The 71,795-nt window shown below is 38.9% G+C and overlaps 7 protein-coding genes across 7 annotated transcripts in view; 2 read left to right on the forward strand and 5 right to left on the reverse strand.

The window, feature by feature from the left end:
* Positions 1–21,404: 21,404 nt before the first annotated feature.
* LOC133979422 (natterin-4-like) lies at positions 21,405–26,573 on the reverse strand. The gene is made up of 3 exons (XM_062417933.1): positions 26,553–26,573; positions 24,581–24,674; positions 21,405–22,703 (listed from the first exon to the last, which is right to left on the reverse strand). Exons 1-3 carry the CDS (start codon positions 26,571–26,573, stop codon positions 21,658–21,660), a joined length of 1,161 nt encoding a protein of 386 aa, XP_062273917.1. The 3' UTR covers positions 21,405–21,657.
* A 4,872-nt stretch (positions 26,574–31,445) lies between these two features.
* On the reverse strand, positions 31,446–34,980 carry LOC133978543 (natterin-4-like). Its single transcript, XM_062416806.1, has 3 exons — positions 34,966–34,980; positions 34,598–34,691; positions 31,446–32,665 (listed from the first exon to the last, which is right to left on the reverse strand). The coding sequence occupies exons 1-3, from the start codon at positions 34,978–34,980 to the stop codon at positions 31,620–31,622; spliced, it is 1,155 nt and encodes a 384-aa protein (XP_062272790.1). The 3' UTR covers positions 31,446–31,619.
* A 3,284-nt stretch (positions 34,981–38,264) lies between these two features.
* On the reverse strand, positions 38,265–44,666 carry LOC133979423 (natterin-3-like). Its single transcript, XM_062417934.1, has 3 exons — positions 44,376–44,666; positions 40,407–40,500; positions 38,265–39,359 (listed from the first exon to the last, which is right to left on the reverse strand). The coding sequence occupies exons 1-3, from the start codon at positions 44,664–44,666 to the stop codon at positions 38,293–38,295; spliced, it is 1,452 nt and encodes a 483-aa protein (XP_062273918.1). The 3' UTR covers positions 38,265–38,292.
* A 1,707-nt stretch (positions 44,667–46,373) lies between these two features.
* Positions 46,374–51,911, reverse strand: LOC133979424 (natterin-3-like). Its single transcript, XM_062417936.1, has 3 exons — positions 51,906–51,911; positions 51,535–51,628; positions 46,374–47,507 (listed from the first exon to the last, which is right to left on the reverse strand). The coding sequence occupies exons 1-3, from the start codon at positions 51,909–51,911 to the stop codon at positions 46,462–46,464; spliced, it is 1,146 nt and encodes a 381-aa protein (XP_062273920.1). The 3' UTR covers positions 46,374–46,461.
* Positions 51,912–54,950: 3,039 nt separating this feature from the next.
* LOC133979425 (natterin-3-like) lies at positions 54,951–58,454 on the reverse strand. The gene is made up of 3 exons (XM_062417937.1): positions 58,449–58,454; positions 58,243–58,336; positions 54,951–56,074 (listed from the first exon to the last, which is right to left on the reverse strand). The coding sequence occupies exons 1-3, from the start codon at positions 58,452–58,454 to the stop codon at positions 55,008–55,010; spliced, it is 1,167 nt and encodes a 388-aa protein (XP_062273921.1). The 3' UTR covers positions 54,951–55,007.
* Positions 58,455–63,495: 5,041 nt separating this feature from the next.
* On the forward strand, positions 63,496–64,894 carry LOC133979426 (natterin-3-like). Its single transcript, XM_062417938.1, has 3 exons — positions 63,496–63,525; positions 63,594–63,687; positions 63,807–64,894. Exons 1-3 carry the CDS (start codon positions 63,496–63,498, stop codon positions 64,892–64,894), a joined length of 1,212 nt encoding a protein of 403 aa, XP_062273922.1.
* Positions 64,895–70,664: 5,770 nt separating this feature from the next.
* Positions 70,665–71,795, forward strand: part of LOC133979427 (natterin-3-like) — a 1,932-nt gene continuing 801 nt past the window's right edge. The window contains exons 1-2 of the mRNA XM_062417939.1: positions 70,665–70,779; positions 71,506–71,795. The exon at positions 71,506–71,795 is cut by the window's right edge and continues 801 nt beyond it. Of these exons, the coding sequence (XP_062273923.1) occupies positions 70,665–70,779; positions 71,506–71,795 (405 nt within the window). The remainder of the gene's footprint in view (positions 70,780–71,505) is intronic.

Genomic DNA, 71,795 nt, shown 5'->3' on the forward strand with positions numbered 1-71,795 from the left:
TGTCGTCCTCCCGGGTCAAATTGACCCCGTCTGTTTTGACTCTTCCTTCTTTCCTCCCTTCCTTGCTTCCTCCCTCCCTCCTTCTCTCTTTCTTTCCTTCCTCTCTCTTTCCTTCCTCCCTTCCTTCTTTCCCTTGTCCTTACTTCCGTCCCCCTCCCCCTTTTCCTTTCTCCCTCCCTCCTTCCGTCTTTCCTCCTTCCTTCCTTCCTCCTTTCCTCCCTCCGTCCTTCTCTCTTTCTTGCCTCTCTCCTACCTTCCTTCCTTCCTTCTTTCCTCCGTCCTTTCAAATTACCTCCGTCCTTCCTTCCTCCTTTCCTTCCTTCCTCCCTTCCTTCTTTCCTTTCCTTCCCTCCTTCCTTCCTCCTTTCCATCCTTCTTCCTCCATCTCTCCCTCATTTCCTCCCTTCCATCCTTAAAAAAAAAAAAAAACCTATAAACCTAAATAAACCTCTCTCTATTGGACACAGCTATGTCTCAGCTGTACAAAAATGTATACAAAGTTAAAACATTTCCATTTTTATATATTCACTTAAAGAAAAACCCATAACATTTAACCTTCGTGTCGTCCTACCGGGTCAAATTGACCCTGTCTGTTTTGACTGTTCCTTCCTTCCTCCCTTCCTTCTGTCCTTCCTCCATCCCTCCTTCCTTCTTTTCTCCCTCCTACCTTCCTTCCTTCCCTCCTTTCCTTCCCTCCTTCCTTCCTCCCTCCTTTCCTTCCTTCTTCCTCCTTTCCTCCCTTCCTTGCTCCCTCCTTTCCTTCCTTCTTCCTCCTTTCCTCCCTTCTTTCCTTCCTTTTTCCTCCCTTCCTTCCTTTCCTTCCTTCTTCCTCCCTCCCTTCCTTCCTCCCTCCTTTCCTTCCTTTTTCCTCTCTTCCTTCCTTTCCCTCCTTCCTTCCTCCCTCCTTTCCTTCCTTCTTCCTCCTTTCCTCCCTTCCTTCCTTCCTCCCTCCTTTCCTTCCTTCTTCCTCCTTTCCTCCCTTCCTTCCTCCCTCCTTTCCTTCCTTTTTCCTCCCTTCTTTCCTTTCCTTCCTTCTTCCTCCCTTCCATCCTTCCTTCCTTGACTCGAGGACAACAGGAGGGTTAAGGCTCTCAAATATAAATATGGCTCAAATTTGATCCTAACAATATGCAACGGTTAAACCACACAATGAATGATTAATGGTTTAACCAAACATCTACAAACCAATGTTTTATTCAGTTTAAAGGACAGAAAACCCAAACAGAGATTCATTGTGAGAAACAGGCAAATGAAATAGTCTATTACATATATGAAACCCATTTTTGGTACCATTTACCATCATTTACATTTCTAAAATAGCCATTTACTTACATTTACTCTATGTACAGTACCAATCAAAGGCAGTTTCTATTTTTACAGGAAATGAAGCACATAAATGTTTCCTTGAAATGACGAATATTTATAAAATTGTCTTTAAATTGCGTAGTTTGAGAGTCATTGTGGACTATTTTTTTTTTGTATTAAACTAAGACCAAGAAGAGCATGATCTTCTACTACCAAGAGCTAGAGCCTAAACCTACTAATCAATCTCCTTTGCATAAATCAACTTAAATTAATTTTAATTTCGTAATTTGCCTTCAAAAGTATACTTGGCTTCACTGTGACGAACCACGTGGGCGGTTATCCAAATTAACCAGGACTAAAATAAATATAAATCAATGTTTTTTGGACTCAAGCAACATTATTTTTTCAGTCCACACAAAAAAATCTTCCTAATTTATCTTTTCAAGTGTAAAAATCAGCAACAATTTACACCATTAGAAGCACTTAATAACATTTTATAGTGCTGCATTAGAGCCAAAATAGACTGTTTTAATGGGCAACACATAAATCAACGCAATGAAAAATGTGCTGTGCAATTATTTGGTTTTCATACATTTCTTCTAATATACAAAGCTGCATTTTAACCTTCGTGTCGTCCTCTCGGGTCAAATTGACCCTGTATGTTTTGATTGTTCCTTCTTTCCTCCCTTCCTTCCTTCTTTCCTTCATTTCTTCCTTTCCTTCTTTCCTCTGTCCTTCTTTCCTTCCTTCCTCCATTCGTCTTTTCCTTTCTCCCTACCTCCTACCTTCCTTCCTTCCTTCTTTCCTCTGTCCTGCCTTACTTCCTTCTTTCCTTTCCCCCCTTCCTTCCTCCCTCCTTTCCTTCCTTATTCCTTCCTCCCTTCCCCTTCCTTCCTCCCTTCCTTCTTTCCTCCGTCCTTCCTTCCTTCCTTTCCTTCCTCCCTTCCTTTCCTCCCTTCCCTCCTTCCTTCCTTCCTTCCTTCCTTCCTTCCTCCCTCCTTTCCTTCCTTACTCCCTCCTTTCCTTCCTTCCTCCCTCCCTTCCTTCCTTCTTCCTCCCTTCCTTCCTTGACTCGAGGACAACAGGAGGGTTTTAAACAAACTAACACAGTGTAAAACCATCAACCAACCTCATCTGGGTTGATATTTACTCTCAAATGTGAGTTTTTCGCAGCGAGCCTGTGCTGGCTGCTTCAGGGCTTCTCTCCCAATAATTACAGCAATAACCATTTATGCATGATCCATCAGAGGAGATGGCGAGGGGAAGAAACAGCAGCTCGATACGCTTTGATAAACCACTAAACTCTGCGGCCGGAGTGGCTATTGATTTGTGGGGGCTGCAGGGCTGAAGTCCCGGACGCTGGGGAGCCATAAAACTTTTTTTACTCTGGGTTCAGATCGCTGAGAGGAGGCTTCACTTCAATCAGAAAGATGAGCTGATGCTGTTTATACTGAACCTGACATCTTCATTTAAAGACACAAAGACCAGGACTGCTGCGATCTGAGCTGTGGTTCAATGTTTGTGAATCTTACTGTAAAAAACAATGAGGTTTTTTGTGTGTCCATGTGGTTTAGTTTAAATTTAAAGGGATTAAAATGTGAAGAGACTACCTGTCCTACATGTCATGTTCTTCAGACTTAGGTTTAGTACAGATCACACCATAATCATTTTAACCTTTGTGTCGTCCTCCCGGGTCAAATTGACCCCGTCTGTTTTGACTGTTCCTTCTTTCCTCCCTTCCTTCCTTCCGTCTGTCCTTCCTCCCTCCCTCCTTCGCTCTTTCTTTCCTTCCTCTCTCTTTCCTCCCTTCCTTCTTTGCTCCCTCCATCCCCTTTTCTTCCTTCGTTCTGTCCTTCCTCCCTCCCTCCTTCCTTCCTTCCTTTCATTCCTTCGTTCTTTCTTTCCTCCCCCCTACCTTCCCCCCTTCCTTCTTTCCTTCCTTCCTCTTTTCCTTTCTCCCTCCCTCACTCCTTCGTTCCTCCTACCTTCCTTCTTTCCTCTGTCCTCCCTTCTTTCCTCCCTCCTTTCCATCCATCCTTCCTTCCTTCCTTCCCTCCTTCCTTCTTTCCTCCTTTCCTTCCTCCTTTCCTTCCTCCTTTCTTTCCTTCCTTCTTTTCTCCCTCCCTCCTTTCCTTCTTTCTTCCTCCCTTCCTTCTTTCCTTCCTTTCTCCCTCCCTCCTTTCCTTGCTTCTTCCTCCCTTCCTTCTTTCCTTCCTTTCTCCCTCCCTCCTTTCCTTCCTTCTTCCTCCCTTCCTTCCTTGACTCCAGGACAACAGGAGGGTTAAATGTGTGTGTCTTAAATGAAAATGAAAATATTATGTCATATATATATATATATATGATGAACATCATATCGCAATTACAATATAAGTTAAAGTAATTGCCACCTTACATGACAACATCTCAGCAAATGTTGAAAAGCTGTTTAAAATAATAGTTTTTGGGTCTTTTATGGTTCACAACTTCTTTTTAAACTCTTATATTTTCATCAGGAAGCTGTTAAAAGTCCAGATTTCACAAAGTGTTGCAGGCAGCAGCTTCTCAGTAACTGCAGAAGTCTGAAAGCTCGCCGGGTGTCTCCTCCAGCTGTGTGAACGTCAGAGTCAGACTTCCTCCATTGATCCGGCCCGTCGTGTGAGCTTACAGGTGTCTACTGTTTCGTCTATTGTTTAGTCTAGGGATTCCAGTGTGAGAGGTGCCTCCGACCTATCTGAGGGGGGAAAGCAGGGAGGGAGCGTCTGGCACCCGGCAGCTTTATTATCATTTCATCAGCCTGCAGGTTGTCTGTGAAAGGTCAGACTCCTGGACGGCTACCCGCTGCGGTGTGAAGGCCCCTCAGTGTTGTGGTGAACTACGAGGCTTAGCTGGATCTCCTTAAAATGCAGCGGGTGAGGGAAATGTGATGTTAGCGTGATCCACCGCATTAGCCCTCCCCGGCTTTTCCCACCAAATCCCAATGTTTATAAAATATATAGAGTTATCCTCATGTTACGGCCCGTGATGTCAGACCGCCGCTCCTGCGTCATCGGGCGGCTCGGGCGGCGGAGGTCGGAGTCTGGATCCATTCAAACAGTCCTCTGATCCTGCACGCTGCACAAACAAGACCCTCACCTTCAGACAAAACAGAGGAAAGAACCTGTCTTCCTCTTGTCTTCGGCCCGGCAGAGACGTGAGCTCTGTTCGTACTTTGTCGGGTTTGTTTTTCAGCGGTTAACGGTGTGTAATATAATTTTTAAAAGATACACAAATCTCTCCTCCAGGCTGTTAGCTTTGTAGGCGTTTAGCTGACATACACAGAGTGAGCTGTTCAGGCTGAGGAGAAGTTAGGTGATTATGTTTCTTCTTTCGCCGTGTTAATCGCACAGCAGACAGTTTGACTTGACATATTTTGAAGTATTAATGTGAGCTTTAGTGAAGATACAGAACTGTATGCTGTATGCAATGTTGGATCCATTTTCTTAGTTTTTTAACTGCAAGATATTAATCCAGATTAATCTCTATAACCACTTATTTATCTAAAAAGTACAATTTTACAAGTTATTTACATTTTTGGATCCTTATAAAGACCTGAAGGATTAGGGTTAGTTCTTCAAATGCTTTAATAAGAATTGTGTCAATGTGTTTGTGTCATCTATAACCATAGACTGTATATAAGAAATGGACGTAACATCCGTGACGTCACCCATTGGTTTGTGGACTGCTGCTCGGAGGCCAATAGTATCGGATCTGAGCAGCGCTATCTTGAAAATTTCAGGTGCATGCTGGGAAAAATAACAACACGGATTCTACTTATATGGGCATCAGGAGGAGCATGAGGCGCCCTCCTGAACCTGTGAACCAATCAACCTGTCAATCACGACGTAGCCACGCCCTAATGCATACCCTGCTTTATCGTCACATATAAAATCAGGGAGGCCAAAATGTCCCAAATGAACATCATACTGCATTGAAGAAGGCTTTAAACTAGCGATTGAGACCATAAACACATTTTGAAAACGTTTACTGAGGTTAGAAATCAAGTGAGAAGTTGGTGAATTCTCCATTGACTTGTATAGAGAGGGAAGTCCTTTTGACACCAAAACGGTCGCCCCCTGGTGGCCTTTTGATAGAATGCAGCTTTAAGTTACTTCCGCGTTGGCCTCATTTCAGAGGACCGGAACTCCTCGCCTGATGATACCTCTTGGAAAATATCTGACATACCAGTAATAGTATAAGTATCTTGCACTCTTGGTCAAATCTTTGTTATTTGTCTCATGCATGTAGACGGTTGACCCGAGCACGTAATTAAACGTGCATTAAGAAAGAACTCCTGATTCACCTCATCTTTGCATCTTCAAGATCATCACAGAACATCTACTCTCATTAACTAAACTAAAAGAAAGAGGTCCAAAAAAAAAACCTTTATAGCAAAATACTGGGAAGTTTCAGTCAGGATGACAGCAGATCATGTGGCTTTACAATCTAACAGAGAGTATAACGGAGGAAGGGCTGAATGTAAAATGGAAACTGAGTGGGAGCATGATGAGGATGATGAGGGCCAGCTGTGGAAGAAGGGAGAGGAAGCTCAGGTGAGGGGGAACGAGGTGATTGCAGGGTAGAGATTATTGGCAGGATCTGCAATGACAGGAGAGTTAGTGATAAAGCAAATGAACAGAGAGAACAAACAAAAACAGTCCTAAGAAGATGATTCTGTGACAGCTGTAGTCAGTAAGAATGCACAGAAATTAGATCAATTTAAAGCTAATTATGAAGAAAAATTTCAGATCTGCCCTTTATGACTAATAATTAAATGGTGTTTATTTAAACAACTAAGACAAACATACTTTTTCTATGTGTGATAGAAGCTAGAAAATAATCTTTCGTGATATTAAACAGGAAAAAACACACAATCTAAAACTGAACTATTCACAGTTCACTCAGGGTAGAGAAAAAAAAGGAAAAATGTTAATGTAATGGGAACAGATGAGTGCTCCTGCATGTATTCTTCAAAGAGTAAAAAGAGTATCTCAGATGTTAAAAGAAGAGATCAGAGACTTATTGCCGAAAGTAAAATTAATTTGCCTACAACAGACCCTTAAAAACTGTAACAAATTCATATGATGTGACACTGTGATTCTGCATATTACTGTGTTTTAGTGTTTGTAATATAACTGTGTATTGAAACAATAAGTTAAAGAAGTGACTCAGCAGTTTGTAGACATGTTAAATAATCTCACATACTACTGGACCCATCAGCTTAATATTTTTAGTGACTGTAAGCTCAACCAACCTGTCACGGTTGCAGTGATTCACAAAAAAACCTATTTTAGAGGAAGTTAAGGCACGATACAAGATAAAAATAAATAAATAAATAAATAAATCCCTGTGTTTTGTTTTCTCCGCTGCTATCCTGACAGTAAAGGGAGACTCACCTGGTGGAGATCTGCAGTCTATACTGAGTGCACTCTCCTCACCGATGAATAAAAACTATTCATGGCATCTTCACTTTACTTTTAGTGCCTCAAACTTTTTGCAGAGTAGCGTACTGTATGGATGTACATTTTAAAATGAGATCAAACATTTTCCTCAAGGGGCTTTACAATATGTGCAGGTATACAACATCCTCTATCTAAGCCCAAACTCGGACAAGAAAAAACTCCCCAAAAAACCTTTAAGAGGGAAATAATGAAAAGAATAGTGTTTACAGAATAAACCAGATAGCAAAATAATACAAAAACAGGACAAGACTGTGTAGATGTTAATGTTATATAAGTAATAGCATATTTAACCCTCCTGTTGTCCTCGAGTTAAGGAAGGAAGGGAGGAAGAAGGAAGGAAAGGAGGGAGGGAGGAAGAAGGAAGGAAAGGAGGGAGGGAGGGAGGAAGAAGGAAGGACAGGAGTGAGGGAGGAAGAAGGAAGGAAAGGAGGGAGGGAGGAAGGAAGGAAAGGAGGTAGGGAGGGAGGGAGGAAGGAAGGAAGAAGGAAGGAAAGGAGGGAGGAAGGAAGGAAGGGAGGGAAGGGAGGAAAAGAGGGAGGAAAGAAGGGAGGAAAGGAAAGAAGGGAGGAAGGAAAGGAAAGAAGGAAGGAAGGATGGAGGACGACAGGAAGGATCTGTGATATGATGAGTCCCAAAATTTTAGCTCCTGAAATCTGAAATTCGTCTCTAAAGCGGATGGAGTTCAGTGGAAACGCCTATAAGCTCAGTTGCAACTCCTGAAAATGGAAAAAGACAATTTATGGGCTCTAAAAACCTGTGAAAGGCATCTGTCACGACATTTCTCATCTTAAAAATTAAATGATTAACCACTTTAATGGTGAAAATAATTGGTAGATGTATCATTAGTAGCATAAAAACTGTTGTGGGTCTGTGAGCAACATATCTCAGCTGGTTCAGACCTCCTCCTCCTCCTGCAGGAGAACCAACAGCATTATTAATAATGAAACACAAAGATTTCTATTTGATGGTTTGGCCCTGTCTCTGACGCTCTGACCCCACTTTTAGAAAAAGGCTTTTTCAAAGAATATTCCAGCTCGTCTCCACTGAAGCGCGCGGAGAGCATCTCTGTTTGAGGAAGCTTTTATTGGAGCTTAAGAGCACCTGACGGCCCCCTCGTCTCCATGCGCCATCTCAGCTCTTCAGATATCGGAGGCTGAGAGGATCGCTTGTTTTGCTCGGAGATAAAAAATCACAAAAGCATTACCTGGACAGGACTTTATCTGAGGTCTAACTGGTGCAGGTGAAAAACGTGAGGTGAAAACACACCTGATGGGATGAGTTGGCAGGTTTCAAAACAGGATAAATTGAAGTGAAGAAGCTCAGTCTCTTTGCTCTGGTGTATAGATAAAAGGGAGTGTCTTAGTGTGGAGTCAGGCCACCGCGAAGCTGTTAATTTGGGTTTCTTTGTGTGTTGTTTCTTGTTGTATGTGTGTTTTTATGGACCGAACTGGTCTGAAATAAAGATTGAATTGAATTGAAAGACCACACCAATATGAGTTGAAAGATTTAATGCGACAAAGGTGGAAGGGTTAGTAGTGGAGGGACGAATGGATGAAGGAATGAGGATTGAGGGTCGAAGGGTGAGAACTTAGATGGGAGAAGAGCGGATATGGTTTGACTTAAATAGTTCTTGTGCGGATATGAGGGTGGTATGAGGCGTTGTCTTTGTTCCCAAACTTGGGGATCAGATTCATCCAGCATCCAATGCCTCCATCCATCCAACTGACACCCTGATTCTAACCTCATCCCTCCATCCCTTCATCCATCTCTCCTTCAACCCTCAACCCTCATCTCTCTACTATTGTTGCAATTAGGGCTGGGCAATATATTGATATTATATCGATATCGTGATATGAGACATGATATCGTCTTAGATTTTGAATATCGTAATATCGCGATAGAGTTGTATTTTACTGGTTTTAAAGCTGCATTACTGTAAAATATGTAATTTTCGGAACTTACCAGACTGTTCTAGCTGTTCTGTTTTGTACCTTTTACCCACTTTGTCATTGTATCCACATTACTGATGATTATTTAACAAAAATGTCATAGTGTAAATGTAATTTACCAGCTTGGGATCAATAAAGTATATCTATCTATCTATCTATCTATCTATCTATCTATCTATCTATCTATCTATCTATCTATCTATCTATCTATCTATCTATCTATCTATCTATCTATCTATCTATCTATCTATCTAAATGTTTTGTGAAAGCATCAAGAATCATCTCTACAATATTGTTGTAATATCGATATCGAGGTATTCGCCCAGCCCTAGTTGCATTAAGTCTTTAAAGTCATAACTGGTCTTTTTTAGTGAATTTCCTCTAAAAGGTGAAACTTTGGCACTGAGACAATATTAAGTATGACACTGCTGGAAAAAACTTATGAATAAATGAAGGTTAAAAACTTTATCACAGCCAAGGTTAGGCCATTAAGATATGTAAATGAGGTCCAGGTGTAAAAAAGATGAAGAAGAAAAAAAAGCATGTGTCTGATCAGTTTAACAAACCATGAATAAAACTGAAGGCTGCATTAAAATTAAAGGTCAAAGAAACAACTGGCCACACTGTCTGAGACATACGCTTGTTTATCAGCAACGCTCTGTTTCACATACAGTTAAACACATTCACACCGTGTACTAAAGAAAAAGATCATGCTAATGGCCCGATAAAGGATGTGATGTCATGGTTCTGAGGATGGTAATAAAAACATCTTGAACAATACAATTATAAACTGTTAAGATGTATGTGATGAATCTCAGTCATGATTATTCAAGGAGGGTTGACGCGAGGGATGCACTTGGTTCATTAGAGCTCCTGGCTGTTGTAATAACAGTGTTTAGAGTCACTTTCATGCCTGTTAAAACTGAAGAAGCCCCTTTAATTAGAGGCGAAACATCTTCAAGTATCTACAACCCAAGTCCAGTTGTTCTTGATTCAACCTTCCTTGGATAAACTGTGGAGACTACTCCACTGATTTAGCATTTTACTCCCACACAGAACCCAACGTCTGCATTACCCACAATGACAACTTGAACATCAGTTTGGTTGTAGGTTCAGGTTTGTTTTTGCTACTAAAGTCTAATGTAGCCTGGAGCATCTAGCCACCAGCAGAGATCAGAAGCTACAGAGTTAAGATAATCTCACCAGATTTGTTTCATTTTCAAACTGTCAGGCTCAGACAGACAAAACTGGGACCCACAGAGCAGACCAGAGACAGACAGGTGTGGTGAGGCAGTTTATTAACAGTCCAGGATCGGTACACAAAGGCAGTCAGCACAGGCAGAAGTACAAAAAGGGTAGTCCAAAAAACAGACGAGGGTCAAAACCATCAAAGGTAGGATAAGGCAACGGTACAAAAACTCTAGGCTAGAACTGGTATCACTGGGAAAAACAAGGTTGGAACCCGAGGAAAAAAATATACACAAGGAAACTCAAGACACTAAAAGCTTTATACTACTTTTTTTCACATAAGCAGTAGTACAACACACACAGGTTTAAAATTGTTGGACTTAAACCAAACCGTTGTTGCTATGCACAAATATTATGGTGCATTTGATATAACCAAACAACTCAAAATAAACAAGAAAATCAGTGAACATCCAGGTTTTGCACAATTATACAGAGTTGACGTTCATGTCTTGTAATAGTCCAAGATAAGATTTACAAATAAATGCATGAATAACATAACTCCTAATGGCTCCAAACATAGAGCGTATCGTCCACTAATTGGAAGTGCCCTTAGGCAAGATACAGAAACCCAAATTACTCCTGCAGCCACTGACATCAGCGTATGAATGGGTGAATGTGACTTGTAGTGTAAAAGCACTTTGAGTGGTCGGAAGACTAGAAAGGCGTATAAGTACAGTACTATATGGTTATAGTTTCCCTAGTCTAAAGGTAACATCTTTAAATGTCTTGTTTTGTCCGACTGTCCAAAATCCAATAATATCCAGTTTACTCTCATATGATAAAGTAAGACAATAAATGATTACACTTTGTTAAAGCTGAGGCCAGAAATTATTTTGTATTTTTGCCTAAAAAATGACAGATGATTATTAGATTATCCAAATTGTTCCAGATCAGTTTTCTGTCAATCATCAAATTGATTAATCGACTAAACATAACTTCAGCTCCTTTAGGGCTAAAAAACATTCCCATTAAAACAACCAAAGAAGGTAAAAATCATCCTTTGCTTTAAGAAATATGCAATGTGTGGTGTCATGAGCTGAATTTCTGCCATTTTTAAAGGGTCACAAGCTAAAAAGTTTGGGAACCAGTGCCTCCTGCTAGCTCTGATTCCCCAGAGATCAAACCAGCAACCTCATTTTCTGCCTCAGGTCACCTGGTGAGTCATTCTGACAGGAAGTTTAGACAGAGCAGTCACAAAGTTTGGCTGCACCTTCCCTCCATAACATTGAGTCTCAGCTCCAAACTGTCATCCTGCATGTATTCCAATACGTTAATGAATATTCATTGACCCACATTAGCATATTTGTCTGGATATTAGCATAACCAGTGACACAAACAGCAGCGTGAGGGGAGCAGATGATTCAGAGGGCAAGCAGAGAAAAGAGTGGGCAGATCGGCCCGGAGGCGACAGCAGGTCAGAATTCATTACTGTCCTAAAGTGGACCGGTCATGGACGACACAGCAGGGCCTGACAGGAGGAGGTGGCAGCAAAGGAGACAATTCACAACGCTGAGAGATTAAAGTCCAGGTAATCTAATTGGTTGAAAAGGCACTACAGCTCTGCCTTACAAGATACATCTGTGAGCCTGATGTGACATCTGTGTTTATGCAGGACTACGCCGAGCCAGTCTTACAGCAGTTGGTGAAATAGTCAAGAAATTTAACTTATACATTCATGAACACTAATGTATTTGAAGTATATTTTGTGCCTGCACCACGTTTGATTGACAGACACCATCTATGAAGTCTATATAAAGTACAATTTTCCATGTTTGGAGGTGGTGGGTTGGGTGGATGTTTAGATAGATAGTGGACTTTGGTTGCAGGAGACCGCTGCTCACCTCCTGTTTCCAACTGCAAGTCGAGACTTTTGTTGTGGTGTTTATAGGATAAGATGCGATAAGTTAAGAGGTACTTTATTAATCCACAAGAGGGGAAACTGAACGTCACCCTAACACAAGACAGCCAACATAAAGCAACCAAACATACAGACTCAGGCAGTACAAGATAAATGTAAGGCACAACATCCACATCGAATCAATCAAACAATCAACAGCGATTCAGCATTCAACAATTGATCTGTCCGGCTGCAACTTTACTGTTTTGGTTCACTCTCAGCGCTCTCATAGCGTCATTTTAAAAAGCCACTGTACACAACCTGCTCAGCACCAAACAGCAAACAGACCCAGTTATCTGTAGACTAGCTGGTGAACATAGTGGAGCATTTAGATATTTCCCTCAGGAGTTGGTAGAGAGTAATTTAATAACAGCTGAAAGAGAGAGAATATTGGACTTACATTCAGCAAGTGGACAGAAACACGACTCCTAATGAATGATAATGTTAATCAGTAACTGCTGGATGTGGAAATTAGAAACTGTTTGCTAATTGGTGGGCATACCATCACATCATCTTATTTACCTGGAGTACAATGCAGTGTTTGTGCAATAAAGACAAAGAGGAAGATAGGCAGGTGCATTCTCATATCACTTTGACAGAACTAATGGCACTTAACTGACATATTAGTTGTTTGAGGAAAGCATTTGTGACCTTTCAGTTATACACACACACACACACACACACACACACACACACACACACACACACACACACACACACACACACACACAGAGGCAAATGCTGTAATGCTGCCGTGAGATGCCAGGTAAGATGAGGCTCTGAAATGCAAATGTGCTCCAAGATAAAGCCCATGCATTTTTCATGATGTACACGGCAGCTTCGCTCCTCTGATATGACAATGAGCTCTTATCGTCCTGTCTGCTCAGCGAGGCGTCTCCACCGCGGCCACAAATACAACCCCAACCCAACTTCGGTCGCTGGAACAGATTCAGCTCTGCAGAGAAGATTCTGTACTATATCTGTGAAAAAGAGGAAGATTCGTTTTATTATACCTCTTAGAAATAAAAATATACATATGAATTTTCTTTGCATTAGGTTTGATGCTGAAATGCCACTGTTAACATGATGTAGGTTCATAACCAAGTGGCAATTAACCCTGAAGTAGTAGAACCTTAAAGTGCATCCCATTCGAAAAGTTTAATCCTCTCTCTAGAAAAAATTAGTCATTCTGGTGTCAATCTCTAAATTCAGGCCCTCTAAAAAGTGTGCTGGTGGTCATTTTGGAAATTATTGCTCCGTTAAAAAGATTTGAAGACTTATAATAGCCTTAATGTCTGCCACATAGACTGTATATAAGAATTGGACGTAACATCCGTGACTTCACCCATTGGTTTGTGGACTGCTGCTTGGAGGCCAATAGTATCTGATCTGAGCAGCGCCATCTTGAATGTGGGGAAAAATAAAAACAGGGATTCTACTTATATGGGCATCAGGAGGAGCATGAGGCGCCCTCCTGAACCTGTGAATCAATCAACATGTCAATCATGACATAGCCACGCCCTAATGCATACCCTGCTTTATCGTCAAATATAAAATCAGGGAGGCCAAAATGTCCCAAATGAACATCATACTGCATTGAAGAAGGCTTTAAACTAGCGATTGAGACCATAAACACAATTTGAAAACGTTTACTGAGGTTATAAATCAAGTGAAAAGTTGGTGAATTCTCCATTGACTTGTATAGAGACGGAAGTCCTTTTGACACCAAAACGGTCGCCCCCTGGTGGCCTTTTGATAGAATGCAGTTTTAAGTTACTTCCGCGTTGGCCTCATTTCAGAGGACCAGAACTCCCCGCCCGGTCTGCCACGTGGGCCTTGATTGACAGCTGTGATTGAGAGTTTGTTCACCTGCTGCTCTCCTTAGCTCCGGGGCTCACACTGAGCCACGCTGTCACAACATTTCACTAAGTTTAATGTTACTTGATTACGATACCTTTCCTGTTACTTGGTAGTTCCTGGCTCCAAATGGAAAAGATGCTGCTGACTATGAGCTGAATCTCTGGGTTTCAAACCAGCAATACAAACCAACAGGTGATGACAACCATCTTTATATACAGTCCATAGTAAGAAACACAAATTACTTGAATTACCGCACAACTTGGCAGAAAATCAAGGTAGTGTAATTTGGTATACAACACCTCTCTCCATTTGAAAGTGATAGTCTTTCTCTGTGCAGTTTCTAACACATTTTGTGTGAAAGCTCAGCTGTCGAGTTACAACGGTCACAAAGGCTCTGAGTGTATTTGTGGCTTCATGTGTCTGTTTTGGGTCACACATCTCTCTTTCTTTACATCCAGTTATGCTCCTTGGTAAACATAAGCCTTTCTACCTGGTTTAAAAATAAAACAAGTCGTTACTTATTAAACCCAAAGAAAGGAGAAGAAACTCAGCCATACCTCGATAGTGACGTCAAACAGATTTCATTTACTGAATTGTCATTGTCTGCAGTGACAGGGTGTGTACACATGAAGCCATTCATTATTTAAAACAGTTTTTTGTGAAAATGACCACATACACTTTGTTTGGCGTCTTTCATAGAATCTTTTGCAACAATAAAATCTCTCCTTCTTATGTCCTTCTTTCAATTGGCAAATGACAAATCTACATCAAAGTCATCATTTGGTAAGGAATTGTTCAAAATCAACAAAAATACAAGTTAATGACAACAGCTGTTTAATCCACCGGTCATCAAACCAGTTAAGACGACATTGTGAGATCATCTCTCCTAAAGTAAGAAACTGAGACACTGTCAATACTAAGACGGCTATATCTGAAGATATCTGAACCTTTATAGTAAGCCGCCATTTTTCACATTAGGAAATAAAGCTTTTTGATCATTTATAGTCCCGACCAGCTGCAGGCGAGCTGCTCTGTATCTGACCTCCGAGGTAAACTTGCAAAGATATCTACTCTAAGGTGATTAATAATGTATGATATATTAGTTTTGGTGTGTGGCTGATTCTCAGCTGACTGAACCAACTGTGGTGTGTGAGAGAAAATCACCATCATCAGTGAGCACACTCACACACACACACACACACACACACACACACAATTTAGTCACCACAGTCCCTGCGGCTGTTTGGTTAAATGTTAAATTAGCATGTACATGTTGGGGAAGATACGAGCTCTGCATTACTAACGACCCAGCGAAGCAGTCAATGCACAGAAGCCACAAATCATCACATGTAGAACATAAAACAGTCCTGGAAAAGCTCTCGGAGAAGATTGTGGAGTGGAGCCACTGGGCGTTTGTAGCCCTCAATTTTGTCTCTCAGGCAGATAATCCACCTACACCAGTTACGCACCACTGGACCGACCGAGTTAAGCTTGATTTATAACTTCTGCGTCACGTCGACAGCGTAGCTACGTGTAGCCTCTGCGTCAACGCGGACCCCTACGTCGTAGCCTGACGTGCACCTCCAAAAAATCCTAACTACGGGTCACGGCAACATTTGCAATAAAATAATTTGTTCTTCAATATCGATGAGCTCCAACCCCAAACACACCTGCTCTACCTCGGTCGCCATTGTCTACTGTGACCGGAAGATAAACAAGGATACGGATACCACACACACACACACACACACACACACAGTCACACCCCCTAGCGGCATGGCGGTGAATTGCAGAGCAACGCGTTCCCTCGACGCAGAACTTCGAAAGGTGCACGACGGCATTGGGGGACCGCCGTAGCTACGCCTTCGTTCCGACGCAGAAGCATAAATCAGGCTTTACTAGACCTGCCTCGATAACCACTTTTATTGGACGATATATTCTCTCAGAAATAATCATGATAAACGATATTATTGTCATTTGAAGATCATTTTATACCACTGATATAATGATAATATAATAGTATAATAATGTAAAGGGGGGGGGGGATTGCCATTATGTTTGGGGACAGAGTTATTTACCTTTAATTCTTCTGCATCTCCACTCAGGAGATCTTTTCTGTTACCAGTAGTTTTTAAAAATCAAACTTTTGACTTACTCTTTAACTTTAAATGTCTTTGTTTCATACACCATATGGTATGATAGATTCATAAATATAGATTAATCATTCACTCTTTTGCTGTTGTAGATCATCCCACAAAGTCTCACAGAAGCAACATGTTCACATCTCTAAAAATAATAATTAAATAAGTAAAATAAGACTAAAGGGTTTTATAAAAATTAGAGTAAAAAACTAGATTAAAATAGATTAAAAAGACAAAAGAAAAGTAAAATAAATTAGGTTTAATAAAAGCTGGACTAAAACTAGCAAAACAAATAAAATTGATAAGAAGATAAAACTATGGAATATAATCATTAAAAAAAACAAGTATAGTAGATAAAATATAAAAACAAATAAAATACAATAGAATAAAAAGACTATTGCAACAGGTAAAGTATATATAGGAAGGTATTGCAACATATGTAAAAAAAAAAAAAAATTAAAAACAAAAGTGCAGTTTAAGCAAGAATAGAATAAGTATTTATACAAAAAATGACTTTTTTAATAGTATTATAAACTACACAGGGAATATTTTAAAAAAGTTGACCAGTATGTGTTGGTGTTGATGTTTGTATACAGACTGTTCCCACATGATTGATGTCTTTATGTGTTTGTGTGACAGATAATAACTCAGCTCAGAGAACAGTCGCTTTAGGCACGAAGCTACTCGTCACTGTCAGTATCTCATTAAAACAGGCACGTCATTGGTAGTTCAGCTGCCTTTAATGAGCCGTTTGGCCGATCGCTGTCACCCTGAGCGCGGGCAGCCATCTATCCGACCGCCGAGAACGGAACAGCTCACTCAGCCGAAATGAAGCCTGACAGGAGCTTCAAGGACGGAGCAAAGTGCAGGCTCGCCAAAAAAACCCTCCGCCAGCTTCTCTCTCTCTCTCTCTCTCTCTCTCTCTCTCTCTCTCTCTCTCTCTCTCTCTCTCTCTCTCTCTCTCTCTCTCTGACCTTGTATCAGACACTCTGCTGCTGCTGACCCGCTCGGCAAAATGCGACGTAGCCATTGCTCTGCAGACATTTTGACCTTTTGGAAAAACATATGAAACAGCAATTCTAGCTTCATTTCTCATCAAGCAGGGTGGAGATGAAGTTTGCAGTAATCATTTCTGCTGTTAAAGGACCTTACCAGTAGTTTTTAAATTACTCTTTAACTTTAAAATGCTGTTTTATATTCCTTTTGTTTCATACAGCATATGGTATGATAGATTCATAAATATAGATGAATCATTCACTCTTTTGCTGTTCAGATCATTACACAAAGTCTCACAGAAGCAACATGTTCACATCTCTAAAAATGTATTTGTCTAAAATATGTGTGGTATATCTTGTGCATTATTAACTTAACCCTTACCTGCCTGTGTTCATTCACTTCCTTCTCTGTCTATTCTATCTCTTCTTTCCCCTTTTCTATTCTCTGTAAAGCACTGTACAAGTTTTAAAAAAGTTCTATATGACTGATGTTTGTGTGCGTGTTTCATTGCTATACTGAGCTAAAAAAAAGTTTCATTATGTTTGACATGATAAAATGATGTTAATTAACCCTCCTCGTCCACCCTAAGTCACTATCTGAAACTGGATTGAGTTGAACACCATATTTATATCATCTTCTTCACTTCCCTGCAAGTTTTATGTTTGCATCATTTCCATAAAAAGACCAAACCTCTGTCCCACAGAGCTCTGCTGTTGTCCAAAAACGATTAAAAACACGTCAATGAGTCACACTGCTGAACTGGGTGACCTTTATCACCATAAAAACATACCATGTAGTTTATTTTGACTTTACCCCACATACACACACACACACACACACACACACACATATACACACACACACACACACACCGTCGCTGCCAGAAATACCCACTAATGTGGATTATTTAGCTAAAAATAGTCCCCAACAAATGCCTTATTACATACTGTTTACACTGTGTGAGTCCAATGGTTTCAATAAACTACAGTAAGGAGCTGTTTTAGGAAATAACTGAGACCTTTTTTTTTAATGAAACTGTATATTTACGAGATGTTTTTAAAGATTTGTTTATCTTAAGTAGGAACCAAAGGGCTCGGAGGTAGAACCAGAGACAAAGCAGGAAAGTCAGAAACTATAGAGAGATGGACGAAAACATTGTTAGGTTTTACCTTTTCATAAATAGGCATTAAAAACAACATAATTTGAATGAAACCCTTTTATCTTGCCTGGAAGTTTAATAAGTAATTTCCCTTTCTCTACACCGAGATAATCTGTCCCTACACAATATAACATTTACAGCCAAAACACTTCGCTACCTTTAACTTAATTTTTAGAGAACATGATATAAAGGACCAGTGTGTTAGATTTAAGGAGATTTATTGGCAGAAATTATATATATCTATAACTTAATATAATATACCGACAATAAGAACAAATGAGAATGAAACCTCTAATAGCAAAAAGATGATGATAGAGGCTGAGAGAGACAGTATGTAGAAGCATCAGAGCTGTGTGTGTATATGTGAGACAAATAAACACACACACACAAACACACACACACACATACACACACACACACACACACACACACACACACACACACAAACACATACAGTATATATATATGATATTATATAGATAGATAGAGAGAGAGATGGAGCTTATGTTTTATTTATCTGTGGTTAAGTGCTGGATGAGACCATTTCACCATTTCCAACATGAACATAAGAAACAGGACAATATACCATTATATTTATTTATCTAAAACACAACTCACCAACATACAAACAGATAAATACAAATATAAATGTAGACAAAGAAAACAAGAACATACATACACTGTTTGTTAATATAAAAACATAAATGTCGTCTTTACATTCCTTGAAATAAATACTTGAATTCAAAATTCATATCACAGCTGCATCATCGTTGTTCCTCTGCTGATCTGTTGCTGCCACCTGCTGACTTGACTGGTAGAACATGAACTGCATTTAGATAGATAGATGATAGATAGATAGATAGATGGATAGATGGATAGATGGATAGATGGATAGATAAATAGATAGATGGATAGATGGATAGATAGATAGATAGATAGATAGATAGATAGATAGATAGATAGATAGATAGATAGATAGATAGATAGATACATAGATAGATAGATAGATAGATAGATAGATAGATAGATAGATAGATAGATAGATAGATAGATAGATAGATAGATAGATAGATAGATAGAAAAAATCTAATAAATAACAATAAAACAGTCAGTGTGCAAAAAGTGCTTTAAAAAGTGCCCTGCAATATATCAAAAGTATCTAAACAATACATAAAAACCTATCAAAAAACTATAATATGTCTCAAAACACGTGTAGATGGCACAGCACATTAAACAGTCTGATGGCAGATTGGCAGGAAAGACTTTCTGTATCTTGTCTTTAGATTAACCATAGACTGTATATAAGAAATGGACGTAACATCCGTGACAAACCGTGGGTTTGTGGACTGCTGCTCGGAGGCCAATAGTTTCGGATCGGAGCAGCGCCATCTTGAAAAATTCCAGTGCATGCTGGGAAAAATAAAAACACGGATTCTACTTATATGGGCATCAGGAGGAGCATGAGGCGCCCTCCTGAACCTGTGAACCAATCAACCTGTCAATCACGACGTAGCCACGCCCTAATGCATACCCTGCTTTATCGTCACATATAAAATCAGGGAGGCCAAAATGTCCCAAATGAACATCATACTGCATTGAAGAAGGCTTTAAACTAGCGATTGAGACCATAAACACATTTTGAAGAGGTTAGAAATCAAGTGAGAAGTTGGTGAATTCTCCATTGACTTGTATAGAGACGGAAGTCCTTTTGACACCAAAGCGGTCGCCCCCTGGTGGCCTTTTGATAGAATGCAGTTTTAAGTTACTTCCGCGTTGGCTTCATTTCAGAGGACCAGAACTCCCCGCCTGAAGCAGACCCATCATTGTTTGAGATGAGGCCAAGCACTGAGGTGTCGTCTGCAAATTTAAAGATGTAGTTTGTTGGATAGGAGGGAGAACAGTCATGTGTGTAGAGCAGTGGTCTCCAACCCTGCTCCTGCAGAGCTACTGCCCTGCATGTTTTAGGTATCGCCTCACTCTAACTCGTTATCAAGCAGCTGAGGCTCGTCAAAGGGCTTGATAACGAGTTGATTATTAGAATCAGGTGTGTTAGAGTGAGGAGATACCTAAAACATGCAGGGCAGTAGCTCTCCAGGAGCAGGGTTGGAGACCACTGGTGTAGAGCGTGTAGACCAGTGGACTGAGTACATAACCTTGTGGGGTTCTGGTGCTGATTGTCAGGATCGAAGAGTGGTGTTTCCCCATACCAACTGTCTGTGTGCGAAATGTTAAAAGTCCAGGATCCAGTTGCACAGTGAGGTGTTGAATTTGCTTGGCAGGATTGTATTGAAAGCAGAACTGTAGTCAATGAAAAGCTTTCGGACATACGTGTTCTTTTAGCTCTATTTTTTTTTACCCCCTATGCTGCTACCTAGTGGGCCTGGCTGGCGTAAAAGTCAGGTCACAGCCTGTTTTTTTTTAAAACAAATCTACACAAAGAAAGTGCTTAGTGCTACTGAATCTCACACATCAAATAATAAATCACCAAGAAATAATATAATCAGACCCTGTATGTGGCAGTCCTGCATCACCAAGCTCAGGGTGTCCAGCTTCCCCCTTCTGTTTTCACTGAGGTTTTACAGAGGTAGAAAAAAATCATAAATGTCTCATCTTATTTATTTTCACAATAGCAACAGAAGCAAGCCATTCACATTCACACTATCTCACTCTCTCCGCTATACTTATGATTTATTTACCATCGATTTCGTCACAGTCCTAAGAGCAAAGTTACAGATCCTACTATGGCCATGCCAAGACCCACCCTACTCTGCCTCTGATTGGCTACTACTCGTTGCCTTTATCAATTAGGTTTAAGAATGAGGATTCTGATTGGTTAGGGTTAGGGCAACAATATCAGGGTAAGCCAATGACAGGCAGAGTAGGGCAGGTCTTGGCATGGCCGTAGTAGGATTCGTAAATACGCGTCCCGTGACTGTATCGAGACTGTGATGTTGTGAAATTGGCGATATTGTTACATCCCTACAAACTATATATGAAACAGTATAAAATATTAGAAATTAGAAGAATTTCATATATTACAAGTAAGATGCAACAAAAGGATGCAAGTGAAGGTAACATGGATGCACTTTAAAGCATGTGTAAAGAAAAATCAGATAACACATTACACATTTTACAATATAATTGTTGGAAATGTGAAAAGAATTATGTAGTACTAAAATCTTTTTCACCATTTCTGTGTTCACAATTTTTTTGGGCAGGCCTGAAATGATGGTGGTGGTTCTATGATGTAGAGGGGTAACTTGCATTATTCTCACTATTTTCATTTAATCAAACGATACGAAAAAAAAAATCTAATTAATTGTGAATGATAGAGAAACACCTTTAGAAACATGTCAGACTAAAAAGTTGTCTTTTTATTCATTTTTATTTGCAGTTTACATTCTTAATTGACAGCTTGATTTATTGATTAAAATACCACTGAGATATATTTGTGTTTTTTTTATAGAGTATGGTTTTCATTGAAGGAAGTGATTACATAAGACTCTTCATTGGTATTACATCAACCATTTAAATTTATATCACAATTTTTGAGAAAATCAGCAAAATCAAGGGACTGATCAGACATATGGTATGTCAAACATCATATAGTACTTCTTGAATTTCATTAACAGTGCTCAGCGTTCTCTAGAGGTTCACATCGATTCGTCATGGCCTGGTCTTCCTTAACCTGAACGCTGTCATACATTCCCGTGATCAATATGGTGCGGGTCTCTCCGTTAGCATATGTGCGTGTGAGGTAAGCTGTGAACGGGATGCTAATTTTGTACATATACTGCACCATACTAGCCCTGCAGGAGGTGATTGGTGGGGCGGTGAGCTGCACAGAGATAGTTTCAGTGCTGGAAATCACCACTGTGTTTTGCCAGGAGAACTTGAACGTCTCCTCGGGGCTGAATGAAATACCTTTGGAGGAAACGTGGGGAATTTTGGCCTTGATGGTAGTTTCAACACCGACTTTGATGGAAGAGCCAATGTCCCACCTGTGCTCCACCTCAGTTGTCTTTGAGAGAGTACCCGTTTTCACCACTGGGCGGCACTCATAGTTGTTGATGGAAGTTTCCCGCACTATCTCTGGAGGATAATAGAGTATCTTTGACTTGTCAGTGTTGTACTTGACATCGTAGATCCGCTGGTTGAATACATTCTTATTAGTGGTCAGGACCTGGTAGTATTGGTACTTATACACAGTCCACTTCCAAGGCAAGTAGAAGTATTTATCCTGAGTAATCACCTCCCCAAGTCCATATTTGTCCTTCCCTACATACACATCCTGCCCGGGACAGATCCTGACTGAATTCTTGGGCACTGAACCGTACGAATCGTCTTTCCACTCCAGGATCTCAAAGTTACCTTTGTTTACCAGGACCTCAAATGGGGAACCAATATTTGTATTTCCTGCACTGGGATAGCGGCAATAAGGGCCCATGTCGGGGTTATAAAAGCCAGCGTTACACTTGTATTTGCAGACATAGTCAATGCGACCAACATATCCATTGTAGATTGAGACAGAATTGCTTGGGAGAGAGTTTTTCCAGGTCACCCATTCCAGGACAGTGCCGATGTTAGCAGTGTTGTCGGAAGACTGGACCTGCGTGCTCCGACTCAGCAGCAGCAGCATCGATTGGTTAGCATTGATTTTAGGCTCGCCATCTAGATGTGGGTTCATGAAGGAGAGAAAAGGGACAAGAATGTTTGTTTTAAGACAAGAATCAGGACAATGTTTACCTTTTAAAATGAGGATTCTTCATGCACATCCTAACATGAGAGAGCTTTAAAATACATTAATTTGTAAAAATGTGAAATGTAATATTCTCCTAGTTACTTCTCAATATCTCCATTCAACTGGAAAAGCTTACGTTTCCAGGTTAGTACTTTTTACTTTTTAACAAACCTGCAAACCAGGAGTGGCAAACATACAGCCAGAACTGGCACCTTATCTTATCAAGGTAACCCTAGATGGTTAATTATAGATTATTATAGTAAAGTTATATATTACATATGATGTATAGGTTCTTATGCAATGGCTTTACTGGTCCAGCCCAGTTGAGAACAAAACGGGCTGTTTGTGGCCCCTGAAACAAAATGAGTTAGACATCCCTGCTGTAAAATAAATTCTATAAAATGTGTTTGGAAGCTATAGGTCATGTGCTGAGGTTTAAATGGTTAGTTCTTGGTGTGATTACAGGTTCAGGATTTTGTAAATAATTTCTTAACATGGAAACATATGTTCATAGAATATTTTAAACCAATATATAAACATACATGACACACCGGTGCACTTGGTGACATGTTGCTTCATCATGAAGAGTTTGGTCATGTTAGTTTGTTAAGAAACGTCTCCAAAGACTGATAACAGCTATTACTTGTCGAACATACTAATAGTTAGTAGTCATAGTATAGAGTAGTTCTGTGTAAGGCAGACGCCACTGAGCATGTGCGGGAATGTTGTTCTGTTTACAGCATCACAGCTTGTCGTGCTTCATATCGAAACCTCTTGACTTTGTACTGAAGTTCAAAGAAAAATGTAAAGTGTAGCTAAGCTGTAAACACTTTTTAATAAGTGTTTGATTTTTAAAAGACTAATAACTTACAAGCTTTTAATACAAGAACAACACCAACATGATAAATAACCCTAACCCTTAAAAATTATAAAATATCTCCTCACCTCAATGTTTTGTGTGTTTTCTTCAAAATGCCCAGTGCAAAATGGGCAGGATGTTAGGCTAACTATCTGATATCAACATCATGTCACAGTGACCTCTAGTTTGTCTGTAATAAGCACTGTGACAACCTACCTGTGTGACAACCTACCTGTGTGACAACCAACCCCGGTCTCCCCTACTAAGGAGTTAAGTGTCAAATCATGTTTTATTTGTGCTTTAAAATCCAAGAGCAGAGCTGCAATACCAACCCTTCTAAAGGGGTTTCCATATTCTTTGTTGCTCTGTAAGGTATTGTATCAATCCCGTGCAAAATCAATTGCAATTTTGCAGCCACAATAACAGAATAAAGCAATCTTTGATATATATTTTGCTAAATTACCTCACATTTTCTGCAAGAATTTGTCAAATGAACAGACCGCTTGTGATGTGGAACAATTTTCACATTTTGTGTCGTGATAACTGATGACACTGGACAAATGTCAGCTGCCAAAAAAAATTTGATTTAATTTAATGGCATTAGTGACTGATTTTGTTTGGTGGTAATGTTGAGCTGAAAGTTTATTCAGTGAAGGTTTATACATATAACACAGGTACAATGTTTTATTTTGTGTTTAACTTTGAGCCCATTTACATTAAAAACTTAGCACTAAAATATAGTTGTTCTTGCAGTATGCTTTTTATCAAAGGAAATTAAATATGACTTTTCATTGGTAGTAGCAAAACAGAAATTACATTATTTTCCTGTGCTAGTAATCTTTTCCCCAATTTTACCATGAAATCCTGGAGGGATTGCTTTATGATAAACTTGAATGATTATGTTTGTTTCCCCTAATCTTTAAATTCATAATCTCAGTTCATATTTACCATTTATGTCCTCTATGTTGTTTCCGATGTCCAGATCTTTGGACAGGAGTCCTGGAGTCTGCAGAGCCAGCAGCAACAACACTGACAGCTTCATCTGGAGATTAAACACAACTTAATCACTGCTTGGTTATAACATATTGATAAAATAACCTTTAAATACAAACTTCATGAAGAATTCAGCATCTCAAATGTTAAGTCATCAACATATTAAACCTGGACTGTCTGAACATGATACATTGATTTTAAGGAGGAGAAAGAATAAGAACCAAAATAATGGTGAATATTTAGGAAAATTATAAGTTGATATCAGAAAGAAAACTGGGAGCAGCACTAACTCATTACTAACACAGAATACATTAATAAGTACTCACCATCATGGTGTTCATCAATGGATCCACCTGCAGTCATCTCCAGCTTTATATACTGTAGCTGTTTATTGTTGAGTCATTGACATTGTACAGACCTTCACTTTTTCTTGGCTCTGAAATTGATTAGTAAACATTAACTGATGTGAGAATAGGGATTGTTAACTTGTCCAGGAAATCAGATCAAATAAGGAAGAATAAATACAACGCTGAGGGCGAAGCACGTACCATCTGACACTAGTCTCACAAAGCTTGCAGGAAGGGACTAGCCAGTCAAATGCTGGTTAAAGTGTTTGGTAGATTTACTTCACTCACCAGCCAAAAAAACAAAAAAAACAATGGTATTCTATTGAGTGGTAGAATTTGAACTAGCTATATGCTTGCAGGAACATGCAGTAACATATAAGAACATAGCAGATACTTTTTTGTGAGAGGGACAGAGCATAAAGTCAGAGCTGTTAATGTTCAAGCTTGTATTACTAGGGGTGAATCATGATGACGATGATATAAAACAAATATTAGCAGCATGAACCAAATGGTCTGTTCTGCAAGGTTGGTTTCTGTGGTGTTAGTTGTTGTTTGGAAGGACAGTTAATAATTGATAATATTTGACAAGAACAATGAGAGCTGGAATCACTGCAGGTCATTGATATGATGGTGCACTACCTCGGTGGCTTATCAGTCAATATGTTGGAATGGTGCTGAAATGTATTGTTTAAGTATAGTATGTAGTAGTGTAGTATTTTATTGCATCAACACTAAAGATACACAGCTTCCCAGGAAGAAAAATATTGAGTCATCACATGAAAAAACAATAAACTGTAATGATACTAGTTATATTTTTCTGTACATTAAATAAAAAACTAACCAAATCCTTTATGACTTCTGACTTTATCACATGTGATTTAAATTAAAGAAAGGGCGATTGATTAGCAAAGTTCTTCCGTTGCGTTTTACAGAGGCTCATAGGTGGTCCACCGTAGCCCCCCCCTCATGACCTATGAAGGACAGGAAGAAAAGGTAAGAGAAAAACGGGGGGAGTGCAACGGGAGAAGAAATCTAGGTGGCATTTATAGGAATGGTCGGAGGCGGGGTAGATGTAGTCTGGTCCTGCTCCTGAAAATATGCTTAATAAGCTCCTCTTCACTAGCAAGGACTACACCCACAACATGATGCGCTTAAACTATTTTTAAAGAAAACGATTGATGAGCATAGTTCTTCTGTTGCTGACAGCGTTTTGGGGAGGCTTGTAGGAGGTCCGTCGTAGCACCCGGGCAGAGAGGACCCCCAAAAACTTAAGACTGAGTGGATCTTAAGGATAGTGCAACGATGATACATAGCGAAAGTGCTGGTATAGCCGAGATTGATTAGGCACTTGGCTTTGACAATGATAAGGTTTGGGTTTTCCAAAATTGCAAATAATTTGTGATGGTCTCCAAAGGCTTTGGTGGAACTTTGAAGTAAATGGGTATGGCTGATTGGATTGATGGACGTAGTTTGTTAAGAGTAGATGAGTCAGTAGAGACCCAACGTTCCTCTATGAGAAAGCACTTATCGGTGTTGGAAAGATAAAACTCCCCTTAAATAGGACGAACCTAGAGCAGTACCTGGCCCGGGTGGATGGCCATCTGCCTAGACCGGTTGGGTTAAGAGCGAGACAGAATCATCTTAGAATAAAATAAATCTGAAGCGGAAATGGTTGCATGGATCTGATTTGAGAGTTGCAACTGTGAAACTGGAGAACGAGAAAACCGAAAGCTGCATTAGAGAATGTGACTTTGAATTTCAAATGACATAAGGAATGCTATGCCTATAGCTGATTGTGTGGATAAGGACTGAGAATGTGTCGGCAGTAAGAAGAAAGCCGGTTAAGATTTTAGCTGGCTCTTAACAGTGAACTTAACAGAGTGGATAGCAGGCTCGGCTGTCGGTTAGGAGTTTAGGGAAGCTAAACTAACGCTAGAATAAGATATAATAATATTAATAATAAAATGGTCGTAGTGACGAGATGGAACGACAGGTAGGTTATGTTAAACTTGGTGTGAAAGCAATGGATGGTTGATCTCATGAAGGTGGAAATGTTTCGACGATGTTGCAAGCAAGAACTGCCTGATCTCAGCTGGCCATTTGGTGGAAAACGATCACATTAAATGGTGCCACAATTGTAAGGAACATTTGTGGGAGGACCAGCTTGGGTGTGCTGTCTGTGCCAGAGTGACCAACACAACCACGTTGACTCAGCTCTGCTGATCACCCCACAAATGCATGTTCCTTACAAATGTGGCACCATGTAAAAGGGAAATAAACAGGCTTTCCAATGGTATAAGATTTATTGCTTAGAAAGCATTGTTACAACAAAGAAATAATCTACCAAACACACATTTCCCAATTGTTTTGTGCTATGTTTATTTATGGTATCTGGAAAGTATTCAAACCATAAACAATAGTCAGTACAACAGAAAAGACTGTGTTTCTAAATGTCTCTCACAGATAAGATTAAGGTGGAATTTCACAGCTCCACAGGGAACAAGGAAATGTTTCTAACAGTTGTCTGACCAGATCATCTAAACAGGTAATATTCAGTTTCCCTGCAGTCTGCTCTGAACATTGTAAAATGTTCTTTTTATGAAGCCTGAACATAGAAAAGGATTCATTTCATCTCAAAACACGTATTACTTTGATATGAGGCATTAAAGCGCTTTTTAAAACATTTCACAGAGAAGGTAAATAATCAAATTTGATCTTTTCATGTCTCTCTGGTTCTGTTTTGTTATGTTAGATGTGATTTATGGAATTAAAAATGTGTGTTTTTATGTAACTTTGTGACAGGTCATCCCTTAACAAAGAGATTATATATCCCAACATTTCCTGGTTAAATAAAGAATAAATCAAACATGAGATGAAGATTATGTGTCTGTGTTGTGCTCTGTGTGTTTAATGAATAAAGATAATCCCCCTTTTCAGGCCAGGCAGGTAGAATAAACATCAGGGATTGTTAACCTATCCAGGAAATCAGATAAAAAAATGCCTTTTGTAGGCAAGTCATTCAATTTTGAAGCAAATTCCCCGTTTATATAAACAGGTGTGTCTAATCGTTGAGTGTTTTAAAAGACTTAAACAGATATTTCATGGGTTTGGTTTAAGTTTGACAATCTGAGTTGTAGAAACTGTCCGTTGGTGAAAATCTGCACTAATTTTACTCATTAAATGGTAAATGGACTGTACTTATATAGCACCTTTCTAGTCTTTTTGACCACTCACAGCGCTTTACACTACAACTCACTCACCCATTCACACACATTCATACACTGATGGCAGGCAGCTACCACGCAGGGTGCCAACCTGCACATCAGGAGGAAGCTAATCATTCACTCACATTCATACACCGTTGGCACAGCAACGGGAGCAATTAGGGGTTAAGTGTCTTGCCCAAGGACACATTGACATGTAGACTGGAGGAGCCGGGAATCGAACCGCCAATCTTCCAATTGGAGGACGACTGCTCTGCCTCCTGAGCCACAGATTAAATTCAGGGGATTCACAAAATGATTACAGATTTTGCTTTGGGGAACATACATGTCTGCAGGAAATCTGGAAAATAAAGGAATATTATAAGAATATAATAGTGTTAATTCAGACATGCTGTAGATTAAACAGATTAAACATCCTAAACAGTGACAGGTTACATAACCAATGAAAACAGCTCATTTAACACCTTGAAAAACATATATTAAACTTGCAGCGGCAGTCACACAACACATATTATAAATAAACTGATCAGATCAAAGCTCACATCTCCTGCCAAAACTAACTTAAAGCCTCTGCAGCTAATGTTGTATTGGAGATATACTTGATAGATTGGGTGTGAACAGCTATTGTTGCAGCTGGGTATCAATCCACAGTGTTGACACGGAAGCAGATTTGCAAACTTTATCTAGGCACTTGGAGTGATGAACAAATTATATATGGGTGTGATATCTAAAAATTAAAACCCATGTATGGTTTGACAAAGAAACATCATTTATGTTATGATATATTTAAATTTAAATAATTCCCAAATAATGTGCAACACTAGAACAGATCTGACAACACATTCACAAAGAAGGCATGAAGATGACCACCATTTCTTTTAAACACAGCACAGCCAATAACCCTGAAACATCAGTCACATTAACCCAGAAATGCAGCTGAATTGGACAGGAGGATTCAACAATGGTAGAACTTAAAAAAGAAAAGAAAAGTTAAAGTATTACAGTAAAAGTAGTGGTTTGGTCCTTCTAACTGATATATTATTAATATCAAATGAATCCAGCAGGTGGCACTGCAATCACTACATTACAATGGGAAGACATTATGAACAGACCCCAAGTCATTACACAGCAGCACAGTACTGAGAATAATACATTCTTCAGATGGGGAGGATAGTCAAAAGGTTGTTGGTGTGTAGTAGTGTAGTATTTTATTGCATCAACACTAAAGATACACAACTTCCTGGGGGAAAAAAAATTGAGTCATCACCATTGACTGTATATAAAATGGACGTAACATCCGTGACGTCACCCTTTGGTTTGTGGACTGCTGCTTGGAAACGAATAGTTTCAGATCTGAGCAGCGCCATCTTGAACATTTCCGGTGCATGCCGGGTAAAAAAAACCCCACAGATTCTACTTATATGGGCATCAGGAGGAGCATGAGGCGCCCTCCTGAACCTGTGAACCAATCAACCTGTCAATCACGACGTAGCCACGCCCTAATGCATACCCTGCTTTATCGTCACATATAAAATCAGGGAGGCCAAAATGTCCCAAATGAACATCATACTGCATTGAACAAGGCTTTAAACTAGCGATTGAGACCATAAACACATTTTGAAAACGTTTACTGAGGTTAGAAATCAAGTGAGAAGTTGGTGAATTCTCCATTGACTTGTATAGAGACGGAAGTCCTTTTGACACCAAAACGGTCGCCCCCTGGTGGCCTTTTGATAGAATGCAGTTTTAAGTTACTTCCGCGTTGGCCTCATTTCAGAGGACCGGAACTCCCCGCCTGAAGCAGACCCATCATTGTTTGAGATGAGGCCAAGCACTGAGGTGTCGTCTGCAAATTTAAAGATGTAGTTTGTTGGATAGGAGGGAGAACAGTCATGTGTGTAGAGCGTGTAGACCAGTGGACTGAGTACATAACCTTGTGGGGTTCTGGTGCTGATTGTCAGGATCGAAGAGTGGTGTTTCCCCATACCAACTGTCTGTGTGCGAAATGTTAAAACTCCAGGATCCAGTTGCACAGTGAGGTGTTGAATTTGCTTGGCAGGATTGTATTGAAAACAGAACTGTAGTCAATGAAAAGCTTTCGGACATACGTGTTCTTTTAGCTCTATTTTTTTTTTACCCCCTATGCTGCTACCTAATGGGCCTGGCTGGCGTAAAAGTCAGGTCACAGCCTGAAAGAGGTACATCCAGTGTTTTAAAAAAAAACAAATCTACACAAAGAAAGTGCTTAGTGCTACTGAATCTCACACATCAAATAATAAATCACCAAGAAATAATATAATCAGACCCTGTATGTGGCAGTCCTGCATCACCAGGCTCAGGGTGTCCAGCTTACCCCTTCTGTTTTCACTGAGGTTTTACAGAGGTAGAAAAAATAAATGTCTCATCTTATTTATTTTCACAATAGCAACAGAAGCAAGCCATTCACATTCACACTCTCTCACTCTCTCTCTCTCTCCGCTATACTTATGATTTATTTACCATCGATTTCGTCACAGTCCTAAGAGCAAAGTTACAGATCCTACTATGGCCATGCCAAGACCCGCCCTACTCTGCCTCTGATTGGCTACTACTCGTTGCCTTTATCAATTAGGTTTAAGAATGAGGATTCTGATTGGTTAGGGTTAGGGCAACAATATCAGGGTAAGCCAATGACAGGCAGAGTAGGGCAGGTCTTGGCGTGGCCATAGTAGGATTCGTAAATACGCGTCCCGTGACTGTATCGAGACTGTGATGTTGTGAAATTGGCGATATTGTTACATCCCTACAAACTGTATATGAAACAGTATAAAATATTAGAAATTAGAAGAATTTCATATATTAAAAGTAAGATGCAAGAAAAGGATGCAAGTGAGGGTAACATGGATGCAATTTAAAGTATGTGTAAAGGAAAATCAGAGAACATTTTACAATATAATTGTTGGAAATGTGAAAAGACTGTTAACAATGTAGTACTAAACTGTTTTTCACCATTTCTGTGTTCAGGATTTTTTTTTTTAGGCCTGAAATGGTGGTGGTGGTTCTATGATGTAGAGGGGTAACTTGCATTATTCTCACTATTTTCATTTAATCAAAGGAAATGAAAAAAAAATCAAATTAATTGTGAATGATAGAGAAACACCTTTAGAAACATGTCAGATAAAAAGTTGTCTTTTTATTCATTTTTATTTGCAGTTTACATTCTTAATTGACAGCTTGATTTATTGATTAAAATACCACTGAGATATATTTGTGTTTTTTTTATAGAATATGGTTTTCATTGAAGGAAGTGATTACATAAGACTCTTCATTGGTATTACATCAACGATTTAAATTTATATCACAATTTTTTCGAAAATCAGCAAAATCAAGGGACTGATCAGACTTATGGTATGTCAAACATCATATAGTACTTCTTGAATTTCATTAACAGTGCTCAGCGTTCTCTAGCGGTTCACATCGATTCGTCACGGCCTGGACTTCCTTAACCTGTACGCTGTCATATATTCCCGTGATCAGCATCGTGCGGGTCTCTCCGTTAGCGTATGTGCATGTGAGGTAAGCTGTGAACGGGATGCTAATTTTGTACATATACTGCACCATACTAGCCCTGCAGGAGGTGTTTGGTGGGGCGGTGAGCTGCACAGAGATAGTTTCAGTGCTGGACGTCACCACCGTGTTTTGCCTAGAGAACTTGAACGTCTTCTCGGGGCCGAATGTAATACCTGTGGAGGAAACGTGTGGAATTCCGGCCTTGATGGTAGTTTTAACACCGACTTCAATGGAAAAGCCAATGTCCCACCTGTGCTCCACCTCAATTGTCTTTGAGAGAGTACCCGTTTTCACCACTGGGCGGCACTCATAGTTGTTGATGGAAGTCTCTCGCACTATCTCTGGAGGATAATTGAGTATCTCTGAGTTGTCAGTGTTGTACTTGACATCGTAGATCCGCTGGTTGAATACATTCTTATTAGTGGTCAGAACCTGGTAGTATTGGTACTTATACACAGTCCACTTCCAAGGCAAGTAGAAGTATTTATCCTGAGTAACCACCTCCCCAAGTCCATATATGTTCTTCCCTACATACACATCCTGCCCGGGACAGATCCTGACTGAATTCTTGGGCACTGAACCGTACGAGTCGTCCTTCCACTCCAGGATCTCAAAGTTACCTTTGTTTACCAGGACCTCAAATGGGGAACCAATATTTGTATTTCCTGCACTGGGATAGCGGCAATAAGGGCCCATGTCGGGGTTATAAAAGCCAGCGTTACACTTGTATTTGCAGATATAGTCAATGCGACCAACATATCCATTGTTGATTGAGACAGAATTGCTGGGGAGAGAGTTGTTCCAGGTCACCCATTCCAGGACAGTGCCGATGTTAGCAGTGTTGTCGGAAGACTGGACCTGCGTGCTCCGACTCAGCAGCAGCGGCATCGATTGGTTAGCGTTGATTTTAGGCTCACCATCTAGATGTGGGTTCATGAAGGATAGAAAAGGGACAAGAATGTTTGTTTTAAGACAAGAATCAGGACAATGTTTACCTTTTAAAATGAGGATACTTCATGCACATCCTAACATGAGAGAGCTTTAAAATACATTAATTTGTAAAAATGTGAAGTGTAATATTCTCCTAGTTACTTCTCAATATCTCCATTCAACTGGAAAAGCTTACATTTCCAGGTTAGTACTTTTTTTTAAAAACCTGCAAACCAGGAGTGGCACCTTGTTTTATCAAGGTAACCCTAGATGGTTAATTATAGATTATTATAGTAAAGTTATATATTACATATGATTTATAGGTTCTTATGTAATGGCTTTACCGGTCCAGCCCAGTTGAGAACAAAATGGGCTGTTTGTGGCCCCTGAAACAAAATGAGTTAGACATCCCTGCTGTAAAATAAATTCTATAAAATGTGTTTGGATGCTATAGGTCATGTGCTGAGGTTTAAATGGTTAGTTCTTGGTGTGATTACAGGTTCAGGATTTTGTAAATAATTTCTTAACATGGAAACATATGTTCATAGAATATTTTAAACCAATATATAAACACACATGACACACCGGTGCACTTGGTGACATGTTGCTTCATCATGAAGAGTTTGGTCATGTTAGTTTGTTAAGAAACGTCTCCAAAGACTAATAACAGCTATTATTTGTCAAACATACTAGTAGTTAGTAGTCATAGTAGAGAGTAGTTCTGTGTAAGGCAGACGCCACTGAGCACGTGCGGGAATGTTGTTCTGTTTACAGCATCACAGCTTGTCGTGCTTCATATCGAAACCTCTTCACTTTGTACTGAAGTTCAAAGAAAAATGTACAGTGTAGTGAAGCTGTAAACACTTTTTAATAAGTGTTTGATTTTTAAAAGACTAATAACTTACAAGCTTTTAATACAAGAACAACACCAACATGAAAAATAACCCTAACCCTTAAAAATTACAAAATATCTCCTCACCTCAATGTTTTGTGTTTTCTTCAAAATGCCCAGTGCAAAATGGGCAGGATGTTAGGCTAACTATCTGATATCAACATCATGTCACAGTGACCTCTAGTTTGTCTGTAATAAGCACTGTGACAACCTAGCTGTGTGACAACCAACCCCGGTCTCCCCTACTAAGGAGTTAAGTGTCAAATCATGTTTTATTTGTGCTTTAAAATCCAAAAGAAGAGCTGCAATACCAACCCTTCTAAAGGGGTTTCCATATTCTTTGTTGCTGTAAGGTATTGTATCAATCCAATGCAAAATCAATAGCAATTTTGCAGCCACAATAACAGAAGAAAGCAATCTTTGCAATATATTTTGCTAAATAACCTCACATTTTCTGCAAGAATTGGCCAAATCAACAGACTGCTTGTGATGTGGAACAATTTTCACATTTTCTGTCGTGATAACTGAAAACACTGCAGCACACAAGTCTGGACAAATGTCAGCTGCCAAAAAAAAACGATGCCATAGACCAAGCGGAAACATTCAGTTAATCAGAATAATACAAGGTGATGATGCTCAGACAGCAGAGATGGATATAACCTACAGTATACGTTTATGTTAATGGTTTAATTTAATGGCATTAGTGGCTGATTTGTTTGGTGGTAATGTTGAACTGAAAGTTTATTCAGTAAAGGTTTATACATATATTATATATTTTGTGTTTAACTTTGAGCCAATTTACATTAAAAACTTAGCACTGAAATATAGTTGTTCTTGCAGTATGCTTTTTATCAAATTAAATATGACTTTTCATTGGTAGTACGAAAACAGAAATTACATTATTTTCCTGTGCTAGTAATCTTTTTCCCAATTTTACCATGAAATCCTGGAGGGATTGCTTTATGATAAACTTGAATGACTATGTTTGTTTCCCCTAATCTTTAAATTAATCATCTCAGTTCATATTTACCATTTATGTCCTCTGTGTTGTTCCCGATGTCCAGATCTTTGGACAGGAGTCCTGGAGTCTGCAGAGCCAGCAGCAACAACACTGACAGCTTCATCTGGAGATTAAACACAACTTAATCACTGCTGGGATATAACATATTGATAAAATAACCTTTAAATACAAACTTCATGAAGAATTCAGCATCTCAAATGTTAAGTCATCAAAATATTAAACCTGGACTGTCTGAACATGATACATTGATTTTAAGGAGGAGAAAGAAGAACCAAAATAATGGTGAATATTTAGGAATATTATAAGTTGATATCAGAAAGAAAACTCGGAGTAGCACTAACTTATTACTAACACAGAATACATTAAGAAGTACTCACCATCATGGTGTTCATCAATTGATCCACCTGCAGGCATCTCCAGCTTTATATACTGTAGCTGTTTATTGTTGAGTCATTGAAAAAACACCGTACAGACTTTCACTTTTTCTTGGCTTTGAAATTGATTAGTGAACATAAACTGATGTGAGAATAGATTTTAATGAGATGGGATGGGTTTCCTTGTGTTTGTAAATGCCTCTCACTGATAAGATTAAGGTCGAATTTCACAGTTCCACAGGGAACAAGGAAATGTTTCTAACAGTTGTCTGACCACATCATCTAAACAGGTAATATTCAGTTTACTGCAGTCTGCTCTGAACTTTGTAAAATGTTCTTTCTATGAAGCCTGAACACAGAAAAGGATACATTTCATCTCAAAACACTCATTGCTTTGATATGAGGCATTAAAGAACTTTTTTTTTTTTTTAAATCACAGAGAAGGTAAATAATCAAATTTGATCTTTTCATGTCTCTCTGGTTCTGTTTTGTTATGTTAGATGTGATTTATACATACCTGTGTGACAGGTCATCCCTTGAGAAAGAGATTATATATCCCAACATTTCCTGGTTAAATAAAGAATAAATCAAACATGAGATGAAGATTATGTTTCTGTGTTGTGCTCTTTGTGTAATGAATAAAGATAATCCCCCTTTTCAGGCCAGGCAGGTAGAATAAACATCAGGGATTGTTAACTTGTCCAGGAAATAAAATAAAATAAGAAGGAATAAATACAATGCTGAGGGCGACGCCTTTTGTAGGCACGTCATTCTATTTTGAAGCAAATTCCCCGTTTATATCAACAGGTGTGTCTAATCTTTGAGTGTTTGAATCTGACTTTAAAAGACTTAAAAATATATTTCATGGTTTTGGTTTAAGTTTGACAATCTGAGTTGTAAAAACTGTCCATTGGTGAAAACCTGCATTCATTTTACTCATTAAATGTTTTACCTGATGGTGGCACCAGATTAAATTCAGGGGATTAACAACATTATTACAGATTGTGCTTTGGGGAACATGCATGTCTGCACGAAATCTGGAAATCCAACCAATAGTTGCTGAACTATTTCAGTCTAGACCAGAAATGTCAGGCAAAGATTACAATGTCAAAATTAAAGGAATATTATAAGAATATAATAGTGTTAATTCAGACATGCTGTAGATTAAACAGATTAAACATCCTAAACAGTGACAGGTTACATAACCAATGAAAACAGCTCATTTAACACCTTGAAAACATATGTTTAGCTTAATGTAGTTAAAGTATTGCAGTAAAAGTAGTGGTTTGGTCCTACTGACTGATATATTATTAATATCAAATAAATCCAGCAGGTGGCACTGCAATCACTACATTAGAATGGGAAGACATTATGAACAGACCCCAAGTCATTACACAGCAGCACAGTACTGAGAATAATGCATTCTTCAGATGGGGAGGACGGTCAAAAGGTTGTTGGTGGAGTATCACACTTACATACATTCATCTGGCCACCGCTTCTGTCCAATAAAAATGAGATAAGATATGTAGATCAAGGAGAAAGCCTTCAAGAATAAGTCTCTCCACACTTGCACGTACCATCTGGCACTAGTCCCACAAGGAAACGACTAGCCAGTCAAATGCTGGTTAATTATGCAAGTGTTTGGTAGATTTGCTTGGTAATCTATTGAGTGGTAGAATTTGAACTAGCTATATGCTTGCAGGAACATATAAGCACATAGCAGGTACTTTTTTGTGAGAGTGACAGAGCATAAAGTCAGAGCTGTTAATGTTCAAGCTAGGGTTGAATCATGATGACGATGATGTAAAATATTAGCAGCATGAACCAAATGGTCTGTTCTGCAAAGTTGGTTTCTGTGGTGTTAGTTGTTGTTTGGAAGGACAGATAATAATTGATCATATTTGACAAGAACAATGACAGTTTCAATCACTGCAGGTCATTGATATGATGGTGCACTTTACCTTGGTGGCTTATCAGTCAATATGTTGGAATGGTGCTGAAATGTATTGTTTAAGTATAGTATGTAGTAGTGTAGTATTTTATTGCATCAACACTAAAGATACACAGCTTCCCAGGAGGAAAAATATTGAGTCATCACATGAAAAAACAATAAACTGTAATGATACTAGTTATATTTTCTGTACATTACAAAAAAAAACTAACCAAATCCTTTATGACTTCTGACTTTATCACATGTGATTTAAATTAAAGAAAAGGCGAATACAGAATACGAAAGCACAACGGGAGGAGAAATCTAGGTGTGGTCCTGCACCTGAAAATATGCTTAATAAGCTCCTCTTCACTAGGAAGAACTACACCCACAACATGATGCGCTTGAACGATTTATTAAGAAAACGATTGATGAGCATAGTTCTTCTGTTGCTGACGGCGTTTTGGGGAAGCTTGTAGGAGGTCCGTCGTAGAACCCGGGCAGAGAGGACCCCCAAAAACTTGACGTCCGTGTAAAGTAAGAATAAATTTGTTCTGAGTTTGACATACCACAGAAAAGTGTGTTGTTAACCACCCTGCCAAATTTGATGGCAGGAAATACTTTCTGTATCTTGTCTTTAGATTTAACCTATTTCTACACTATTACACATCATTATTATTGTAAGTTAAACAGTGGTAGGTGTTACTACAAACTGCCATTGTTAAGGACCAAACAGTCAAGCAATGAGGAAACAGGAGGATGAGGAGATGAAAACTGTTTTTATTTGCCTGGGTTTTATTAAAAACCAAGAATTGAATAATGAGGCCTGTAAAAAAAGTCAACAAAAACCTGTATGCAGTATATCCACATTGAAATATAATATATGTAAGTATGAAGTAAAAACATATATGTCATCTATGTACAAACTTTATATGAAACAATAGAAGGGTAAATACCATGATTCTAACTATTTGCATATAATCAAAGGAAATGGAAAACAAATCAAATTAATTGTGAATCATAGAGAAACAAGTTCAGAACCATGTCAGTCTAAACATTTTACTTTTATTAAGTTTAATTGGCAGGTTGATTGATGAAATCAATGAATAATGCAAATGTATGGTATAACTGCAAAGCAATTAGTATTTTCTATTGAATATAACTTTGACCCCATGGTTGTCATGTCCAGGAAATGCATTAAAAAAAAACCACTGGAATGTATTAGTTTTTGTTTTATACAGTATGGTTTTCATTGAAGGAAGTGATTACATAAGACTCTTCATTGGTATTACATCAAACATTTAAAATTATATCACAATTTTTGAGAAAATCAGCAAAATCAAGGGAATGATCAAACATATCAAACATGTCAAACATAATAAGGTACTTCTTGAATTTCATTAACAGTGCTCAGCGTTATTTAGCGGTTCACATCGATTCGTCACGGCCTGGACTTCCTTAACCTGAACGCTGTCATACGTTCCTGTGATCAACATCGTGCGGGTCTCTCCGTTAGCGTATGTGCGTGTGAGGAATGCTGTGAACGGGATGCTAATTTTGTACTTATACTGCACCATCCTAGCCATGCAGGAGGTGTTTGGTGGGGCAGTGAGCTGCACAGAGATAGTTTCAGTACTTGACTTCACCACCGTGTTTTGCCTAGAGAACGTGAACGTTACCGCAGTGCTGAATGTAATACCTGTGGAGAAAACGAGGGGAATTCCGGCTTCAATGAAAGTTTCAACACCGACTGCGATGGAAATGCCAATGTCCCACCTGTGCTCCTCCTCAATTGTCGTTGAGAGGGTAGCCGTTTCCACCACTGGGTGGCACTCATAGTTGTTAATGGAAGTTTCCCGCACTGTCTCTGGAGGATAATTGAGTATCTCTGAGTTGTCAGTGTTGTACTTGACATCGTAGATCCGCTGGTTGACTACATTCTTATTGATGGTCAGGACCTGGTACTCGTGGTACTTATACACAGTCCACTTCCAAGGCAAGTAGAAGTATTTATCCTGAGTAATCACTTCCCCAAGTCCATATTTGTCCTTCCCTACATACACATCCTGCCCGGGACAGATCCTGACTGAATTCTTGGGCACTGAACCGTACGAATTGTCTTTCCACTCCAGGATCTCAAAGTTACATTTGTTTACCAGGACCTCAAATGGGGAACCAAGATGTGTATTTCCTGCACTGGGATAGCGGCAATAAGGGCCCATGTTGGGGTTATAAAAGCCAGCGTTACACTCGTATTTGCAGACATAGTCAATGCGATCAACATATCCATTGTTGATTGAGACAGAATTGTTGGGGAGAAAGTTGTTCCAGGTCACCCATTCCAGGATGGTGCCGATGTTAGTAGTGTCGTCAGACGACTGGACCTGCGTGCTCGGGCTTGAGTTAGCGACACTCAGCAGCACATCTGCTGGCATCGATTGGTTAGATTTGATTTCAGGCTCACCATCTAGATGTGGGTTCATGAAGGAGAGAAAAGGGACAAGAATGTTTGTTTTAAGACAAGAATCAGGACACAATGGGTCGGTTCAAAAACGCATACTTGCCTATTACTCGTACTAACTCTGACGTCATTTGAAGTATGTAGTGTGTTTCAACTTCGTAGTATGGGATTTAGAGTATGCGAGAAGTTCCCAGATGGTTTACTAGATTTGCCAAAAATGCAGAGTATGCATCAAGAGCTGACCACTCACACTCAAATTACCTAAAAAGCAACGTAACTTCTGAAAAAAACCCAAAATAAAAAGATCACCACCTTGGTGGTTCCAAGTTAGCTACAGTGACGGTATGTTCGCTTCCTGTTTTCAAAATAAAAGCACCAATTCTATCATTATGGTTTTCTTAATAATAAAAGAAACTGATGTTTTATTTTGTGACAATGACAGGAAGTGCGTTACAAGCTACGGCTAACTTGAGTGGCTCCGAATTCGCAGGAACAAAACTTTAAACAGGTGTTATTTGGACAAATTAGCGTCACATTGTGGATCGAAAGGGCTACTTTACTTTCTCGCCTAAAAAGGTTAGAAATGTCGATGAAGTGGTATATTTAAAGAGTTAAAGCTAAAATGAAATCAGCTTCAGCCTGCTGATTTCAGCTCGGGTAGGGACGAAATGCATTGTGGGTTATAGTGTAGTTTACTTCAGTGTAAACAGTCTGCTTACTATCTGGTCGTTTAGTGTAGGATGGAAGTATGTAGTATAGAAGTATGTAGTATGTAGTATGCGGTTTTGAACACAGCCAATGTTTACCTTTTAAAATGAGGAATATTCATGCACATCCCAATGTGAGAGAGCTTTAAAATGCATTAATTTGTCTGAACATGATTTTTATCAAAGGAAATTAAGTATGACTTTTTCATTGGTAGTAGAAAAACAGGAATTACATTATTTTCCCTGTGCTTCTAATCTTTTCCCCAATTTCTCCAATTTCACCATGAAATCCTGGAGGGACTGCTTTATGATGAACTTGAATGATATAATCTCAGTTCATATTTACCATTCATGTCCTCTGTGTTGCTCCCAATGTCCAGATCTTTGGACAGGAGTCCTGGAGTCTGCAGAGCCAGCAGCAACAACACTGACAGCTTCATCTGGAGATTAAACAGAGAAACTTAATTACTGCTTGGTTATAACACATTGATAAAATAACCTTTAAAAACAAGCTTCATGAAGAATTCAGCATCTCAAATGTTAAGTCATCAACATATTAAACCTGGACTGTCTGAACATGATACATTGATTTTAAGAAGGAGAAAGAAGAACCAAAATAATGGTGAATATTAAGGAAAATTGATATCAGAAAGAAAACTCAGAGTAGCACTAACTCATTATGTAGTATCTAATTTTGGAAAGTATTTCGTTGTTCAAAAGATGTTGAGTCCCAAAAAGAATCAATCAAAAATCACTAGGAGTCGTCCAGCTGAATGCAGTTTTATTGTCGACAGCAAAACCCGGAGCCATTATACACAGACAGCATCTATGCAGAGAATGACACCCAGAACTAAAGCGGGGGTCCCTTTTATACTTCCAAAATTGCTGACCCATGTAAAAAAGTTTCAACCCCTCCCAATGTGTAATGAATTTCAACCAATCAAACTCATTCAAAACAACATGATCTCATTCATTTTGGACCTGGTGGCTGCTTGATCCAATTCTGGTTCTGTTGGTACTTCTGATGGGTAAAAGAGTTCACATTACATCATCAGTTTTTTTCTCCCTTGGCCTTCACTTCTGTTCTTCCCCTTCCCCTTTTGCTCACCCACTTGATCACACAGCTCCTGTGTTTATCACAGATTTCCAATATTATTCAATTACTTTTCTTACTGCATTCTTTTTCTATAATAATAATAAAAGTGTGGTATATATATATAATCACATGCATTGTGGTTTCTTATGCATATTAAATCATAAGGTGTTTATTCACTCAGTAAGTGCAAAATCACACACATCTCTTCATTTAATATAACAGCATTGGTCCCGACCATCATTAGTGAATAATAGTCAACAAACAAATACCCCTATATCAAATACAACATTATGCATTGTTAACAATTATCTATCAAAATTATACACTACAATTACTAACACAGAAAACATTAAGAAGTACTCACCATCATGGTGTTCATCAATTGATCCACCTGCAGGCATCTCCAGCTTTATATACTGTAGCTGTTTATTGTTGAGTCATTGAACAAACACTGTACAGACTTTCACTTTTTCTTGGCTCTGAAATTGATTAGTAAACATTACTAGATGTGAGAATAGATTTTAATGAGATGGGATGGGTTTCCTTGTGTTTGTAAATGCCTCTCACTGATAAGATTAAGGTCGAATTTCACAGTTCCACAGGGAACAAGGACATGTTTCTAACAGTTGTCTGACCAGATCATCTAAACAGGTAATATTCAGTTTACTGCAGTCTGCTCTGAACTTTGTAAAATGTTCTTTCTATGAAGCCTGAACACAGAAAAGGATACATTTCATCTCAAAACACGTATTACTTTGATATGAGGCATTAAAGCGCATTTTAAAAAATTTCACAGAGAAGGTAAATAATCAAATTTGATCTTTTCATGTCTCTCTGGTTCTGTTTTGGTATGTTAGATGTGATTTATGGAATTAAAAATGTGTGTTTTTATGTAACTGTGTGACAGGTCATCCCTTGACAAAGAGATTATATATCCCAAAATTTCCTGGTTAAATAAAGAATAGATAAAACATGAGATAATGAATATAATGTGATGTGCTCTATGTGTTTAATGAATAAAGACATTCCCCCTTTTCTCTTGATAATATCAGGCCAGGCAGGTAGAATAAACATCAGGGATTGTTAACTTATCTAGGAAATCAGATAAAGTAAGAAGGAATAAATACAACGCTGAGGGCGACGCCTTTTGTGGGCACGTCATTCAATTTTGAAGCAAATTCCCCGTTTATATCAACAGGTGTGTCTAATCTTTGAGTGTTTGAATCTGACTTTAAAAGACTTAAAAAGATATTTCATGGTTTTGGTTTCAGTTTGACAATCTGTCCGTTGGTGAAAATCAATTTTACTCATTAAATGTTTTACCTGATGGTGGCACCAGATTAAATTCAGGGGATTAACAAAATTATTGAAATCCAACCAATAGTTGCTGAACTATTTCTGCTGAACCTCAGACATAAAAAAATAATTAAAAAAAACTAAATACTGTGAATAAAACACTATAAGGCTCTTTAGACAGTTTAACTTTTTTATGTTTTTGTTTATGTGTCAGGCAAAGATTACAATGTCAAAAATAAAGGAATATTATAAGAATATAATAGTGTTAATTCAGACATGCTATAGATTAAACATATTAAACATCCTAAACAGTGACAGGTTACATAACCAAGGAAAACAGCTCATTTAACACCTTGAAAAACATATATTATACTTGCAGCGGCAGTCACACAACACATATTATATATAAAGTGATCAGATCAAAGCTCACATCTCCTGCCAAAACTAACTTAAAGCCTCTGCAGCTAATGTTGTATTGGAGATAAACTTGATAGATTGGGTGTGAACAGCTATTGTTGCAGCTGGGTATCAATCCACAGTGTTGATACGGAAGCAGGTATCAGTTTTGCAAACTTTATCTAGGCACTTGGAGTGATGAACAAGTTATATATGGGTGTGATATCTTCAAATTAAAACCCATGTATGGTTTGACAAAGAAACATCATTTATGTTATGATATATTTAAATAATTCCCAAATAATGTGCAACACTAGAACAGATCTGATAACACATCCACAAAGAAAGCATGAAGATGACCTTTTTATTTTAAACACAGCAATGCCAATATACCTGAAACATCTGTCACAATAACCCAGAAACTCAGCTGCATTGGACAGGAGGATTCAACAATGGGAGAACTTTAAAAAAGAAGAGAAAAAAAGCTTTCCATTTCTCTTTGCTTGGCAGCTTTATCCTCCAGCTCACTTCTCTCCTTTCTTCTCTGAAATAACAGTAACGGTACATACTGTACGTGTTATCAGCTTAATGTAGTTAAAGTATTACAGTAAAAGTAGTGGTTTGGTCCTTCTAACTGATATATTATTAATATCAAATGAATCCAGCAGGTGGCACTGCAATCACTACATTAGAATGGGAAGACATTATGAACAGACCCCAAGTCATTACACAGCAGCACAGTACTGAAAATAATACATTCTTCAGATGGGGATGACAGTCAAAAGGTTGTTGGTGTGTAGTAGTGTAGTATTTTATTGCATCAACACTAAAGATAACTTCCTGGGAAAAAAAATATTGAGTCATCACCATTGACTGTATATAAAATGGACGTAACATCCGTGACATCACCCTTTGGTTTGTGGACTGCTGCTTGGAAACGAATAGTTTCGGATCTGGGCAGCGCCATCTTGAAAATTTCCGGTGCATGCTGGGAAAAAAAAAAACACGGATTCTACTTATATGGGCATCAGGAGGAGCATGAGGCGCCCTCCTGAACCTGTGAACCAATCAACCTGTCAATCACGACGTAGCCACGCCCTAATGCATACCCTGCTTTATCATCACATATAAAATCAGGGAGGCCAAAATGTCCCAAATGAACATCATACTGCATTGAAGAAGGCTTTAAACTAGCGATTGAGACCATAAACACATTTTGAAAACGTTTACTGAGGTTATAAATCAAGTGAGAAGTTGGTGAATTCTCCATTGACTTGTATAGAGACGGAAGTCCTTTTGACACCAAAACGGTCGCCCCCTGGTGGCCTTTTGATAGAATGCAGTTTTAAGTTACTTCCACGTTGGCATCACTTCAGAGGACCGGAACTCCCCGCCTGATGCAGACCCATCATTTTTTGAGATGAGGCCAAGCACTGAGGTGTCGTCTGCAAATTTAAAGATGTAGTTTGTTGGATAGGAGGGAGAGAAGTCATGTGTGTAGAGCGTGTAGACCAGTGGACTGAGTACACAACCGTGTGGGGTTCTGGTGCTGATGGTCAGGATCGAAGAGTAGTGTTTCCCAATACGAAATTTGGAAATGAGTTTGCTTGGCAGGATTGTATTGAAAGCAGAACTGTAGTCGATGAACAGCATGCAGACATATGTGTTATTTAGCTCCAGGTGCTCCAGTGCAGTGTGAAGCAGCAGTTCTACCGTGTCCTCTGTTGACCGGTTCTCCCTGTAAGCAAACTGGGGCTGGTGGAAGGAAGCTTTTGTTATGCTTCTGATGTGTTTCATGACCCACAGGCCTGTAGTCATTTAGGGAATTAAACTGCAGTCTTTTTCGGTACTGGTATTATTGTAGATGCTTTGAAACATGAGGGGGACATATGACAGACTTAAGGACCGGTTAAAATGCTTGTATGGACCTCTGTCAGCTGGTCACCACAGACTTTAAGGACACTGCGACCAGCTGAAGGAGGTCCTTACAAGCATTAGCAGTAGAACAGTACAGACTGCAGTTTTGTTGATTACTTTACAAACTTACAAACTCAGTGCTTCTGCTTTCTTTGTTTGATGAAATAAAATAAAAGTAGCCAACCATAACTTGGCTTTGATTTATAAATGTACAGTTGAAAAACAAAAACAATGCTGCAGGCAGTAGCAATCCTTTAGTATTTTTTATACCCCCTATGCTGCTACCTACCTACCTAGTGGGCCTGGCAGGTCAAAGCCTGAAACAGGAACTTCTAGTGTTTCTTTTTAAAGAAATCTACACACAGAAAGTAGGGATTTTCTTTGTGCTACTGAATCTAGCACATCAAATAATAAACCACCAAGAAAGGTTCTACAAACCTTCATAAATGTCTCATCTTATTTATTTTCACAATAGCAACAGAAGCAAGCTATTCTCTCTCTCTCTCTCTCTCTCTCTCTCTCTCTCTCTCTCTCTCTCTCTCTCTCTCTCTCTCTCTCTCTCTCTCTCTCTCTCTCTCTCTCTCAGCATTGTCCGGCAGCGCTTGCATATTGTTTTGCATTTGTCCGTTTCCTTTTCATCATCTGCATTTGTTGAAACGGTAAAAGCTGAATCTAAAAGACGACGGAGCATCCACAAGCTCACAGTCGCTTGCTTCTCCTTCTCATTCTCATTCAGGGGTATTTTCCCTCTCCTGCTGTTTTTGACCCTGAGAAAACATTTTTATTAACAATCTCTGCGAGTACAACACGGCTTTACTTATGATTTATTTGCCATCGATTTCGTCACAGTCCTAAGAGGAAAAAATTACAGATCCTACTATGGCCATTGCCTTTATCAATTAGGTTTAAGAATGAGGATTCTGATTGGTTACGGTTAGGGCAACAATATCAGGGTAAGCCAATGACAGGCAGAGCGTGGCCATAGTAGGATTCGTAAATACGCGTCCCGTGACTGTATCGAGACTGTGATGTTGTGAAATTGGCGATATTGTTACATCCCTACAAACTGTATATGAAACAGTATAAAATATTAGAAATTAGAAGAATTTCATATATTAAAAGTAAGATGCAAGAAAAGGATGCAAGTGAGGGTAACATGGATGCAATTTAAAGTATGTGTAAAGGAAAATCAGAGAACATAATATAATTGTTGGAATTGTGAAAAGACTGTGAATTATGTAGTACTAAACTGTTTTTCACAATTTCTGTGTTCAGGATTTTTTTGGGGCAGGCCTGAATGGTGGTGGTGGTTCTATGATGTAGAGGGGTAACTTGCATTATTCTCACTATTTTCATTTAATCAAAGGAAATGAAAAAAAATAATTAATTGTGAATGATAGAGAAACACCGTTAGAAACATGTCAGATAAAAAGTTGTCTTTTTTTATTCATTTTTATTTGCAGCTTACATTCTTAATTGATAGCTTTATTAATTGATTAAAAATACCACTGAGATATATTTGTGTTTTTTTTTATAGAGTATGGTTTTCATTGAAGGAAGTGATTACATAAGACTCTTCATTGGTATTACATCAACCATTTAAATTTATATCACAATTTTTGAGAAAAACAGCAAAGTCAAGGGACTGATCAAACATATGGTATGTCAAACATCTTATAGTACTTCTTGAATTTCATTAACAGTGCTTAGTGTTCTCTAGAGGTTCACATCGATTCGTCACGGCCTGGTCTTCCTTAACCTGAACGCTGTCATACATTCCCGTGATCAATATGGTGCGGGTCTCTCCGTTAGCATATGTGCGTGTGAGGTAAGCTGTGAACGGGATGCTAATTTTGTACATATACTGCACCATCCTAGCCATGCAGGAGCTGTTTGGTGGGGCGGTGAGCTGCACAGAGATAGTTTCAGTGCTGGAAATCACCACTGTGTTTTGCCAGGAGAACTTGAACATCTTCTCTGGGCTGAATATAATACCTTTGGAGGAAACGTGGGGAATTCTGGTCTTGATGGTAGTTTCAACACCGACTTTGATGGAAGAGCCAATATCCCACCTGTGCTCCACTTCAGTTGTCTTTGAGAGGGTAGCCGTTTTTACCACTGGATGGCACTCATAGTTGTTGATGGAAGTTTCCCGCACTATCTCTGGAGGATAATAGAGTATCTTTGAGTTGTCAGTGTTGTACTTGACATCGTAGATCCGCTGGTTGAATACATTCTTATTGGTGGTCAGGACCTGGTAGTCGTGGTACTTATACACAGTTGACTTCCAAGGCAAGTAGAAGTATTTATCCTGAGTAACCACCTCCCCAAGTCCATATATGTTCTTCCCTACATACACATCCTGCCCGGGACAGATCCTGACTGAATTCTCGGGCACTGAACCGTACGAATCGTCCTTCCACTCCAGGTTCTCAAAGTTACCTTTGTTTACCAGGACCTCAAATGGGGAACCAGGAAGTGTTTTTCCTGCACTGGGATAGTGGCAATGAGGGCCCATGTTGGGGTTATAAAAGCCACCATTACACTTGTATTTGCAGACATAGTCAATGCGACCAACATATCCATTGTAGATTGAGACAGAATTGCTGGGGAGAGAGCTGTCCCAGGTCACCCATTCCAGGACAGTGCCGATGTTAGCAGTGTTGTCGGAAGACTGGACCTGCGTGCTCCGACTCAGCAGCAGCGGCATCGATTGGTTAGCGTTGATTTTAGGCTCACCATCTAGATGTGGGTTCATGAAGGAGAGAAAAGGGACAAGAATGTTTGTTTTAAGACAAGAATCAGGACAATGTTTACCTTTTAAAATGAGGATTCTTCATGCACATCCTAACATGACAGAGCTTTAAAATGCATTAATTTGTAAAAATGAGAAGTGAAATATTCTCGTAGTTACTTCTTAATATCTCCATTCATCTGGAAAAGCTTACATTTCCAGGTTAGTACTTTTTTAACAAACCTGCAAACCAGGAGTGGCAAACCAGCCAGAACTGGCACCTTATCTTATCAAGGTAACCTTAGATGGTTTATTATAGATTATTATAGTGAAGTTATATATTACATATGATGTATAGGTTCTTATGCAATGGCTTTACTGGTCCAGCCCAGTTGAGAACAAAACGGGCTGTTTGTGGCCCCTGAAACAAAATGAGTTAGACATCCCTGCTGTAAAATAAATTCTATACAATTTGTTTGGAAGCTATAGGTCATGTGCTGAGGTTTAAATGGTTAGTTCTTGGTGTGATTACAGGTTCAGGATTTTGTAAATAATTTCTTAACATGGAAACATATATTCATAGAATATTTTAAACCAATATATAAATACACATGTCACACCGGTGCATTTGGCGACATGTGAAGAGTTTGGTCATGTTAGTTTGTAAAGAAACGGCTCCAAAGACTAATAACTATAGCTATTATTTGTCGAACATACTAGTAGTTAGTAGTCATAGTAGAGAGTAGTTCTGTGTAAGGAAGACGCCACTGAGCATGTGCGGGAATGTTTTTCTGTTTACAGCATCACAGCTTGTCATGCTTCCTATCGAAACCTCTTGACTTTGTACTGAAGTTCAAAGAAGAATTTACAGTGTAGTGAAGCTGTAAACAGAACCATGTTCCTGCACATGCACAGTTTGGATCTGAACATTAGATTTGCTGAAATTAAAAAGAAAGCCTCAACTTTAGCTGAGCTGCTGGATGGAGTGTGTTTGCTTTTCTGATTCAATTTTCAAAGCTTAGTGCAGAAAGCAAGAACATATAGCTTGTAAGCAGAAGCACTGAGTGCCTGTAGCCCCACCAAACTAAACAATCATCAGCTACAACTGATGATTTGATGGTAGGGGGGACTGGGATTGGTTGTCAGACAACTCAATAATCATTCCTACATTAATAGGAATATTAAGGTCTTAGCTCAAAATCTGTATCACGTTAACTTTTATAACTTATTGTAACAAGAAGTAATTAACCATCAAAGACACTCTGACACATTGTGACAACCAACCACATCACTGTGTTGGTTGTCCCTATAGTTATCAATGGGGTTTCAGTAAAAGATAATGTTATTTTAAAAATACTTTTAGTATTATTTAAATTTGTTTTTAATTTTTTAAAGATAGAAACACCAAATATTCTTTTGAAATGAACACCACTTCTATAATAGTACTCATCAACGCCCCATGTGTTTAAACCATGAATTTGAACCGGGTGATTATTTGTTTGAAGTAGCCTCTGCAATGAGAAGTAAAATGAAGGAATTTACAGTGATTTACAGTAAAGCCATTGTTTCATAACATATCAGTGTATGGACTAGACCTGTTGGATATCAAATATGTGAGAGACCCTGAGAGAAATGAGAAAACCATCCCCAACTGATGTCTTGACAACTATTTTAAGCTAGCTACCACATGGCTTTAGCTTGCTAGCTAAAAATTGAGCTATTACCTTTGGCTTTTTAATAAGTGTTTGATTTAAAAAATAAAAACATTTTTTTTAAAAACTTACAAGCTTTTAATACAAGAACAACACCAACATGAAAAATAACCCTAACCCTTAAAAATTACAAAATATCTCCTCACATCAATGTTTTGTGTGTTTTCTTCAAAATGCCCAGTGCAAAATGGGCAGGATGTTAGGCTGACTATCTGATATCAACATCATGTCACAGTGACCTCTAGTTTGTCTGTAATAAGCACTGTGACAACCTACCTGTGTGACAACCTACCTGTGTGACAACCAACCCCGGTCTCCCCTACTAAGGAGTTTAAGTGTCAAATCATGTTTTATTTGTGCTTTAAAATCCAAGAGAAGAGCTGCAATACCAACCCTTCTAAAGGGGTTTCCATATTCTTTGTTGCTCTGTAAGGTATTGTATCAATCCAATGCAAAATCAATTGCAATGTTGCAGCCACAATAACAAAAGAAAGCAATCTTTGCAATATATTTTGCTAAATTACCTCACATTTTCTGCAAGAATTGGCCAAATCAACAGACCGCTTGTGATGTGGAACAATTTTCATATTTTGTGTCGTGATAACTGATGACACTGGACAAATGTCAGCTGCCAACAAAAACGATGCCATAGACCAAGCAGAACAATTCCCAAATGAGGTTTGCATTCAGTTAATCAGAATAATACAAGGTGATGATGCTCATACAGCAGAGATGGATAAACCTCCTATCCCAACCCCCGTACCAAGCACCGGACCTGGGGTGACAGAGCCTTCTTGGAGTGGACAATGCCATCACATATCTACTGCACAGGACGCATTCACACCTGGACAAGGGGAAATGCGCTGTGAGAATCATGTTCTTTGATTTTTCCAGCGCTTTCAACACCATTCAACCCCTGATGCTAGGAGACAAGCTCTTGCAGATGGGTGTGGACGCTCACCTGGTATCCTGGATTACTGACTACCTGACGGGGCGGCCACAGTTCGTCAGACTAAAGGACATATAAGTATCTGGGGGTACATCTGGACAATAAACTTGACTGGTCAGCCAATACTGACGCCATCTACAAAAAAGGACAGAGCCGGCTGTACTTCCTGAGGAGGATGCAGTCCTTCAACGTATGCAGCAAACTCCTCCTTTTACCATTCTGTGGTCGCCGCTGGGGAGGAAGCACTAAAGAAGAGGGATGCCGGGCGACTGGATAGGCTGGTAAAGAAAGCTAGCTCTGTTGTGGGAGCTGAACTGGAGAGCATCACTTCAGTTACAGACAAAAGGACCCTAAACAAACTGCTCACCATCATGGACAATGAAGGTCATCCACTTCACAACACCATCATCCAGCAGAAGAGCATGATCATATTTTTAGTTTTATTTTTACTTTTATTTTATTTTATTTCTGCAATTCATCACACAGCCTCATCCTCAGACCTTGTTGTTCTTATTTTAGTATATAGTTCTTATTTTAGTATTTAGTATGTAGTTTTTCTTCTTATTTAGTATTTTGTATTTAATGTTTTAGTATATTGTTCTTTGATGTCTTTGTGTATTAAGCTGCTGGACACTAAATTTCCCCAAGGGGATCAAAAAAGTTTACATCTATCTATCTATCTATCTATCTTCTCCATCGCCGCCCCCTCCCTCTGGAACTTGCTCCCCAATCACATCCGTGACTGTACCGTCCTGCCCACATTCAAATCACTGCTCAAAACCCACCTCTTTAGAATTGCTTTTAATACATGATTAATGCCCGCGTCTAGCGTTTTACTGTGTATTTTAATGTTTTTATATTTATTTTAATTCATTGTTCACTGTTTTTTTGTTGTTGTTTTTTTTTACCCGTGCTTCTGTAAAGCGTCTTTGAGTTTCAAAAAAGCCCTATACAAAATAAAATTATTATTATTATTATTATTATTATTATTATTATTACATAACCTATACGTTTATGTTAATGGATTTAATTTAATGGCATTAGTGACTGATTTTGTTTGGTGGTAATGTTGAGCTGAAAGTTTATTCAGTGAAGGTTTATAAATGTAATACAGGTACAATGTTTTATTTTGTGTTTAACTTTGAGCCCATTTACGTTAAAAACGTGTTGTTCTTGCAGTATGCTTTTTATCAAAGGAAATTAAATATGACTTTTCATTGGTAGTAGGAAAACAGAAATTACATTATTTTCCTGTGCCAGTAATCGTTTCCCCAATTTTACCATGAAACCCTGGAGGGATTGCTTTATGATAAACGTGAATGATAATGTTTGTTTCCCCTAATCTTTAAATTAATCATCTCAGTTCATATTTACCATTTATGTCCTCTGTGTTGTTCCCGATGTCCAGATCTTTGGACAGGAGTCCTGGAGTCTGCAGAGCCAGCAGCAACAACACTGACAGCTTCATCTGGAGATTAAACACAACTTAATCACTGCTGGGATATAACATATTGATAAAATAACCTTTAAATACAAACTTCATGAAGAATTCAGCATCTCAAATGTTAAGTCATCAACATATTAAACCTGGACTGTCTGAACATGATACATTGATTTTAAGGAGGAGAAAGAATAAGAACCAAAATAATGGTGAATATTTAGGAATATTATAAGTTGATATCAGAAAGAAAACTCGGAGCAGCACTAACTCATTACTAACACAGAATACATTAAGAAGTACTCACCATCATGGTGTTCATCAATTGATCCACCTGCAGTCATCTCCAGCTTTATATACTGTAGCTGTTTATTGTTGAGTCATTGAACAAACACTGTACAGACCTTGACTTTTTCTTGGCTCTGAAATTGATTAGTGAACATTAACTGATGTGAGAATAGATTTTAATGAGATGGGATTGGTTTCCCTGTGTTTCTAAATGCCTCTCACTGATAAGATTAAGGGGGAATTTCATAGTTCCACAGGGAACAGGGACATGTTTCTAACAGTTGTCCGACCAGATCTAAACAGGTATTATTCAGTTTCCCTGCAGTCTGCTCTGAACTTTGTAAAATGTTATTTCTATGAAAGCCTGAACATAGAAAAGGATGCATTTCATCTCAAAACACTTATTGCTTTGATATGAGGCATTAAAGTGCTTTTTTTTTTTTAATCACAGAAAATAATCAAATGTGATCTTTTCACATCTCTCTGGTTCTGTTTTGTTATGTTAGATGTGTTTTTATGTAACTGTGTGACAGGTAATCCCTTGGCGAGAGATTATATATCCCAACATTTCCTGGTTAAATAAAGAATAAATCAAACATGAGATGAAGATTATGTGTCTGTGTTGTGCTCTGTGTGTTTAATGAATAAAGATAATCCCCCTTTTCAGGCCAGGCAGGTAGAATAAACATCAGTGATTGTTGACTTATCCAGGAAATCAGATAAAAAATGCCTTTTGTAGGCACGTCATTCAATTTTGAAGCAAATTCCCCGTTGATATAAACAGGTGTGTCTAATCTTTGAGTGTTTTAAAATACTTAAACAGATATTTCATGGTTTTGGTTTAAGTTTGACAATCTGAGTTGTAGAAACTGTCCGTTGGTGAAAACCTGCACTAATTTTACTCATTAAATGGTAAATGGACTGTACTTATATAGCACCTTTCTAGTCTTTTCACTCACAGCGCTTTACACTACAACTCACTCACCCATTCACACACATTCATACGCTGATGGCAGGCAGCTACCACGCAGGGTGCCAACCTGCATATCAGGAGGAAGCTAATCATTCACTCACATTCATACACCGTTGGCACAGCAACGGGAGCAATTAGGGGTTAAGTATCTTGCCCAAGGACACATCGACATGTGGACTGGAGGAGCCGGGAATCGAACTGCCAATCTTCCAATTGGAGGACGACTGCTCTACCTCCTGAGCCACAGATTAAATTCAGGGGATTCACAAAATTATTACAGATTTTGCTTTGAGGAACATACATGTCTGCACGAAATCTGGAAATCCAACCAATAGTTGCTGAACTATTTCAGTCTAGACCAGAAATGTCAGGCAAAGATTACAATGTCGGAAATAAAGGAATATTATAAGAATATAATAGTGTTAATTCAGACATGCTGTAGATTAAACAGATTAAACATCCTAAACAGTGACAGGTTACATAACCAATGAAAACAGCTCATTTAACACCTTGAAAAACATATATTATACTTGCAGCGGCAGTCACACAACACTTATTATAAATAAAGTGATCAGATCAAAGCTCACATCTCCTGCCAAAACTAACTTAAAGCCTCTGCAGCTAATGTTGTATTGGAGATAAACTTGATAGATTGGGTGTGAACAGCTATTGTTGCAGCTGGGTATCAATCCACAGTGTTGATACGGAAGCAGATATCAGTTTTGCAAACTTTATCTAGGCACTTGGAGTGATGAACAAGTTATATATGGGTGTGATATCTTCAAATTAAAACCCATGTATGGTTTGACAAAGAAACATCATTTATGTTATGATATATTTAAATAATTCCCAAAGAATGTGCAACACTAGAACAGATCTGATAACACATCCACAGAAAAGGCATGAAGATGACCACAATTTCTTTTAAACACAGCAATGCCAATAACCCTGAAACATCTGTCACATTAACCCAGAAATGCAGCTGCATTGGACAGGAGGATTCAACAATGGGAGAACTTTAAAAAAAAAAGTTAAAGTATTACAGTAAAAGTAGTGGTTTGGTCCTTCTAACTGATATATTATTAATATCAAATGAATCCAGCAGGTGGCACTGCAATCACTACATTAGAATGGGAAGACATTATGAACAGACCCCAAGTCATTACACAGCAGCACAGTACTGAGAATAATGCATTCTTCAGATGGGGAGGATGGTCAAAAGGTTGTTGGTGTGTAGTAGTGTAGTATTTTATTGCATCAACATTAAAGATACACAACTTCCTGGGGAAAAAAGTATTGAGTCATCACCATAGACTGTATATAAAATGGACGTAACATCCGTGACGTCACCCATTGGTTGTGGACTGCTGCTTGGAAGTGAATAGTATCGGATCTGAGCAGCGCCATCTTGAAAATTTCCGGTGTATGCCGGGTAAAAAACCCCCACAGATTCTACTTATATGGGCATCAGGAGGAGCATGAGGCGCCCTCCTGAACCTGTGAACCAATCAACCTGTATAACTAGTATCATTACAGTTTATTGTTTTTTCATGTGATGACCAGGCAGGGAGTTCCGGTCCTCTGAAATGATGCCAACGCGGAAGTAACTTAAAACTGCATTCTATCAAAAGGCCACCAGGGGGCGACCGTTTTGGTGTCAAAAGGACTTCCGTCTCTATACAAGTTTTTGTATAGAGTTTTTTAGTATTTTTAACCTCAGTAAACGTTTTCAAAATGTGTTTATGGTCTCAATCGCTAGTTTAAAGCCTTCTTCGATGCAGTATGATGTTCATTTGGGACATTTTGGCCTCCCTGATTTTATATGTGACGATAAAGCAGGGTATGCATTAAGGCGTGGCTACGTCGTGATTGACAGGTTGATTGGTTCACAGGTTCAGGAGGGCGCCTCTTGCTCCTCCTGATGCCCATATAAGTACAATCCGTGTTTTTATTTTTCCCAGCATGCACCTGAAATTTTCAAGAAGGCGCTGCTCAGATCCGATACTATTGGCCTCAGAGCAGCAGTCCACAAACCAATGGGTGACGTCACTGTTGTTACGTCCATTTCTTATATACAGTCTATGCAAAACCAAGAGACTGATCAAACATATGGTATGTCAAACATCATAAGGTACCTCTTGAATTTCATCAACAGGGCTCAGCGTTCTCTAGAGGTTCACATCGATTCGTCACGGCCTGGACTTCCTTAACCTGAACGCTGTCATACGTTCCTGTGATCAACATTGTGCGGGTCTCTCCGTTAGCGTATGTGCGTGTGAGGAATGCTGTGAACGGGATGCTAATTTTGTACTTATACTGCACCATCCTAGCCATGCAGGAGCTGTTTGGTGGGGCGGTGAGCTGCACAGAGATAGTTTCAGTGCTGGACGTCACCACCGTGTTTTGCCAGGAGAACTTGAACGTCTCCTCAGTGCTGAATGTAATACCTGTGGAGAAAACGAGGGGAATTCCAGCCTTGATGGTAGTTTTAACACCGACTTCAATGGAAAAGCCAGTGTCCCACCTGTGCTCCACCTCAATTGTCTTTGAGAGGGTATCTGTTTTCACCACTGGACGGCACTCATAGTTGTTGATGGAAGTTTCTCGCACTATCTCTGGAGGATAATAGAGTATCTCTGAGTTGTCAGTGTTGTACTTGACATCGTAGATCCGCTGGTTGACTACATTCTTATTGATGGTCAGGACCTGGTAGTCGTGGTACTTATACACAGACCACTTCCAAGGCAAGTAGAAGTGTTTATCCTGAGTAATCACCTCCCCAAGTCCATATTTGTTCTTCCCTACATACACATCCTGCCCGGGACAGATCCTGACTGAATTCTTGGGCACTGAACCGTGTGAATCGCCATTCCACTCCAGGATCTCAAAGTTACCGTTGTTTACCAGGACCTCAAACGGGGAACCAGCATGTGTATGTTTTCCACTGGGATAGTGGCAATAAGAGCCCATGTCAGGGTTATAAAAGCCAGCGTTACACTTGTATTTGCAGATATAGTCAATGCGATGAACGTACCAATTGTCGATTGAGACAGAATTGTTGGGGAGAGAGTTGTTCCAGGTCACCCATTCCAGGATTGTGCCGACGTTAGTAGTGTCTTTGGAAGACTGGACCTGCGTGCTTGGACTTAAGTTGGCAACACTCAGCAGCACATCTGCTGGCATCGATTGGTTAACGTTGATTTCAGGCTCACCATCTAGATGTGGGTTCATGAAGGAGAGAAAAGGGACAAGAAGGTTTGTTTTAAGACAATAATCAGGACAATGTTTACCTTTTAAAATGAGGATTCTTCATGCACATCCTAACATGAGAGAGCTTTAAAATGAAATTATTTGTTAAAATGACAAGTAACATATTCTCCTAGCACCTTCTTAATATCTCCATTCATCTGGAAAAGTTTGCATTTCCGGATAAGATGTTTTTTAACAAATCTTTGGGCCAGAACCGGCCCACCAAAGGTTCCAATCAAGCCCAGTGGAGAAACTTTGCAAAGAGTGAAAATTGAAGAAAAGTAATTCCAGTTTTTCAATAAAATGCTATTCTCGCCTATTTTCACTCTGCATTCACAGTCAAGGCTTCTGATCTTACAACATGAGATAACTTCAGAAAATTGTCCTTCAAATTTGAATCACATTGCAACTCAAAATTTTGCTTGGGGGGGCTTGGAAACATTTTATCAGTGTCTTATCAAGGTAACCTTAGTGTATTCTAGTAGTCATATAAGTCATATAATACATATGATTATTAGTGTCCGAGTCTCTGTGTTTGGGCTGTGTTTTGTCCTGTGTAGTATTGTACTGTGTAGATTTGCAGTGTGTTGTTTTTTGCCAGAGTTCATTCGGCCTGCGTTTTTCTGTTGAGTTGTTTATTCCTGGTTTGGCCGAAAAAGTGCCTGTTTCCTGAGACTGTCTGCCTTGTCTGTCAATCTGCGCTACTCACTGTGACAAATAGGTTGTTATGCAATGGCTTTACTGGTCAAAATGTGTTCTAAATGGTTAGTTCTTGGTGTGATTACAGGTTCAGGATTTTGTAAAAAAACATGGTAAGATAATTTTATATATATTTTAAACCAATATATAAACACACATGTCACATCATGAAGAGTTTGGTCATGTTAGTTTGTTTAGAAATGCCTCCGAAGACTAATAAAAGCTATTATTTAGTAGTAGTTGTCATAGTAGAGAGTAGTTCTGTGCAAAGCAGATCCTGCTGAGCATTTACAGCTTTGCAGGTTGTTGTGCTACATATCACAACCTCTTGACTTTCTACTGAAGGTCTTTGAGAAATTTACAGTGTACTGAGACTGTACACAGACCCACAATCCTGCACATGCTCAGTTTGGCTCCGAACATTAGATTGGTTGACAATAAAAAAAAAAAGAAAGCCTTATCTTTTAAGTACCCAAAGTTAAGCTGCTGGATGGAATGTGTTTCCTTTTCTGATTCAATTGTCAAAGCTTCATGCAGAAAGCAAAAACATATAGTTTGTAAGCAGAAACACTTAATGCCTGTAGCCCCTCCAAAGTAAATAATCACCAGCTACAACTGATGATTTGATAGTACTAACAGGTTTTAAGTGGTAAATCATGTTTTATTTGTGGCTTGGTTGAAGTGGTGCTTTAAAATCCAAGAGCAGAGATGCAATACCCACACTGCAAACCCTTCTAAAGGGGTTTCCATATTCTTTGTTGCTCTGTAAGGTAAGGCCACAATAACAGAAGAAAGCAATCTTCGCAATGTATTTTTTCTAAATTACCTAAAATGTTCTGCAAGAATTGGCCAAATCAACAGAACGCTGTCAACGCTTGTGATGTGGAACAATTTTCATATTTTGTGTCGTGATAACTGATGACACTGGACAAATGTCAGCTGTCAACAAAAATGAAGCCATAGACCAAGCAGAACAATTCCCAAATGAGGTTTGCATTCAGTTAATCAGAATAATACAAGGTGATGATGTTCATACAGCAGAGATGGATATAACCTACAGTATATGTTTATGTTAATGAATTTATTTTAATGGCATTAGTGGCTGATTTGTTTGGTGGTAATGTTGAGCTGAACGTTTATTCAGTGAAGGGTTATAAATGTAACACAGGTACAATGTTTTCTCTTGTGTGTAACTTATTATAATTTACATTAAAAGCTTAGCACTGAATAATAGTTTTTGTGATATGCAGTATGCTTTCTGTTGAAGGAAGTGATTTAATATGACTTAATTGGTAATTTAAAAAAAACAGAAATCACATTATTTTCCTCCTTTGCAACTAATTGTTCCCCAATTTCCACATGTTTACCTTGAAATCCTGGAGGGATTGCTTTGTTTCCCCTAATCTTTAAATTCATAATCTCAGTTGATATTTACCATCTAAATCCTCTGTGGTGTTTCCGATGTCCAGATCTTTGGACAGGAGTCCTGCAGTCTGCAGAGCCAGCAGCAACAACACTGACAGCTTCATCTGGAGATTAAACACAGAACCAAAATAATGGTGAATATTTAGGAAAATTATAAATTGAACTCGGAGCAGCACTAACTCATTACTAACACAGAATACATTAATAAGTACTCACCATCATGGTGTTCATCAATTGATCCACCTGCAGTCATCTCCAGGTTTATATACTGTAGCTGTTTGTGTTGTCATTGAACAAACACTGTACAGACTTTTACTTTGTGTGGGCTCTTATCTCTAATGTCTTGATTAGAAAACATTAACTGATATCAGAGTAGAAATGGAAAATGGAATGGGTTTCCTTGAGTTTCTAAACGTCTCTCACAGATAGGATTAATCTCGCTTTTTCACCAAGTAACAGGGAATTTCACAGTTTGGCCTAATACATTTTTACCTATATAAATATAATTATTATCACACACACACAAACACACAGTCTGATCTGGACTTTGTAAATGTTCTTTCTATGAAGCCTGAACATAGAAAAAGATAAATTTAATCTCAAAACACTTACTGCTTTGATATGAGGCGTTAAAGGTTGACGTCTGCTGACGCCAACCTCCTGTCCCCTCCCCCCCGTACCAAGCACCGGACCTCCGGACTCCCTCTGGAACTTGCTCCCCAATCACATCCGTGACTGTACCGTCCTGCCCACTTTCAAATCACTGCTCAAAACCCACCTCTTTAGAATTGCTTTTAATGTATGATCATTGCCCGCGTCAAGCGTTTTAAGGTGTTATTTCATTTCACATGTATTTTATTGTTTTTATATTTATTTTAATTCATTGTACACTGTTTAAAAAATATATATATATAAATAAATGTATTATTATTATTATTATTATTGTTATTATTATTAAAGCACATAAACAGTGTTTCACAATGAAGGTGGTTTGTTTTGGTATGTTAGATGTGATTTATGGAATTAAAAATGTGTGTTTTTATATAACTGTGTGACAGGTCATCCCTTGAGAAAGAGATTATATATCCCAACATTTCCTGGTTAAATAAAGAATAAATAATTCCCCCGTTTCTCTTGATAATATCAGGCCAGGCAGGTAGACTAAACATCAGGGATTGTTAACTTGTCCAGGAAGTCAGATAAAATAATAGGAATAAATACAACGCTGAGGGCAAAGCGTTTTGTAGGCACGTCCTTCACATCGAAGCTAATTCTCCGTTTTTATGAATGGGTGTATCTAATCTGTGAGTGTTTGAATCTGACTTTAAAATAAATCTTAAAAGATATTTCATGGTTTTGGTTTAAGTTTGACAATCTGAGTTGTAGAAACTGTCCGTTGGTGAAAATCAATTTTACTCATTAAATGTTTTACCTGATGGTGGCACTAGATTCAATTCAGGGGATTAACAAAGTTATTACAGATTGTGCTTTGGGGAACATGCATGTCTGCACCAAATCTGATGGCAATCCAACCAATAGTTGCTGAACTATTTTAATCGAGACCAGAAATGTCAATCTGCTGGTCATGTCTGCTCATCAGACTATAAAAAGAAGAACATCAAAGTCATTAAGATAAATTGTAAGGGAATCATTGTCTGTACAAAATGTGATCTACCTTTGTGCACTTCTTTGTTTTTGCATGGACTTAAAAATCAATCAATCAATCTTTACTTATATAGCACCAAAGGCACTTTTCACATAGAGCAAGTCTGGACCGTACTCTTTCATTTATTTCATAGAGACCCTAGTATTACAGTAAAGTAGTGGTTTGGTCTTACTGACTGATATATTATTGATATCAAATGAATCCAGCAGGTGGCACTGCAATCACTACATCAGAATGGGAAGACATTATGAACAGACCCCAAGTCATTACACAGCAGCACAGTACTGAAAATAATACATTGAGTTTGCTGCATGGCACAAAGTCAAAATCACTGCCTCATGTAAAGTGTTAGTTGGTCTATATTTACAGTGTTGAACAAGAAATGACGGTGGATCTTCATCATTATGCTGCAAGAATAATTTGATTCTTTTGTTTTGAAATCAACTAACTTTTGTGACTGCTTAGTCTGTCTAACACTAACCCTATGAAGAGGTTCGAAACCTTCAGATGGGGAGGACAGTCAAAAGGTTGTTGGTGGAGTATTCCTTCAAAGTCACACTTACATACATTCATCTGGCCACCGCTTCTGTCCAATAAAAATGAGATATGTAGATCAAGGAGAAAGCCTTCAAGAATAAGTCTCTCCACACTTGCACGTACCATCTGACAGTAGTCCCACAAGGCTTGCAGGAAGGGACTAGCCAGTCAAATGCTGGTTAAATATGCAAAATATGTGTTTGGTAGATTTGCTTCACTCACCAGCCTAAATAACAAAAAAAACAATGGTAATTATTGACCGGTAGAATTTGAACTAGTTATTTGACTGGTGGACAAAAAAGTTTATATTGCGTCCTGCTTGCACGAACATAGTAGCTACTTTTTTTGTGAGAGTGAAAGAGCATAAAGCCGAGGTTACTAAAGGTGAATCATGATGACGATTATGTTAACCCTCCTGTCGTCCTCCCGGGTCAAATTGACCCCGTCTCTTTTGACTGTTCCTTCTTTCCTTCCTTCTTTCCTTCTTTCCTCCCTCTTTCTTTAATTTTTCCTCTGTTCTTCCCCTCCTTCCCTCTTTCTTTGCTCCCTCCTCCTTCCATACTTCCTTCTTTCCTTCCTTCCTTCCTTCCTTCCTTCCTTCCTTTCCTCCCTCCCTCCCTCCTTGCTCCTTTCTTTCCTTCCTTCCTTCCTTCCTTCCTTCCTTCCTCCCTTCCTTCCTTCCTTCCTCCCTTCCTTCTCTCCTTCCTTCCTTCCTCTTTTCCTCCTTACTCCTTTCCTTCCTTCCTTCCTCCCTCCCTCCCTCCCTCCTTACTTCTTTGCTTCCTTCCTTCCTCCCTTCCTTCTCTCCGTACTTCCTTCCTTCCTCCTTTCCTCCTTTCCTCCCTCCCTCCTTACTTCTTTTCTTCCTTAATTCCTTCCTTCCTTCCTTCCTCCCTTCCTTCTCTCCGTACTTCCTCCCTTCCTCCTTTCCTCCCTCCCTCCCTCCTTACTCCTTTCCTTCCTTCCTTCCTTCCTTCCTTCCTTCCTTCCTTCCTTCCTTCCTTCCTTCTTTCCTCCCTTCCTCATCCGTTCCTCCTGTCTTTCCTTGACCTGAGGACAACAGGAGGGTTAAACAAATGAACGAAATGGTCTGTTCTGCAAAGTCAGTTTCTGTGCTTTTAGTAGTTGTTTGGAAGGATAATAATTGATAATATTTGACAAGCACAACAATAAGAGTTGGAATCACTGCAGGTCATTGATATGATGGTGCACTTTGCCTCGGTCGCTTATCAGTCTGATTTGTTCACACTTTAATAATCTTATCCTGCGTTTATCTGGAGTTGTTTTATAATAGATTGTGATATCAGTGGGAGTACAACAGCAGGTGTTCCTGTCAATCACAATAAAGCTTCTTCAACTTCTTCAACTCTCTCTTTTTATTCACCTGTATTTTTATGAAGCCCACTCAAGCTCCACATTTATAAAACATTCACACATTGTTGTAATAACTGAAGACTTTTACTCAGCAGCAGGAGGAATTGGCTTGAAGATAGCAGTGCATCATTGGTTTTACACCTCATGTGATTCAATACACAACAGAAAAAATGGAAATAAGCCCAAAACCTTTAAGTTATGTTGATGTATGACTGACACCAAATGGAATCCATATATTTCCTGACAGGATTTTGGGTTGGTAGATCATTTAAAAAGGTGTAACCCAGCAGATTATTTGTTGTTTAAAAGAGAAAAGCAGTTTTAATATGTTGGGATGGATATCTATGAATTAAAGTACTTTCATTGCATCAACAGTAAAGAAACCCTAACCCTAACCTTCCCACGAAGAAGAAAAAACTGAGTCTTCACATGAAAGTACAATACAATAAATTATGTATTTTCTGTATATTACAGAAGAAAATTAGCCAAAACCTTCCTGACTTCTAACTTTATCCCATATGATTTAAATTAAAGAAAGGGCCGGGTAATAATTGAACATTATTGTGTATCAACTTTCAGTGGATTGTTATGATATTATAATATTCTCCTCAGCTGTTAACAAACTCACTGCACCAGTTTCTGTTTATTGGTCAATGTCAGATCAGAGAGAACAGTCTGCTTTATGATTCAGTCATAAACCAGTAGATATAAAGCTGGAGGTGACTGGAGGTGGACTCAGTGGGGATCGACCGAAGGGTGAGTGCTGTTCAGTCTGTTTTCACCTCAGTCCTCAGTCATCATGACCAAGAAAAAAATCATTCATAAACTTGATAAAACAGCCAATAATCTATAATAATCAAATTGTATTAAATGTTATTGTGCTATTCCTTTATAATTTAATGATATATATATTCTTAATGTGGTATTTAATTGACTCTATTGATCATCTAATAATAAAACATATATATTTCAAATTAATGATAATCAATACAAACAACTAAGCAAAAAATATGTAATAACAATCTAAAAATGTATATATTTTGTTAGGTAAAAGTTGTTTTTTTGACACATTTATTTGTAGCAGTTTCAGTATACAGAAGTAAAGAAAGAGTCCTGATTGTTATCCAGGTTTAACAATTGATTTATAATAATATTATTATAATAATGGTTTTATTTCATTACTTGGTTTTTACTGGTAACTAATGACCAAGTAATCGTGACACCCTTTCTTACAAAATACCATCAATTTCATTCTGATTGATGAGTCCATTTTATGTGTTAAAGGTGCAGTGTGTAGAATTTAGTGACAGAAATTGAATATAATAGTCTTACAGATGTTTTCATTAATGTATAATCCCATGAAAATAGGAATCGTTGTATTTTTGATGCAATAGATGCTACCAAATTATACACATTGGTCCTTTAAATTCTAAATGAGTCCAAAGGAATTGATGGACCAACCCATATTTTGTCTAAAATACTTTTTGCAAAAATCAGTGAGAGGTGTGGATACTGTCTGTCAATGATCAGCTGTTTCAAGAGGGTGAATTGTTGTCTGCCGAAATTATAAGTTGTTTTTTTTCGTCTTTATTTGACAGTGATTAGTGGTGAAGCAGACAGGAAATAAGGTCAGAGAGATGCGTATAATATGCTACAAAGGTTGTAATCGAACCAGGGACATGTGGCATGCAGTGTAGTTCGGTGTTCCAGCTGGAAGTACATCTGACAACATGATTTCACATTAATGTGTCAATGAATTGAAACATATTGTGTTGAATCTGCAGATGAAGCTGTCAGTGTTTCCGCTGCTGGCCCTGCTGGCTCTGTCCTCAGCCAATCTGCAGGACATCATTAAGAAGAGCTCAAAGCACAGAAAAGGTAAACATTTTAACATTTTTGTGTATTTTTTTCGTCATCAGAACAAAGATAAATCAAGACAGTTCTTCCTCTCTTTTGTTGTTTAGTTTTTAAACTGTCCGTCCATCTCTTTCATTCAGTTTCCTTACTGAACCCGGAGCTGCAGGGCCGCGTCCCTGACTCAACTGGTAACAATGTGGTGTCAGCTCCTTTGACTCCTGCTGATCTGCTGCAGCAGGAGGATCTGCCTTCCTCCTTCGAGTTCGGTGATAACGTCAACCTGCATTGGCTGACCTGGACCGGTTCTGTGCCCAATGGTGCCGTTGCTATCTACAACGGCTACACCGAGCGTACCGACTACGTCTGCAAGTACAAGTGCGAAGCTGGCTTCTACAATCCAAGCCTGGGCCCATACTGCCGCTACCCCTACGGAGACCGTGAGTACTACGCTCCTGAGTTCGAGATCCTGGCCAACAAAGACAACTTTGAGTTCCTGGAGTGGAAGGAAGGTTCCTACGGTTCAGTGCCCCAGTATTCAGTTAAGACCTGCCCAGGTGTCAGCATCTACGTCGGGAAGAACAAATATGGTCTTGGGAAGGTTGTTCCTCAGTTTGAAGCCTTCTTCCTGCCCTGGGAGGGTGATGAGTATTGGTACAAGAAATACGAAGTCCTGGCCATCAACAGAGACGCCTACACACAGCACATCTCTGACGTCAAGTACGCCATTGATGAGGTCGAAATCTTCCAGTATCCTCCTGAGACCATGCGCATCTCTGGGGTCACCAACAATGACTGCCAGACGGTGTCCAAGACAGTCACCATCTCAAAGACCACCGAGGTGGAGACCACCTGGAACATCGGCAGAGCCACCATGCTGGGTATCACAGGAAGCATCACTGCCAAAATCCCACTTATCGGCTCGGGTGGCATTGAGATGAGTGGCGAGAAGACCCTTCAGTTCAACAGAGGAACCACGATGGTGGAGTCGCTCAGCCACTCCGTGTCAGTGGAGCTCACCGTCCCACCAAACCACTCCTGCAAAGTCCGCATGGAGGGACGCAAGATCAAAGCTGACATCCCCTACACAGCACGCCTCAGCCGCACCTACCGCAACGGCGAGACCCAGTGGACGTCCATCTCAGGGACGTACGACGGTGTCCAGATCGGAGAAGTCCGCGCTGTGGTGGACCGCTGCGAACCCGTACCTGATGCCCAGCCATGCCCCTAAAAGACTGACAGAAAACCCACCAAAAGAGATTGAAACATCACGATTGAAATAATGCCATGAACATCTTTTGTATTGGCTGTTTGAAAGAAAATGTGTAATAATAAAAAACATTTTGCACTTCAACTTTCTCTTTATTTCACTTTCCTCAAAATATATTCTCCTCTTTAGCAGCACATAAAATAGATGAAGGATTACCATTTTTGAATTTTTGAATCAGTGCTGCATTTATTTTCTTCATTTTAAAAGACACTGGTTACTGGTTACTATTATTATTATTAGTAGTAATAGTATTAATGTCCTGAAACAAACTTTTTGATTCATAAGTAAATTGATTGATTTAATTACTTACATGTCATTTGTAATATTTATTACTTTCACCGCTGACAAACCAAACATATATAATAGAAACGATGAGATAATATTAAAATGAAAATAAGGACAGTCAAACATTTTTTTTAATAATCCATATCGGAAGCATAAGGAAAATTTCTGATGAAAAAAAAGGAAAGTGTGAGTAAAAAAAGAACTAAAATAATAAAATGAGGATTGATTCTCAGTAGATTAAAGTTGTAATGACTCACTGTGACAAAAACATTCATTATTTAGTTTAACTTCACTTAAACCTTTAAAAGGCCTCAGAATAAGTGGTAACCATGCATTTCCTTCTTTAAGGATGCTCCTTCATATTAGTTACAGTCTTATTTATATGTTTAAGGCTGTAAAATACAGTATTGATAACTTTACATTGGTGTTCAAATGAGTAATGATATGAACATTGTTATATTTCATGTTTAATTCACAACACGTTCTCCAAGCAGAAGTTAGGAGTATTTTTCACTTTGTGGTGTTTCACTTCATAGAGGACAGTGGCAAATTAATAAATACAGAAATATTTACTTTACCACAAAGTTGAAAGGACATAATGTTTAAATTTTCATTGTATGCTGCAGGCCGGTTGTGGCTCCACTGATCCTCCTGTCCATATGTTGAAGTCTCCTTAAGCAAGACATTAATGGTTAATTGAGTGTTAAAACATTTCTGTGTTAAGTGTGTTTGAGGGTGGATGAGATGCACATTGCAAAGCGCTTTGGATAAAAATGCTCCTAAATGCATTTACAAAACAAACCTGGATGTCAAGCTTTGACATTGAATACAGTCATCATTTCATCTGGGACAGGAAATGATATATATAAGACAGCTCATTCATTTTCTTAACTGTTTATCGTCAATGGCGGGGGCTGGAGCCAATCTCAGCTGGCATTGCATGAGCGAGAGGCGGAGAACACTGTGGACAGATCGCCAGTCAATCACAGGCCAAGATACTGTATATAAAACAGTCAACTCTTAATTCAGACATCACCTCTCTGAGAAACTGACAGTATCTCTGAGAGCTCAATGCAATGCAAATGAAGAAAATACATGCAGGAACAGAAGCAGATGAAGAAGAAGCACAGCATTTTTTTTAACATAAATTCGCCAATCAGTCATTAATAAATATTTTATTAATCCTCAATGAAGCTGTCAGAGAGCAAACAGAGTGTATTCTATTTATTTATGGACAAATAGACATTCACAACCACTATTTTACTGATTTGTATTAAACAGGTACATTTTATACATTTGCATATGTAAAAATGTGTATCAGCTGCACACAAAAACATTAAAAAAATATGCATTTTATTTCCATTTTTGTAAACTGTGGATCACTTTAGATAAAATCTGTCTCAAAGAAATGTGTATACAGTGATTTTACAGCTCTGAACAGTATGTAAGGGTTAAAAAGTGAGAAAACAGAGGACATCACTGTATTTGATTGTGTTTTCTTCTATATCTGCAGCATGTTTCTGTATTTGTTTGGGTGTAAATGCTGTCTGAGGGTTATAAAGATGCCAAGGATGTTTTTTCTCATTTTCTTGTTTTGTCTCTTTTCATTTGTTTACTAAGTTTTATTGCGTTAAGCTCTGCAGGGCCACGACAGAAAATTATACTGTGTGAAATAAGATGATTAGAGAGAATAAACCCCATCCACTGTGAATCACAATGAATCACTACTTATTCACACAGAGATATTGTGCAAAACACACTGACTTTATATACAGTACATCTGAATAATATACTGAATCTGAATAACAAGGCTCTCACGCTGCTGCTTGAATGACAAGTTCATTACGAGCGCTCGCAACCCGGCTGAATGCAGAAGCAGCTGACGGCAGTGTGACAGTGCAGTTCTTGCAGGCGTCTATCAATGTAAATGCCCTTTACACAGCCTCGCTCCAATACAGAGTCCTCATTCAGACGCAAATAAATAAATTGATAATAACTTTCTGTCTCAAGGACAAACACAGATGGCCATGACATCAGCGATTTTCAATGATAGGACTTGTGCGTGCAGAACAATGTCCGTGTTGAACGCCTTCTCCCCCCCGTTTAATCTTGGCAATGAGCAACATTACGCAACAAGGACCGTCTTAATCAATGAGCCACTATTACAGGAGATCTAATCACTTTGTTCCCAGTCTGAGCTTATCTAAACATACAGTATCTTGTCATCAATGGAGAGAGAGCGGCGCAGCACTTTGGACATCATGCCATCCTATATTGCTTGATAGATATGGGACGTTAACCCTCCTGTTGTCCTCCCGGGTCAAATAGACCCCGTCTCTTTTGACTGTTCCTTCTTTCGTTCCTTCCTCCCTCTTTCTTTAATTTTTCCTTTGTTCTTCCCTTCCTTCCCTCTTTCTTTGCTCCCTCCTCCTTCCATACTTCTTTCCTCACTTCCTTCCTTCTTTCCTTCCTTCCTTCCTTCCTTCCTTCCTTCCTTCCTTCCTTCCTTCCTTCCTTCCTTCCTTCCATCCTTCCTTCCTCCCTCCCTCCTTACTCCTTTCCTCCCTTCCTTCCTTTCTTCATTCCTTCCTGCCTTCCTTCCTTCATCCTCCCTCCCTCCTTACTCCTTTCCTTCCTCCTTAGTCATTTTTCTTCCTTCCTTCCTCCTTTCCTCACTCCTTACTCCTTTCCTTCCTTCCTTCCTTCCTTCCTCCCTTCCTCCCTCCTTACTCCCTTCCTTCCGTCCTTCCTTCCTTCTTTCCTCCCTTCCTCATACCTTCCATCCTTCCTTCCTTGACTCGAGGACAACAGGAGGGTTAAATCCAGGCACTTTTAACAGTCTCATCAAAAGGCAACTTGATAAAAAGAGGCAGAGGGAGGAGAGTGTTGTTTTTCCTGAACACGGATCAATAAAGATCCTGTTATCATTATCAGCATGAATACTCTTTTTACATCCCGGAGAGCCGCTGGTGGAGGTTTTTCTGGTCAAGGACAAAGTATATCTCATGTCGAAACAGCAGGATGACCGTTAATTCACTGACTTCAGATTGACCAGAATGGTTTGAAGCGTCTTTCCAGCAAAACTAGGTTATCTAGCAAAAAGGTTATCACAACAAAAGAAAGACAAAGCCTGAAACATTAACATCTAAACATCTAGTATCTTTTTCCTCAATAGTTTTTCATATATTACAAAACATGTCCAGGATAATTAAAGGGGACATAATATGCTTTTTGTGATTTTACTGTTATTATACTGGTTTGATGTCAAAGTTTCAGCTTTCTTGAGGTGAATGTACTTTATATGTAAAAACATTGCCTGCAAATCAAAAGCCAGTGCTTCAACCTGCCCTAAATACTTAATCTACATTAATTAATCTACTTCCTCCTCGTGATGACATCAGATTGTTCACACATGCTAACAAATGGTCCCCTAGTCTGTAGTCTTCGTCGCTAAGGGTGTTGCTAAGGTTGTTCCATGTGTTTTTCACGTTGTCCGCTCGCATTTTTCGGATTAGATCGATACATTTGATTGTGTTGTTTGATCTATTGTTTGTTCACGTATAGCCTTCAGAGTTTCTGGAAACTGACCAATCACAACAGAGTGGGTTTATCGGGAGGGAGGCCTTAAAGAGACAGGAGCTAAAATGGGCCGAACTGCCCTGAACTGAAAGGCAAAGGGCCAGTATATAATATAAATAAGGGTTAAATCATGCAAAAAAATTGAGGACTCTTCAAGTGGAGGCCCAGATTAAAAATACAGACCTGTAAATGTGTATGATATTTCCTCTTTAACTAATGTTAGCAAACTGAGATTCAGATAGCTGGCTGAAATATTGGTGCATTATAGGCCACCTAGCTTCCTATTTATAACCAACATAAATTAATCCAAGTACAAACTCCCATTCAATGATATGATATATGTTTATCTTTCTGTTGCTTCTTTTCATCCTCCTGTCTTCTGTTGCTACTTATGCTCCAGAGGGATTTTAATTTCTTACATTTCACTTTAGTTTACCCTTTGCATCATGCATCACGCTTGTGAGCATGATTGACAAATGGTCATACGTCCTCAGCCATGTCAATTAGGTCTCATTTAAGACTAAACCGGCTATTTGCAGGTAGCTGCTACTGTCATCTGTTTGCGTTGAGGTTGAACTCATCAGCTCCTATAGTAGGAATACATGTAACTGTTTCTGAAGAAGACCACTCATTCTCAGTCAACCTTCCTCAAATGGTTAAAACAAACTAAGTAACAGAGTCGATGGATGTCAAACTTGTAGTCCAGGGATATTTTAAATGTTTAAGCTTCTCGTGTTGTTATTTCCAACATTGATTTGATTCTCCTCTGATCACGACCAACTTTGAAAACATCTGATTCAAACTGAGCAGCAGTAGAGTCAATGGGCGAGCGGAGCTGCAGCTCTCTCTCTTGTTTATTGGGGGCAATAAGTGAACGAGGAGGTTTTAAAACTCAGATCGTACTGCAGGCAGTGTCACTGCAGCAGGAACCTGAGGTAAAAACTGCTTCTGTATATCTGAATGAAGTTATGTGGCTCATTTGCTGATTAACAGCATTATACATCTGATTTTCATGATCAAAATCGTCAAGAAATGTGTCTTAAAATCCTGCTTGCTTTTTGTACTGATTCAAGTTGCTGAGTAATTTTAAAATAATAACCTGACAAACATGAGAGGGTGACAGAGGGTATCTAATTAATAAAACGATTGGTTACATACAAAAGAATCTGGGTTGTAAAAAGCCTGGTAACTCTGATTAACTGTGCCTGCTATTTTCTTTCTTCTTATTCACTTACATTAAGTGATATAACTTTTTTTCACACTGTATTTGAGCACATTTTGTCTTTGCACTGTATCTGTTGTAGTATAGTACGTTGTATGTCATTTAAAGTTTTTCTTTCCACTAATCCTGCAGAATTTCCTTTAATTATTTGCAATTTGGTAATTGAGGTGCTCCTAACTTGCGCCATTTATGAAAAACATGTGACCACAAATACATAGTTAAAGTCATGTTTTACCATTAACAAAAAATGGTTTTACTTGCTGTGAAACATATATTATATATTATATATTTCTTTGATCAGAAAATGTTGTGGCCTCTTTTTAAAGGAGTATTACACAGTGTCTAATCTTTAATGACTGCTAGTGACAACCATAAGAAACTGCAACACAGAATTTATCTTTTTTGCTGTTTTGAAACATGCAAGGAAAGCCATGTACATTTCTTATATTGCTAACCCAGCATGAAAACACGCAGAAAAAAACAAAAACTGTTATCACTAATTCAATATTGTTATTCACTGATAAACTATGAACCGGCAGACCACGACGCTCTATCACCCTTCAACCTTCTTTGGTTATACTTCAAACTGATGTAAAAACTGAATGTCTCACTCTTGAATATGTGCTGTTTGTGTTTGTTTTCCAGATGAGGTCGTGTGTAGCTATTGTCGTAGCATTGCTGCAGCTCTGCAGCCCAACGCTGCAGTCTGACCCACAGCTCTTCATCTCAGAGCTGCAGGATGGACAAGAAAAACCCAGCAGTGAGTCACATCATTACAATACTGCAGGTTTCATCTGCTCAGACACTCAAATGAAGAGTTGAATACCAAAATATGCAATTTCAAGTGATGCCTGCTCTTTAAAAGTTACCATTAACACAAATTAAAAACAAGTAATTACCTTAAAGATTTTCATTAAAATAAATAACGTTTGTTAAGTCTCTTTCTATCACTGAATGAGGTCGTGGTGTGTTCGGTGCTGCCAAAGTGAACAAAACAGAGAACTTTAAGATTGCCACTATAAGACAACCTGCAAGGCAACTTATGATCTTAGTTAACCAAAACATAATACTTATGTTAATAAAATACTGGTGGTATATGTGTGAACATGGTGGTCATCCCATTTATCCTGCATTTAAGATGCTATTTCATCAAGATGTGCTTCCTCATACACTTCAATGTACATGAGGTGCAATGAAGCACATATATAGGGGTAGTATATCAAAATGTGCAAAATTTCAATGTTTACGAGGGATGCAGCCCTTTTCATGACGCCCATTGACTGGCAATAAGTGCAACCAACAGATTCTTTCCTAACATTCACAACAGTTGAGAATAGAAACACCAGGTTTTTGTGTCAGTGAAAAGAAAGCCTTTGAAACAAGACTAAACTCTGATTACTGCAGCAAAATGAAGTTAATTGCTAAATATATATAGATATTTGTGTCTACCAAAGTTAATGCTGCTTTCGTCTTTTCTCTTTTTCAGGGCCATGGCTTAACCCCACGCTGAAGAATGTTGTCCCCTCTCGGGAAATCACCAACCCTCCGAAAATTAGAGAGATGCCAGAAAACGAAATGACCTCACACTCCTTCCCCATGTTTGGTGAACACGTGAACCTGAAGTGGGTCACGTGGAACGGTTCCCTTCCAAACGGCGCCGTCGCCATCTTCAACGGCTACACCGAGCGCACCGACTACGTGTGCAAAGTCAACTGTGAGGCCGGCTTCTACACTCCCAGCAAAGGGACCTTCTGTCAATACCCGTACGCCGACAAC

This window comes from Scomber scombrus, chromosome 4 (assembly GCF_963691925.1).
Source record: "Scomber scombrus chromosome 4, fScoSco1.1, whole genome shotgun sequence".
Lineage (NCBI taxonomy): Eukaryota > Metazoa > Chordata > Actinopteri > Scombriformes > Scombridae > Scomber > Scomber scombrus.

Coding starts and splice junctions, on each gene's coding strand:
- LOC133979422 (XM_062417933.1), bottom strand. CDS start 26,573: ATGGCCATCCACCCGGGCCAG. Junction 24,675..26,552: donor TGGCCATCCACCCGGGCCAG/GTACTGCTCTAG, acceptor TTTAATCTCCAG/ATGAAGCTGTCAGTGTTGTT. Junction 22,704..24,580: donor CAACATAGAGGACATAAATG/GTAAATATGAAC, acceptor ACCCACATCTAG/ATGGCGAGCCTAAAATCAAT.
- LOC133978543 (XM_062416806.1), bottom strand. Junction 32,666..34,597: donor CAACACAGAGGACATAAATG/GTAAATATGAAC, acceptor ACCCACATCTAG/ATGGTGAGCCTAAAATCAAC.
- LOC133979423 (XM_062417934.1), bottom strand. CDS start 44,666: ATGACTACAGGCCTGTGGGTCATGAAACACATCAGAAGCATAACAAAA. Junction 40,501..44,375: donor CCAGAACCCCACACGGTTGT/GTACTCAGTCCA, acceptor TTTAATCTCCAG/ATGAAGCTGTCAGTGTTGTT. Junction 39,360..40,406: donor CAACACAGAGGACATGAATG/GTAAATATGAAC, acceptor ACCCACATCTAG/ATGGTGAGCCTGAAATCAAA.
- LOC133979424 (XM_062417936.1), bottom strand. Junction 47,508..51,534: donor CAACACAGAGGACATAAATG/GTAAATATGAAC, acceptor ACCCACATCTAG/ATGGTGAGCCTAAAATCAAC.
- LOC133979425 (XM_062417937.1), bottom strand. Junction 56,075..58,242: donor CACCACAGAGGATTTAGATG/GTAAATATCAAC, acceptor ACCCACATCTAG/ATGGTGAGCCTGAAATCAAC.
- LOC133979426 (XM_062417938.1), top strand. CDS start 63,496: ATGCAGTGTAGTTCGGTGTTCCAGCTGGAA. Junction 63,526..63,593: donor GTTCGGTGTTCCAGCTGGAA/GTACATCTGACA, acceptor TTGAATCTGCAG/ATGAAGCTGTCAGTGTTTCC. Junction 63,688..63,806: donor GAGCTCAAAGCACAGAAAAG/GTAAACATTTTA, acceptor TCTTTCATTCAG/TTTCCTTACTGAACCCGGAG.